General features: G+C 43.2%; 1 protein-coding gene across 1 annotated transcript; it reads right to left on the reverse strand.

The window, feature by feature from the left end:
- Nucleotides 1–10,596: 10,596 nt before the first annotated feature.
- Nucleotides 10,597–50,536, reverse strand: CDHR3 (cadherin related family member 3). The gene is made up of 19 exons (XM_009933782.2): nt 50,467–50,536; nt 46,711–46,913; nt 41,552–41,720; nt 39,097–39,182; nt 37,058–37,152; nt 36,848–36,952; nt 33,142–33,290; nt 31,634–31,823; nt 29,804–29,972; nt 28,195–28,294; nt 27,951–28,049; nt 24,248–24,474; nt 22,355–22,526; nt 20,310–20,554; nt 17,542–17,723; nt 16,138–16,151; nt 14,628–14,659; nt 13,652–13,700; nt 10,597–10,858 (listed from the first exon to the last, which is right to left on the reverse strand). Exons 1-19 carry the CDS (start codon nt 50,534–50,536, stop codon nt 10,605–10,607), a joined length of 2,610 nt encoding a protein of 869 aa, XP_009932084.2. The 3' UTR covers nt 10,597–10,604.
- Between the last annotated feature and the right edge of the window lie 21,553 nt (nt 50,537–72,089).

A 72,089-nucleotide genomic window follows, 5' to 3' on the forward strand; every position in this document is an offset into this window, starting at 1 on the left:
TAGTTACCCAGCTCTAGCGAGTGAAATAAAGCGTAATTCATGGTGTGGCACTAGAGAGAGGAACTGCAATCAGAAACCCACGGCAGGAAGAAAGGCTGGGTGGTGGCAGTGAAGGAAAAGGAAGCTGAGGAGTCGGAATGGGATAGCAATAGCGAACTCCGTGGTGGGGAACAGAATCTCATCAGCATTAGGAGGTACTTAAGGAACAAAGTAATTTGTGGTTTAGGGTGCTGTGACCAGCAATCTGTGTGACAACGCTGAGAAATGTACTTCCTGTGTGTGCTGACTCGCAGAAGAGTCCCTGCCGTGGCAGCTAGTGTGGTGGTGGTGGCAGCTGAGAGCTTTGCCACCAGGCTGGAGGAAAAGCCTTAGAGCCCAAGAGAGATCTGACCATGTCAAATCTCCAGAGGCCACTGTGGACAGTGCTGAATGGAGTCACTCTGGGATCTGTATCGCTATGGCCACTATCACCCCAGCGAGCGAACCCATCTCAAACACAGGCTGGGGACAGGACACTGAAATGCCAGCTGACAGGCCAGCAGTAGCAGTAGTTTACATTGTACTGGAGCTGAGCACTGTTCTGTCATGTGCAACGAATTCATCAGGGCTCTGGCTCTGCTTGCATGCCTCCTGTTGCCAGCAGCGGAATCATAGAATCTTAGGTTGGAAAAGACCTCTAAGATCGAGTCCAACCATCCACCCAACACCACCTTGCCTACTAGACCATATCCTGAAGTGCCACATCTACATGTTTTTTTAAACACCTCCAGGGATGGGGACTCAATCACCTCCCTGGGCAGCCTGTTCCAATGCCTGACCAAAGGAAGATGTAGGTGTGTAGGTCTCACTAAAGGCAAGAAAGAGGATAAGTGCCGCCTTGATGTGAAGAGCTGTAAGACTGTTGGTTTATCACATGCTCGAGGACATAGCATAGCTGCAGCCTTTTTATTTTTCCCTATCCCTTAGAACCGAGCAGCCGGTAAAGGTGGGGAGATTGGTCATGCTGTGCTGCACTGTGCTGGCTTGGCTGCCTGCCCTGCTGCAAACTCCTGGGGAGCTGGTAGGGTATCTCGCTCTTGGAAGCTGTCATAACCTGACTCTCAAGCAAGTCGTGACTGCACATCAGACATTCTGGATCATTCTGGATCATCCACTTTTTTTCTTGTGACAGTATTTGGGATGTGTTCGTTCCTAGCAGATTTCCTGTATAGCCTGAAGCAAAGTTGTCACAAAGTCAGAGGCCAGTTTTTGCTGCTTAGTCACCTTTACATATTAACCTGAATAATGAAATTCTTCAAAAGAATGCTACAGGGTAGGAGTCCATCCCCCCTTCTTAAATACTAGCAAGTAAGGCAGTTTCTTTCAAGGTTAAGATCAAGTCCACGAATGCTAGCAACAGTTATTCAGAGTTGTACTATAGAGACGGACTGAAATGTGGAATTCCTTTTCCTTCTGGCCTGTCCAGTGAATCCAGGTGTGCCCTTAGTAACACTGCCCCCCTACAGACACTCAGTATTGAGAGCAGGGAAAAAGAAATCAGAATTTCTGACTTGTGTTTTTAGAAGCTTTCCTTATGCTTTTTCAGCTTCTAAAAACTTGCCCGCACTTGGTAGTGCTTGGCTTGTCTGGATATTTCATTCTTCATCTTGAGCGAGGAAGGCAGCAGTATAGAGCTAGGTGGTGCTATCCTTAAAATTTATGCCTGTATGGACACAGTCAAAGGTTTTGCCCTTCGTTTCAGGGCAAGCACTCTAGGCTCCAGAGAAATCTATGCTAACCCAGACCATATTTTTCTGACATTCTTTCCTTAACAAAACCTGCCTCAGCCAGGTCCTCTTCTCTATCCATGTGTTCAGCTATCATTTCACTGTGGATCCTGTTTGGCTGACACAGGAACTTCCCCCCTTTTTATTTTCCTCCTGGACCAAACCCATAATACCCATTAACATTTCAGAGTATTTTTCTTAGCTGATTCTGGGTAGGTTCTCTCTCATTCTGCTACACCAGTGCTTGTTGCAAATAGTGGGGGTGTGTTTGGGCAGCCGGCTCTCATGATCCATCCCCTGTCCAAGGAACCTGATGGATTGCTGTTGCTGCCAGGAAAGCTGCACATACCTGTTCCCCATCAGTAATGGGTGTTTCTACTTGGTTTTACATCCTGCCAATATCTGAGCAATTCCTTGTTTATTCATAAAATACACTTTGTCTTTTCTTGGCTTGTGTCTCAATGTTAGTGTTGCCAGCTGAGTTTTCTTCTCACCTGTCTGCTCAGCAATTTGACTTCATGCAGTCATCAAGAAAGCTGTATACTGAGCCTTTACTCACAATCTGAGTATGAGCTGGTCTTCACACAAGCTCTAATCAATTCGCTCATTTAATTTCAATTCAGTTCCGTTTGAAGTAGTCTTTAGAAGGACCACACTCTAGTTCACAGATGTGCTTGCTTTCTGTGGCCCAAGACCAGCAGCTATCTGTCCCAAGTTCCCTGGGTCATTTCTTATCTTGTAGAGCAGCAGCAGTTTTACCTGCTGCACCCTTCTGCGTTGGGATGGTAAGCTACCCCTTGTCACACATGCTGCAGTTCCCAGCTCCTTTTTCTGTTCCCGTTTATACATATCATTCCCTAAATCGTCTTCCTCTGGTGATTTCAAACCTAATTCTCCACCACTTTCTGCAGATACAGCAGCTATTTTTAATTTTTGCATCCTGATCTGCTTTTGTAAGCACCTAATTTTAGCTTCACTTTTAATATGATCAGGTTCCCTTGGAGCTCTCCTTTGCTCTAGGGTGAATGGCTGCACCGTGCATGTTAATCCCTCTACTGGATTCTGCGTTTTCTGCTTCTGCAGCTTTTCTTTCCCTTTTTCTGAATTGAAAATACTGTATTTCATTATTTCTTTTTTGAGCCACTAGACTCTACTGGTTTTCAAGTTTCTCAGCATTTTCTTTTCAAATGCAATTTTCAGATCAAAGCAGTTATTTTCTGCTTTTACTCTGGTTCTATCAGCACAAAATGATTTAGCTGCTTCCCACAACAGTCACAGCAATACAGTTAAATTATACTTAATAACTAGAGAATATTTATTCTATATCACCCCTGGTCCTACGGGCTGAAATGAAACCTCTCTTCTTCCATGGAGAGGCGCCTGTAACCTGGAATATTTTGGGCGGTTCTCTGTTGATTCTCTTATGGTGCTCTGATCCTCAGCTGGATCAGTCAGTATCATCTGGGTGGCATTAGTGGCTGGTCGAGGTCACCGCCTGCAATGACATAAGTCTTGGTATCTAGCAAAGAAACGAAACACTGGACAAACTGTAGAGGACACATGTTGGCTAGCTAACGAAAAACTGTTTATTCTGGCCATGCAACGTCCTAGTCTGAACACAGCAAAAGGAAGCTATGACACCTTCAGACTGAAATTGCACTGTTCTCACGCGAGGGCTTCATGGAGTATTGCATCTTGGGAGCCTTGTCCTGTCCAAAGGGGCCAGTGCTGTCTTTGGGCTCTTTACCGACACAGTGCACTTCTAGCACTCCTTAAACAAGTCACGTTCACACTGTGGAAACAGCCTGCAATCTAGCTGAATGTTTCACTTTCTTTGTTGAGCTGGCCAGCAAAGAAGAGATCCCTGATCAGATGCAGAAGAGAAGAGAAAAGGACATAATATGCTAATAATAGGTCCAAAGCAGAAAAAGAGATATACAGTCCTTCAAGGTGGAAAAGCTCAGAGCTGTACTCGGCATTATCAGAGGTTTCCAGCAGTGACTGTGGCACGCAACGCATCTTCACGACAGCGCAGAAGCAATGACCCAGGCACAGCACCAGCAGTACCCCTGGAGAGGACTCATGCAGCAACGGGTATAGTACTGGTAGGGTCTCTTCCCAGAAGATCTCAAATGCAGGTAGACTAAGCAGTTAGAGAAGAAAATGTTACGTGCCAGCAGAGGAGATGAGGGTGATTATTTTTAGCTTTAGTTTCCACAGAGACTGTGTATCAAAAGTAATGAGAAAGGACTGGCAGGCACCGGAGGCTGTGAGGTTTGTGTTCAGCTCCATGAAGAGCAGCTCGAGGATGAAGCTAGACCAAGACATGAATTTGAGAAATGCATTGCTGAATCAAAAAAAGCTAAAGGGTCTGTATTCCCATCTTCTCCTGAGGCCCTGAAAGTTCTTAATCAAGGAAATAATTTAATTTTGAACTTTACCGATTGGCTGTTTTTACACATCACCAATGTGGGTGCTCCAGAGATTTCAACCTTGCTGGAAATAGAGCAGGACTGCTGGAAAGTTGGAATATCTCTGCTTTCTTCTGCAAGAGACTGTGAACCTGTTCTCCTATGTGCTGTGCAGTTGCTTGCATGGATCTATAGCAAGTGCAATAGGCCTTCAGTCTGGAGCGACGGAGTTTTACCTGCCATGTGTCAGTGCTGGTGCCCCGAAATGGGCAGGACTGTGAAGAATCAGTCCCTTCAGGATTAATCCCTCAGGATACCACTTGGTTGCAACCACATGTCATGACCGACAGCTAGCAAAGCCGAAAGGACAGTGAATCTTCTACAGAAGACAACCCAGCAGAGTGGTTACAGCTGAGTTCTGGCTAGAGGCACCCTGATGCTGGCTGCTGCTTTTTGTGAAGTGGGTAAGTTCATGCTCTTTTAACTCACGGAAGAAGCTTCTGGTTCACTGATGGGGCAGGATGTCTTCAGCAGTGTGTAAGAACACGGAATTGATTAATCCCTGGCTGTGTGTGAGGAAATCCATGGGAGCATCCACCTTTGTCCTGACTGACCTATCAGAGCAGCACTGAAATATTGGCCTGAAGTGTCTGTCACTTTAGTCCGTTGCTGATCATCTCAGCTGGCTCCCTCATGCCAAACACAACAACGATGGGGAGAAGGGATGAAAGGGTATAAGGTACCAGCTGCAGCTTTTCTGGTCCTGTGCACTGGGTACTTTGGTGGGTATGCTAAAGCGAGTTAGCTGTCCCACAGAGACTGTGCACTCAGAGCAGACAGCCAGTGAACATTACGCAGAGGCTCTGCTCACTTCCCCCCATCCCTCTCAGCCCCTGCAGAGTGGTGGGGTAGGTAGGACCTAAAAACACCTCCTGGCATCAGGCAAAGCAGTTGGAAATTCCTCACTGAGCTTGATATGCCGCTGTTGGACACTGTCAGGGCTTTGGTCTCTCTGAGCAGGCACAGAATTCCATGCTCAAGCACCTGGGGAGGCTTTTATCAGCAGACCAAGGTCTCTAACTTCTTCAGACACTTTCAGAGCAGGGTAGCAGCTGAATAGGTGAGGTTGCACATCTGGATTTTAGTCCTTGCCTTTTAATCTTTGATAATAAGTAAATACTGCTGTCTCTCAGCGTAGGAAATAGGAAACAGCTTCTGACAGAAGGTCGCTGGCAGAAGCTGGAGTCCACTTTGTCTTTGAACACCGTCACTTTTCTGAACTGCTGTTTTGTTTTCTGGAATTTTGGAGGCGTCTGGTCTTGTAGATGCTTCTGCTGCAGATTGCATGCTCTCATGTCTATAAGGCTGTTCCAGAGCAGGTTAATTAGGTGGTTAGCCCTGGCTGCTGGCAGTCAATGGGGACAGCTCAGCCTCTTCTGTAGATAGCAGTCTGGTAATACTGTTTGCCTGAAGCAGGAAGACGTAGTGAGGCTGAGTATTGCAGGGAGGAGTGTTCAAGAAGCTCAATGTGAAAACGAATTGGATCCAACTCCTTATGACTTTGTCCGTAGCCCTGCAGAGAAACGTCGGAGCATCCTTCCCCGCCTGCTAGCTGCACCCAGGCTGCATGGATACGAAAGAGTAGTTGACGAAGTACAGGGGCATCCATCCTGTGGCTTACACCAGCAGTAGGGAAGGGTTCAATTCCGTGTAGCGAAGGGAAAAGCTCAACGGAAAAGAGGGCACTTGATTGTTCCAGAAATGACCCAGTGTGCTCCCCAAGAAAATCACTCCCGTAACAGGATCATCTTTCTGGATGTGTCCACTCTGTTGTAGTATCTGACGACCCAGCTTTTCCCACCTGTTTTTCTCAAATTTCCTTGTTCTTTCTGCCTTTGCCCTCTTTCCCGAGTTCCGGCGCACCCCGGCCCCTTCCCTCCCCCTGGCCTGGTTGGTTCCCCGCCGGCCGAGCCACTGGGGGTCAGTGTTGCTGTTAAAACGTGATTGCCATTATGGTGTTGCAACCTGGATAGCATAAAATAACCCAGCAGCGATTCTTTGCTCAGGAGAAGAAGGATTGTTCTGCTTGTGTGACCGTCCCCTTCTCTGAGGGGGTCCGAGCCCCACCTCCTGCTCCTGCGAAGTGGCAGTCTCCTGGGCAGACATCCTCCATCTCTGCAGCTGAAACTGTTCTCCTGTGTAGGTCTCTTGGACACCATGAACAAATACAGTATCACCACTTTCACATTCCTTGATAAAAATGAAGTTACATGGCCAGAAGCTGAGACTTCTGATGTTTATTGCAAGTCCTATTTATAATATCACTATGAAAGCAGAGCATTTATGCGTTAGAAGTACATTCGCTTTGGAGAAAAGCACCAAAAAAACAGTAATGTGATCACACTTAAACTACTGGGGGAGCTAGACCCAGTCGGGAAAAGTGGCCTGTGCTCTTTCATAATCACTCTCAAAACCTTCAAAACAACTTTAAGCCAAAGGTCTCAAAGCACTTCAGAGATGTGTAATAGGCAGAGACACAGCAATCCAAAGCTGTGGCAGAATTCACACTAATCTTTGTAGACTTTGGATAAAATCTATAGCTAACATGTAACAGGCTGCTGGAGGTTGGGAACTGCTGCCCCCAGCCACCGTGCTGGAACCACCAGGCACCTTTCTTACTCTTCCAGTCTCAGCTTATATCCATGTCATCACTCTCAAATAAATGGCACCAAAGTTCACACCGCATAACTATATGCACAGAGACTAACAGAGCTGTTGAAGTCTAGAGAGGCTGTTCCCATCATCTGGTCTGATCCTCTACAGCACACAGTGGCCATTCTTGACTGCTGAAGTCTTCTAATGATGAAAAGGCCTCACAGTCTTAGCGAACTGTTCCAGTAACTAAATGCCTTTATTGTCTAGAGCCTGCACTTAGTCCTCGCTCTCAGTCCATCTAGTGGCAGTTTTCAAGACTGGGTCTGTGTTCTCAAAGACCGTTCTGAATGAAAAAAGCACAAAAGCTAGTCTAAAAATTAGATGAGGTTTCTGGCATTTAAGCTGTGCTGCACAGTGTGAGTATTATAATCTGGATTTTATGAGACAACATATGTTTCTTTTACATATATTCGAAGTATCTTTTCATATATTGTTCCATACAATATGCAGTAAGTGTGCATCTAGGTCAGTCGGTTTTGTCTCCTCAGCTTTTGCTCTACCAAAAACAGGCCAGAGAAATGAATGGCTGTGCTTTGGCTCAGTGAGACCCAAATTCATTCTTGATGCCTTCACAGGGAGGAAAGTCAATAGTAGTAGGAGCAACGGACAGGAAAATTGTGCTGCTTTTGCATAAAGCTGATGCTCCAGTAAAGTCTTGTTACTCCTTGGTTTCGCAGATCCTGAGCAAGGAAAGTGGTTTTGTGCATGGCCAAAATAAGGTCTTACAGTGAAGATCAGGATGAAGAACTAGTCAGAGCTGGAGATCAGCATTGCACATATTGAAGCAACAGTGTGAGTAAGGAAGCATGTAACTGTGCTTTATGCTCAGCACTATTGTTTCCCTGTGCAGCAAGTCGCATGGGACTCAGAAGATGCCTTGTCTTGTCTGAACCTGCCCCCAGAAGGCTGAGTGCACCAACTAAGCTAAGCTCACCTCAACTGGATGGAGGTACCCTGGGCAGTGTCAGCTCTTAGATGCATGGTGCCGCTTTGTAGAGCAGTCAGTTGTTTGGAGGTATGTGAGCATCACTATGAGGGTAGCTGCTTTTCACCCAGCTGTTGGCCAGCTGTGGGAGACTATGGCACCAACAGTGTTGACCGTGACAAACTGTTTGCATACACGGATGTTGAAAGCAAGCTGTGATACTGTGTTACTCTGCTGTTTGGGTCTTTTTTTCCTGAGAAGGAAGCAAAGAAGTTTGTACAGTTCAGCAGCAGGAACACTAGTAAAGAAAGATGAGTTTTCATCCATATTTTTCCAGGTTTCCTGGCTGACAATACAGCCCGTCTCTGCCTCCCCTTATAAAAGAGCTAATTATCTCTTAATCGCAAAAGTAGAGTGAGAGGAATCAAGCAAGCAGAGCTGCTGCCCTAGAGAAATGCTCAGGAAATAAATAGAAAAGACTATGTGTCTTCCCATCATGAAAACAATGCAGTTAACTTCTTCAGGTAATGAAGATGTAATGTTTGTAGGTGCCAGGCATGCCTGTGGGCAGCTTGATGTCAGAGTGATAGAAAGATCAGAGTTACAGCAGTACTACCACTTACCGCAGAATTTCCCGGTGTGGCTGGAAAACCACCTGCATAGAAATCAAATATGTCGTATTTACAGCAAACGAATGCAAACAAAGGTGGGTTGGAGCTCTGAATGTGTGGCTAGCCCTGTTAGTGCTGGAGGGCCAAACAACACTATAACAACCGTCACAGACGCAGTAAACTGATTACATGCTCAGAGTGTAAATCACTCTCTCCTATCTCCATCACTGTGGCGTTCATGACATGCTGGGTTTCTGATTGCGCAATGAAATGGCATTTGACTGAAGGCATTTGGTGTTTGTAAGGGAAGCTGTTCCTGAGCCAAACCACTCCTTTGGAGCACAGCAAAGAGTCACAGCACCGTGACAGGTGGCTTTGTAAAGTACAGGATCCTCGGTGAAATTACCCTGAGCCTCTCCATCCAGGTCCTCCACTGTATGACAAAAAACAATGCATGTGACAGATTGGATAAAATCTTCATGGACTGTCCCTGCTTGACTTAAATCGAGTATTTTCTTTTGCCACCTGATATCAGTCCCTTGATGCCAAAAAAACTTTTTGTAATCAGGAAAGAAAAGAAGCCAAGGCAAGGAGTATTAAGTCATCATTTATAACTAATTTTCTTCAGATTTAAATAATTTCCTGGGCTTGCTTGTTTTATATCAGGTTCTTAGATAGCACTTACATTATACGTGCCCACAATCAGGAAAGATTATTTCACTCTATGTGTTTGTTGTCATTATTCTTTTGAGTGTGTTCCACTTGATTCTGTAAAACATTAAATACACCAGAGGAAATACCAAAGGCGAAGATATTGAACGCTGCTAGTGTTACAAAAGATAAATAAGCTGAAAGCGTTGACATGACAGGCTGCGATACCGTAACAAGCTGTGGGTTTTCTCCACTCCAAAACTACTTTCAAGTCATGGTCTTTTCTGCAGCAAGATGGGAAGGTGAGGGAGGGCTGAAATGAAGTACTGAATGAAAATATTTTTAGCTGCTTTTAGCAGCAAATTTTTCAACCCTGATGTGCTTTTCTCCCATTCTGCTGCTCAGCAGGGAGAGGAGGCCCCATTCACCGGTGAGAAAGCGTGTCCGTGTGTGCGCTGCGCTCCGCGAAGGTGCTCAGGGGATGGGGCCCTGTCAGTCTGGGGGCACAGAGCTCTTCCAGGAGGGAACTGCCAGCAGCTGTAGCCTGGGAGCAGTGGGCAGCGTACACTTCTGTCCGTGACTCTGCTTTCATTTCCTCTTCTCCTTCTTTCACGTCCTCCCTTTCTCTCCCACTGCTACCTGCAGCTGCAAAAGGTAAGTCCGGCTTCATCCTGCCTTTGGGTCTAGTTTACGCAGCAATGGCCACCTTAGGTTTTTCAGCTGAGATGTATAGAGAGAAAATCATGCCTGATTCTTTGGCTGTTGTTGGGGTTTAACCCAGCAGCCGGCAAGTAAGCACCAGACAGACACTTGCTCACCCCTACCCTTCCCCTTCAGTGGGATGGGGAGGAGAAATGGACAAAAGGGAAAACTTCTGGATGGAGATAAAGACCGTTTAATAACACCACAGAGGAAATGCTACTACTACTACTAATAATAATAATGAATATGCAAAACAAGCCATACACAATACAATCTTTCGCACCACCTGATTCATAGCCAGTCCCTGAGCAGTGATTACTCCCAAAAAAAGACCGAACTCACAGAAAAGCTCAAACTCCCAGAAAAAAAAGAGATTCCTGCCCCTCAGCCAACCCCCACTTATCAACTGAGCATGATGTCTATGGTATGGAGTATTTCCATTGGCCAGCTTGGGCTGGCTGCCAGGCTGTGCTCCCTCCCAGCTCCTGCACACCTGCTCATTAGCTGAATGCTGGAAACTGAAAAAAGTCCTTCATTTCCTAGCAACAGCTAAAAACATCAGTGTATTATCAACGTTCTTCTCATACTAAATCCAAAACACAGCAGCTACCAGCAGGAAAATGAAATCTATCCCAGCTGAAACCAGGACAGCTGTTCAGAGCAGGGGTCGTTCTGGAGGTGCCTTGGAGTCTCGTGCACTCTGATTTAAGGCTGGCTCAACGGCAACACAGTGTACGTTTTGGGAGACAAGGTCAGGATCTGCCGTAGGGGGCTGCTGAGGATAACCCCCTGTCCTGAGACTCCTCTTTCTGCTTTTGTAACCTCAGCCCATCCTCGCCTGGTGTTCCGATTGACCAGCTGAGAGTCTGGCAGCTGGTTTTCTCTCTGCAGTCGGCTCTTTCCTCTTCTCTGAAATCTCTTTTTTGCTTGGTGCCTCTGCTCTGTCTGTCCCTTGGCCGCTATCGTCTGTGGTACTGGATGTTACCTGCACGGCCGGCGCTGGCTGACGGGGCTCGTCGTCCTTCTTCCACCTCCGGGCCCCTGACCGTGTATTGAATTCGTACATTTTGCCAGTAACTTGCAAGGGAGAAAAGACAACTGATTAAAACCATTCCTGCTTTAGCAGATTAAGGCATGACAGTTCTCAGGATGGGGTTGAAATGCAAAACGTGAAGCACCTGGAAAATCAGCTGAGTTGGGGAGGTAGCCCAAGAGGGAAAGCCTCAATTCCTCAGGCGAGCATGGGGACCTGGGTATCACAGTGGCCGCGCAAGGGAGATGCTATCCTATCAGTATAAAAACTGGTTCTGTGGTTTGGGGAACAGGAATATTCAAAACATTCCTATTCCAAAAAATAAGGACCTTCTTATCATCCTCTTATCTCTACCCAAGTTACAGTTACCACGGATTAACATGGGCACTGTAACAAACACATCCATGGTCCTTAGCTGTTACAACTCCCAAAATTCTTGCCTTTGGCTGTGCTGAGCAAGGCCATTGCATATGTCTGTGCCTATTTTTTCAAGTAGAGTTGCCTACCTGAGGTAGCAAAAACTGCTAGGAGCACAATATGCTACATACATCTTCCAGACAATGTCAGGTCATCTAGGCTGACCCAAGATTTGGAAATCTGGGATCCCAAATGAGCTTCAGCTGTATGCATTGTTTCTCCATTTGCCCACAATGCCTAACTCCAGGCTTTCTGTGCACATTGTCATTACTACAGTGAAATACTATGTATTTTCTGTTTGTGCAAGTACGTGCTTCCCTCACATGTATAAAACACTGTTAAATTTGGGTTGTTTAGCACACATGGATAACTTTCCTTGTTAGAAAGACTTTTGTCCCTCTTCAGATTTTATGGGTAGTTTTTACTTGTACATTAAAAGCAAGTATCTTCTCTTTCACTTCATTTACTACATAGAGACAGGTGGAAAAATTGCCACATGTCCAGTGTGATGGCCTCACGGTCTAAATAACTGTCTCTTCCTAAACAGAGAATCAAGAGTTATAGTGGCACTTCTTGTAATTAAACATTATTAATATGAGACAAACAAAAGACCATTAAGGCCTGGAAGGAAACGGTGGTTACGTGTCACTATGTTACAGTTTGTATCAGAATTAATGGTTTCTGACACATCAATACAATTTGAGCAAATAAAGATGAAACTGGATCTCTTTACATGTTATTTTTTTCTGACTGCTTACAAGGCAGGTATGCTAAAGCAGCACAGATCAGGAAGCAGATCCTGACCATTCCTCCTAGTTATACTCGACAGATGATGTCCTGGGAAATATTAAATCTCATTTCCAAACTGCCAACACTTGATCCTCTAGGGCTTGGGATGAGCCATGGAGAGGAGGCGTTGGGAGGACACATTTCTCTGCTGTGTTATAGCTTAATGTTTGTGTCAGGCGTGACGCAAACGCTATGGCTCTGGAGGGCAGTTTGGATGGGCTCAGATATCCTGAAGTCTGGTGTGGTCAGGTTTGCTGAGGAAGAGAGCCAGCAGCCATCCTGCGAAAACACCAGGAAGTAGCTCTTGCAGCAGCCGAGACAACATCCATGTTTAATACATTACAAATGCAGTTACACAGGGAAAAAGCAGGGACTTTAGAGCCCATCCGTCCAGATCTCTTCATAAAGAGCAGCTGGGCTTGGACCTGGACCAAACCAGCCTTGAGCAGCCTTGTGGATGGACTTAATTGCACAGTAGGGTCTCATTTGTTTGCCCAAATTCTACTTAAGTCCCCATGCCTAGTGCTTCCCATTAGCTCACAGCATCCGACATCTCCGAGCCAGCTAATAGGAAACACAAGGTACAGGCACTTGTGTGGAAATTTGGCCAGATGAATCCAAGCCTTGAAGCAAGCCTGCCTTCTTCTGGATAATTTTTAGACCTATTGTTTCGGACCTATTTTTGGATCTATTTGTTAAAGACTTATTTTGACTGACTTTCACACTTTACCAGACCCTCCTTCCACACAGGGACCCTCAGCCATCAGACACGGGGCTGGGCACCCTAAGGCCAGGCCAAGCATCACGGTGCAGGGCTCTGGCAGGAGCTGTGGTTCTGGAAGATGAGGTAAGGCAGACCAACCCTTAGAAGAAACATTCTTCTGTAATGAACCCTGCTGCAGAGCACAGCGACCGTCACTTGGGGAAGGGGATAAGCACTACAACTCCAGGTCATACTGGTTTTCCGAGCTTTTGCCTTAATTTCACTTTTCCCAGCTGGCTAATCAGATATGCTCAGAGTTAGCATAGCTAGAGCCTGGTGACACACTCAGCAGCTGATAGCACCACAACTGTATCTAAAAGCAAATGACCTTCCCTTTCCTGCCCAACAAGCAATGCTCGAGCGTTAGCTAAACAGCAGCAATGCACCCTTGCTGCAAGGGAGGAGGTTTGTGCAGGAGCGAGTAACTCACCCACCCACCCTGCATCCAGGGAGAGGTTTAAGAGACGAAATCAGTACATCTGCAGCTATGTTAATCTGCTGGCCATTTCCCAGACATGGGAAGGGTGAAACCACGTAGCCATGACAGCACCAGAGCTGGAGGCTTGCAGCAAATTCCTCCTCCCCTCCCACCTTTCTATACCAGATCCATATATTCAGGTTTAGCAGAGGAGCAGTGAATAATCTGCCCATCGGATGTGTGCTTTCAAGGGCTGTAAGTGTATTTTACCGTTGGAAATGTTACTAGGGAACTGTCTTGATTTTCACTATCTGTGAAATACAGCTCCCATTCTCCTTGGAAACAGCCAACCTGAAACTTGAAAAGCAAATGTCGAACCATATTTAAATCAACTAATCCAGTTTGTTTCCAGCCAAATATTCATATTCACTGTTAATTGCTTTTTATTACCTGGGTCTCTGGCTTCTCCATCGAACACAGTGTTTAGCTTTGTCATTGTCTGTGAAGAGACACAAATTGTGAAATGAATTCTGTGAATTAGTTAAGTAAGAAGGAGGAGCAGTGACTTGGAAACGGTGACCGACATGGATGGAGGTGCATTTGTATGACCTGTATATTGCATTCCTGCAGGCTGGGTTTAACTGAAACTGGCAACAAAAGCCATTTGTGGTGTAAGGGTGTTGCCACTAGATATTCAAAGGAGAATTAATAAGGTCTAACATGCTAAATGCCTCCATGTGTGTAAGCACAAGAGGGTTACCTCCACCCGGAGAAGGCTTGGGAATCCCCTCTCTGAAGAACTTGGGGAGGGAGAGTACACTAATGAAAGTGCCTTGCAGCCTTTATGCTACAATGCCTATGAAAACGGAAAGAGCCCCAAGATCTAGGAGCAAAGAAACATCTATTACAGTGGAAATAACTACCGCATTTTTCTGCAAACTGCTTACCAAGACCAAACTCTCTACAGCTTGAGTACACTTTTGTACTGTACTGGTTGCACTCAGGCAGGTCAGGGTCAGCTGCACAGGTCAGGGGTGTCTCAGCAGCCCAGTGCTGCCATCAGTGAAGCTGGGGCACTTCTCCTCCTGCCTCTGTGGCTGCAGCAAGTCTCCTCTCCTCATCGCTTCTCTGGCCACGGCCCCTCAGGCCTCCCATCTACAGGGCTGCCAGAGAGGCTGGAGATTCGGCACTTGGGAGCAAAGGGGCCACAGCGTGGGTGAGCACCTCTCACACCCAGTGTTGCCTCCAAATACAGAGACCAGGTGGGACACTGAAATGTTTTGCATTTGGGGGCAATCCTTTTTTCCTCGTCTATCATTCTTATATGCTCTTTGGAAAACAGGCACTTTTCATAGAAAGGGTCCTACAATCATATTGCCTGATGGGGCTGGGAAAACGGGTTTGTTTTGAGGCCAGCAGTACTTACCATAACCACTTCTTTCTTGGGTTTCTTCTTTTCTACAGAAGCGAAAATGCACATGGAAAAGAAAAAAATTTTTCTGACAGTGACTATAGACACTAAAACCAAGATTTCCTCAAACAAATAGACATTTTTGGTACCCAACTTCTGAGACATCTCAAGTAAGCCTTATTTCTTTTCAAAGGTTGATCCCTCATACTATTCAAAAAGCAAACTCCTTCATAATATTTTGGAGTGAAAATCCACAGTTGCCAAAGACTAATCAAAAGTTTATCCCTGAAAAGTCTTATCCCTTCAGTACTGGATAAATAACAATGGTTTCTTTAACAAATTTCCCTTTCTAAATAATATAAAATTCCCCTTTGGGCATATTTGAACTACAAATGTAGATTTTTTTTTTTTCCATTAATGTTTGTAGCTGCAAAGCCTGTGCATTCAAACATGCGCTTGGAGACAAAACAGGGAAGTGCTGCAGAACTAGTCAAGTCAAATTCAGACTGAAGAACAGTTTGGTTATGTGTGAATTTACCACACTGTTAACTCATCCCACATGTAAACAAAGACGGCAGCAGTGACACAGGCATCTCGACAGCATGGATTTGTGCATGATATCCAACTAGTTGCTATGATTTCTTCTTGCTCACTCCTTGCTCCTTGGAAAACCGTATGCCTGGCCACCAACAGACTTTACAACCAGGCGTGTAATACTCTGAAATGCTGCAGATGGGTCTCAACGTGAGCACTGATGGGAAACCTGTTCTGTCTGAACTTCGCTGCCCAGCATTTGGGAATGAGTTTTTCAGAAAGCATCAAACATCTATTTTCTGGAAACCAGCCAATGCTGAAAAGTCTCAAATTGGGCAACCAAGAGAACAGCTAATTTTGTTGGGTTTTGTTAGTCATGATTTTTCAAGCTAGGAGATACTGATTGAGGAGAGGGAGTTATAAAAGCAGGGTCTTACTGGGACCATAAGAGCCATGCTTGCTAGCAGAAAGCTAATGGGACTAAAAGGAACACAACTGCTTAAAATAACACTTTTTGTTTTTATGTGCAACTTACACCCCTGCTAAGTTACACAAACCCCTTTAAAAGCACCAATACTGTAAAATAAATCTTCAGGTACATGAAATGGTGGTGTCAAGGGAGCAAATGAAGGGATGAGAAAACAGAGAATTTGAGTGGAGAGGACTTCTGAAGGTACTGTAGAGGGATGAGATTATTTTTTAAGAGATAGCATAAGAATTGCATGTGAAAAATACAGTAATTCTTTAGCATCCATGCCAGAATACCAGGCTACTCTGAATCTGATTTTTACCTAATAGTTAGTAGATTTGAAGACCAAAAGGGCCATGAAGTCACTTACACAGGCCTCCCATAATCAGACAGGGTTATTTAATATCAGTACCCTTCCACCAGGTCAAATTTATTTGTCTAGAAATAGATTTACAAATTTTACACTGAATCATAAACAAGGTGTTCTTGTGAATTATTAAAATGTAGAAAAGAGATACACACCTGGAGCATTTATCCTGTAATGAAAAAAAGATTGAGTGAAGTTAACAAATCTCATACTTTTGCCTATATAAAAATATCATGCTTTGTTGTCTTTCATTTGGCAAGAAGGATGTGTTTCCTTGAGTTCTAGGATTTGCTTGATTTATTTGGTTTCTGGTTTTGCTTTCACTGAAGGTCTGCATGATTTAATGCTGCTCTCAAACAGGAAAACAGCCCCAATTATTGATCTAACACCTCTCCAAGTAGGCATGATATTAAAAAAATAAAGTCTTAATGATGATAGCATGATGGATTTATATAATCTGGAAAAATACATTTTCAAATATTGTCATCTAGTTCCATCCTTGGAGGAAGGTCAATTTTTTGGATCTCATGTCCTCAGATAATACCTTTTAACATATTTGCTGGGTTGTAAATGTTTTTGAACATACAGAAATTGTTTTTTAATGAGAGAGCCTGGCTCCTGATGAATCATTTGCCCTATTAATAAGTAATAACAATAGGCAAGCTATATGCTGATAGATTCGCCATTTTTATCACAAATTGCTAAATTCCTTGCACGCACCATTTGAATTATGATCACAGTCATATATTACCTCTTTACATTTAGTATAATTTCTATATTTAGGCCCAAACCCTCAGAATACTTATAGAAATCCTTTTTTTTAATCCCAGTCCACTTAAAGTGCTGCTTATTTTTGTTTTGTGAAGTAAAAAGTCAATGCAGAGGCAGTCTGGCTCCAGCGTGCTGAGAAGGCAGCCAGCGGGGATCTCTGCCACTTCCCACAATGAACCAGAGCCGGTCCCAGGTGCTTCCGTGGCTTTTGCCAAGCACGAGCATTTGGAGGTACCGCAAATGTTTATGGGCCAGGGCCTTGCAAGGGGCTTGGGTAAAACTCCAGGAAATATGCAGGAATTTTGCCAGAAAATAGCATTTGGCATGAGCGTGAAGGTTTGGAAAGGAGTCTGGGATCCGTAGCTGAAAGGGAGGAATATGTATCCAGTAACTACCTAGATGGGAGCTCCCTTGGAGTGGGAGCCAAATACAAACAAAAAATGTTTGTATTTTTAGTCAGCATAGTCAGGCACGGACCCAGACTGTGCCTCATGAGCGTAGCTGTCCTTAGAGGTCATAACTGTTAATTCCACTGTTACCTTCAGCTAATGCATTTGTTAAACTGTTATTAAATCCATGAAATTAAATTTCATGGACACTTTTTCTTTGATTTCATATAATTAGCATCAAATATCACTGTAGCCAGTAATAGTGTTACTACAGTGAAGGGCATGCAGCTATAAAATATTCAAAGCACCGATTTCATTACTGCTGAAGGGCCTGATTGATCTGTGTCATTGCCGGGTGCTGCTGGGTACCTCCCCAGAGTGACATTCAGGAGGACTCACAGAGGCGCGCCGTCTGCTCTGCCTGCCGGAGGGCAGCGGGTGCGGACCCACATCACCAGCAGGAACCCCAGGTACCCCAGCAGTCCAAGGAGCAGCAAACTGCCGAGGGTGATGACGAACGGCACGTACCACGCTGATTCAGAGTAGAGGTTTTCCCTTTTCGTCACAACAGTGAAGCCAGGCTTTTAAAACAAGATAGGAAAAGATTCTCAAGGCCTCATACTTGTACAGTTACTGACACCAACGGCACCTTTCATCTGGTTGAACATCTGCAGTGAAGCACCTGGCCCAAGCTTGCCCCAGGGCTCTGCAGATGATGGGCAGAGGGAGACAGTGTCTGCTGGAGACAGTGATTCATCCCATGTACCTGCCTGCTGACTACCAAGTCAACTGAGAGATGGACCACCAAGCTCCTGGGGCAACCAAAGGCAGGTGAAACGGAGCACACCCATGACGTAAAAAAGAGGTTCCAGATCATGTTTCAGTGGCTTATATTAAAACAAATGTGCTGTGGTGGGGTTTAAAGCCTCAGGTTGCCTGAGAAGCTGCAAGCATGCTGTTGGAGGGTGAGCAAGTTCAGGGAATACTGCCATTACTGTGATAATGGTTTCTTGTTACGTAAGGCAAAACTGGAAGTAGGTCATCTTCCCTGCAGTGATCATTTGGCCCCCTGTGTAAGAGGATCTGAACCACGAGGAATTGGGCTATTGTATAATAAGGAATGACACTCCTTTTGTTTTCCCTGTGACTTGTTTCAAAAGGGAAAACCACACTTCCTGAGGCGTTTCAATCTCCCACATCTTCCCGAGTGCCGGGAGACACAGCTCTGAGCTGGCACTTCACTCGGCACTAGCAACACATTCATCAAGGTCCCATCACGAAGCTATCCTCACACGGACCAGAAATTACTTGTTTGCTCTACCTAGGTCATTACCTAGTGTGGTACTATTAGTTTTGATTGTCTACTGAAGTTTTTAATTTTTTGTAAGACATTTATAATCACACTGTGTATGAAATTCAGTAGGGCATGTATTTCTTTCCTGTTTAAGAATACCTTTAAAAAAAACTTACGTAGCCTTGCAAAAAAAAAGCTATATCCAGCCCTTAGAGAAATTCTCAGATAATCTCAAGATCACCACCACCGCTCCATCCTCACTGGGATTGGAGTCACAAGTGACTTTTTGTAATGGGACTTCTACACTACCAGCCTTCTAGCATCTGATTCACCAAGTTGCTGCACCGAACACATGTAACAAGTAGTGATAGGAAAAGCTGATGTAATGGAAGCGCTCTTCTGGAAAACAGACTGAAAGTTTAAGGCTGATATCTCTGGGGAGGCAGATTTAATGTTGTGGTATGTGGCCTAGACTGTTTGTATTTGTGACAAAGCATGGGAAAGAAATACAGAATAAATTCTGTTATTCAGCTTAACTTTTAATTTCTACATCAAGTAGGGGGGGGAGAAGGCTGTGAGAAAACCATTTATTCCTTCCCAACACAGTATTAGATAAAAACAGGGTTATTAATCAGTCTGCAAATTTGGATTTAAGCATTTTCGTAGTGAAGCATCCAGATTTGCATGGGCTGTGTGCAAAATCCCCCAGTTCTGGCTCAGTTACCAGTAGTTCCTAGCAGATCTGGACCATTTTACAGTGAATAACTCTTTTACCCCTTGACCAGCATCCTTGTATTTTCATTCCTGCATGCAAGTGAGAAAAGGGTAATGCCATCTGCAGGCAGGCAGAAAACGGGTGGACTCTGGATGATGGAGAGATGGTGGAGCAAAGGATGAAGGCAGCCACCAGCACAAGGAAGGGGACAGAGCTGTGCTGCTTCTGCAGGCAGGACGAAAGCCAGCTCTCCTCATGTCATGCACCAGCCTGATGAAAATCAACTCCAAAATGAAACTGGTGAGCCAGAGCTTGCATGGGATGGCTGTGTGGAGGAGTAGACTGTATTGCTAGGACACAGGCCCACAGCTCCACAGGCTGTGCGAGATCAGATCCCACCCCAGCTGCCAAAAGTTGTGCAGGCTTCCCCAGATCACCTATGAACCCCCATATGGGCAGGGAGCTCAGGAAAAACCCATCCCACCCCTCTGGCTTTGCCTGTCTGAAAGCTGCTGAAACCTCAGCGACATGATGAGGCTGTGCACAACAGCTTCAACTCCTGACAGGCAGCTCGAGGTTTAATGTGGGGGTGACCTCAGGGACAGAAAAAAGCCCCTTCCAAGTGATAAGGATTTCTTGTTGTTGTTGTTGCCTATTCCAACTTCAGGAGCCACAGATTAATGTGTCCTGCCACTAAAGAAGCACATTCAAGTGCAAGGCAGCTGGTGGGGTAAATAGCTATGAATAAAAAAAGAGGTAGTGCAAAATGCATGAGGTAGTTTTAAGGTCTCAAGAAAAGGTTAACCCCTGTTCTTTCCTTAATAAAAAGAATAAATAAAGCTGGCAAAATCTTTAACTTTCCAGTTACATGGTAATGGCAGCATGCCTGGTCCTTTGGCTACTTGCCCTTTTTGTTTCAGAAACTAAAATAAAAACCACATGTTATGCCTCTGTACCTGGGACCAATTCTTCACGACCCCGAGCACATCAACCATGTTTGGCTTCAATGTATGAGCATAGGGCTCAGCACTTCCCAGAGCTGGACCCACTGTAGGTTTTTGTTTTCCTTCTGCATACATTTACCCAAATTTCTTCACTCCCATGGAGAGTAGTCCTTGAAAGAACCACCGAGGTGAACATAATTTTTAGTGAACTTACTGTTGTGGTAATGACAGTAGTTGGGTTCGGGATAATTCTGATGCTTAAAGTCACCGTTCCAGTCTTAATTAGATGTGTAGTTCTGTCCCTGGCAGACAGTAAATTGTCATCTGTTATATAGACGCGCAGTCTGTAAATCCAGTTTGTATCAAGCCCGCTCTCGTAGTCGAACCTCGATGCAAGAATCAGCCGAGATGTGTTGGAGCCGGCACTTGGTGAAAAGGTGAAATGATTGTTCACATTTCCTGTAAGCAGTAGAAAAAACACAAACAATGCCAAAACAGGAACTAAAGAGAAAAACAATCCCACATTAAAGTAAATGTGCGGAACAAGCAAAAATATCGGTTTCTGTTGACAACTTGTTATGGATCACTCTACACCTGTGCAGTGAAATATCATTGACAAGAATGGCTCCTCAATCTTCCTGATGTTACATAAAATCAGATAAAGCAATACAGTGATAAAAGCATTCAAATATGGAATAAGACCCTCTACAGGGACACAGCTGAGAGGAGGCTGTGGAAAGACTTCAGAGTCATAGGGCACACAAGGGGGCACCCAAAGGACCTGTCCTTACAGCCTGGAGAGCACCCAGAAGCAGCAGCACCCAGCTGGAGTGAGGACCCTATGCTGTTGGAGGGCTTGTTCCTATGCTGGGGTGTCCCTGGAGTGCCCCCAGGCCACATGGACACCACCAGCATCTCCAGAGGCCTTTGAATCGGTCTGTCAGAAAAGAGCTAGTGACTTGGGTGACATTAATTGCCTCTAGAGGCTTGGGCTGCAGGCAGGCCAGCCCCAGCTGTTAAGCTCCAAGCATACCACACATGTGAGAGATCAGAGCCATGAAAAGGCACCAAATGTGCTTTGGTTTGCTCTTGTTGTCCTCTAGAGCTCCAGAGTTGAAGTGACCTTGAAGACCATGTCTGTTGTACAACACAAAATGGGCCACGGGCTGCTCTGTGGCGCAGAGGCCAACTGCATGGCACAGCTCACGTCTGTACAGCCAAAACTGGGCCTGTGCTCAGACTCTAATTTACTAATACAAACATAGCCTTTGTATGGGCTCAAGTGTAAATACCACTGCTGCAGAGCTCCTCTGTGGCGTTAAGGGGTTGCAGTAGGACAGAAGTTCTTTCTCTTTATGCTCACAGCTTTTTGCTGTCATCTGGACAATAGGCTCCCTCCTTCTCAGCAGCTACCTCAGCAAAAAAAAAAGGAATTGCCCCAAGAGAGTGCATTCCCTTTTTTGTGAACCTGAGCATCACTGCAATTCTTCAGGTGGATGCAGCTGATTACTAGGTTCAAGCACACGATCTTAAAATGGGGTTTTAATGCACACAGCATGGACCTAGGACACGCAGGTTTGCTCAGCTGTTTTGAACTGTGTACCAGCATATAAAGGTAAGGTATGCAAAGCAACAGAACCTACAATTGTACCTACGAAACTGAAAGAGGGTAGGTTTAGATTAGATACAAGGAAGACATTCTTTACAATGAAAGTGGTGAGGCACTGGCACAGGGTGCCCAGAGAAGCTGTGGCTGCCCCCTCCCTGGCAGTGTTCAAGACCAGGCTGGATGGGGCTTTGAGCAACCTGGTTTGGTGGAAGGTATCCCTGCACATGGCAGGGGGGTGGAACTAGGTGATTTGTAAGGTCCCTTCCAACTCAAACCATGCTGATTCTATGATCACTTCTCAAGGTTTACTCAGATGTAATTCAAAGGGAAATTTGACCCTGCATATCATTCCAGCTCATTCTTCTAAAGTCCTTGTCAACTATGTAATGAATTGCCAATTAATTAACATGGTAGGCAATCCAGTCTTGCAAGGGAATGGTTCTAGGTGGTAGCACCTGTAGCCAACTTGTGGAAAGATATCTCTTTTAGTAAGCAGCAAAGTAATGATGTGCAGAACTTGTGGATCACAACTAGCTCACCATGAGAAGTAGCACACAAACTCTCCTTGACTTTTATTTACAAATCAAAGTGCACCATCAGCATTCACTGATTTTTGCACTGCTCCCAGCTCACACACCATGACATAGTACCTTCATTAATGGAGTAACGGAAAGACCTGGGATCAGAATCGCGATCTTGACATTCAATCCGGAAGCCATTAATATTGATCCCAACAGCTAAGCTGACTGGGATTTGAAATGAATAGAAATTGGGTGAACAAACTGGTTCTTCATCATTTACATCCAAAACATTGACAGTTACCTGAAATAAAAGAGCAATAGCAAGCTGAAGCTCCTCTACTGTTCTGAGCCAGAATTTTATTAACTTCAGAAACTGTTTGGCTTTGCCCATTTTGCTCTTGTGATCAACAGCAGTTGAAGAGAAATGAACCTCCCTTCCAAACTAGTTTCTATCGGAAAACGTCTGTGATCATTTGACCTTCAATTCTTCTTGTGATCAGCACTCTTCTGGGAACAGGTTGCTTAACCTGAACCATCTTCATAAACCATGTGGGTTTTGAGCTGATGTGTCTGACTATTTGAATCACCTGAATTGTGTCATAGTAAGAATGAGAAATAATAATAGTACCACGTATTCATTAAACTTCCTTCCAAACCTCTCAAATTGCTTCACCGTCATTAGTTTGGCTTCTTAGCGTATTTAATAATAATTCAGAGCATGATCCATGGAAGGAAGGAAGACTCTTTATAGACTGTTCCTTGTGAGAGAGAAATGCTGGTAATTGCCTTCTGTGTGGCTAGGAGTACCCCAGGTAACACCAGATGTGCCTAATGTCAGCTGGGATTAGTTCACTGAGAGCAAAAGTTACCCTTCTTAAAGCTCTTCCCTCTAATGTCTGTTGGTCTTTAACAGACAACAGATAAACTTGTCATCATTAAAAGTTCCTGATGCTAAATTTTCCTTAATCATCACCTTGAAATACTATAGATGTTAAAGAGACTAAATACCTCCCACCTAGCATCTCTGTGGGTGGTGATTGGCTGCAATAGAAAGCAGGCCTAGTACCTATATCCCCCCCAACAGATGTGCAGAAATCAGACAAAAGGCAGTCATGAGGGAGAAGACGTGAAAAGGAGTAAAAAGGAGTCTGTATATGAAGGACACCTGGATTCTTTGAAAGAAGTGACTATAAAATACCTTTGTGAATATACCATCTGTATTTTTTCTTCTGAATAAAATAGGTCTGGACAGCAAGCTTGAGCATAACCCTACTGTTTCATGTTATCATGGTCCCTGGCATGCTATTGGCTCCTGCCAGACAGCACCATCAGGGACAAAACTAGATCACGGTCAGGGGAAGGCACATGTAAGGATCCATCCCCAATAGGACATGTGGATACTGCTGTACTGGGTGGGCCTTCCAACATTATCCCAAGAGGCTGCCCAAGCCCTCATCCCATCCCCAACGTATGCAGCACATCCCCTCTGTCCCACTCCATGAAACCACAAATCTGATGGACTGCAACATGATTCTCGCATTTCTTTGGGTACTTTGCAGTGAAAAAAAGGTCACATACAAAAAAAAAATATGTTTGAGGGTCAAAGGGTCCAAAAAGGACTTGGCACTAGCATGGCTAAAATTAGCTTGTACTATCTGGCTGTAAGACCCTGTTCTTTTTCTATTTTCCAGTACATACGTAGCCAGAAAGTATATGTTAAATTGTCTAGGGCACAGAAAACAATTTCACTGCCCAGGTAAAATAAGAAAAAAAGACTTAGGAACAAAAAACACAGCATTAAAAATATTATATACTATATATGTATTACTTGAATCCCTTTTGTAAGAAATAAAACAAGACTGAGTGAACAACACCTCTTTCATCTGAATAATATACAGCTCTGTGCAAGAGTGGACTTGCCTTTTACAGACCAAAGTGCTTTGCCCAGTGTCTTGCCATTCTTGTCAGGAAGAAGAGAGAAAAATTTAGATAAAGGGGGAGAAGTAGAGTGAATTTACTCACAGATGCTGTTGCAGTCTTCTCTTGGTCTGAGGCCTGCACTGTGAGAATGTGTTTCCGAGTTGTTTCATAGTCTAATCTACCTAAAATCTTCACATCTCCTGTGGTTGGGCTGATCCAGAAGAAGTTTGTGTAATCCCTGGTGCCTCCTCCAGCTACAATGGAATAAGTGATGGCACTGGGTGGCCAGTCCTTGTCTCTGGCATTCACTCTTCCAATGCTGGATCCAACTGAGAGACAGAAAATCCATATTTCATTTTTAAGGAAAAGAGAGTACAGAATACTTGTTCCAACTAAAACTTGATGAAACTGAACTAAATATTTTTTTAGAGGTTTTGACCCTCAAAAAAGTAATGCAAAGGTGTGAGAAATACTAGCTCACCATGCTGTGCTATGGCTCCCTTGTGTACGGGCTTGCCTGCTAGCAATAAATACCAAGGAGTAAATACAAGGAGCCTGTAAAAAGCCACAACAGAAATGCTCTGGCGGTGAGGGCCACCCTGGGCCCTGCACCGACATGCACAGACTCCTGCTTTGTGGCAGCCCAAACGCTGGCTTGATTGGAGGAACAAGGCTCTTTGTCTGCCTTGAAAAGCAATTGCTGCTGTTCCTTCCAAGGTGTTTGAAAAGCAGTTTGAATTGCCATCATGCCAAGCATTTATGAAGCACACTACAAATGGCAGTGCTGTAAACTGTGAGAACGAAGATGGGACTGTGCACGCACATCTCTGCAGACACTGACTCGATGATAAATGCATCCACGTGACACTGGGACATACAGGACGAACAGTCCACACGCATGGAGTAAGACAGAAGGAGGATGTAAATGAAGGGCTGACATTTTTTTTTTCTTTCCTGACCCTGTGAACTCCAGCGCTACTGCAAACTGTTGGCTCCTGTTTGGTACAGCAATAGCAAGCACCCTGTTAACGTCCACTCAGCCCAAAATGAAAAGCAGTCTGAGTCCAAAAAAACATTTCTCTTGATAGTCTCAGTATCCATCAAAGTTCTGTGGCTGACACAGAGAGGTTTACAGACATATCCATGCCACAGATGGGTTTCGGGTATTGTATTTCTAAGGTACATGTCAGTGGTATCAGGAGACACACACAGAATAGGAAATGATGCAAAATTCACTGCATTGTATCCACTGGGAAACAGTTTAGCAAGCCAAGCTCCATCCATGCACCATAGAAATAAAAGTTGGGCAAGAACAATGGGCTGCTGAGCAATGCAAGGCGCTGGTGTGAGCACCTGAAGGCTGGGGTCCTCTGACTGCTGAGCGGTAGCCCTGTGCCTCCTTGTCCCCCTCAGCTCTCCTTGCTTTCCTGGCAGTTTGGCTGCCGCAGGGGCCCCGGCTGCCAGGGTCCCTCTGCCAGGCAGACCCCCTGGGAGACAGCCCCCCTGCCCCAGCCTTCCCAGTCTCTCCAGCTCCGTCCCAGGCCATGCTGCAGCTTTGCCGTACTCAGCAGTGGCCAAGGATGGCTTCTCCACAGGGCAGGCAGGACTGTGGACCTTGGAAGGATTCTCCTGAACAAAGAAGGAAGAAACCAGTGACCTGAGGGTGAGGGCTGGAAATCTGGGCTTGCTCCTTTGCCCATGGCAAGGGCGAGGAGGCTGTGGGGCAGGCTGGTGGGGCTGCTTGAAGCATGCCTTTTCCTCACCCCCTGCCTCCTGGCTTAGGCAAATGGGCACTGAAGCACCACAGAGCCCACAGGTCTGATGACCATAGCCACAGACGCCTTCAGCTGTGCTTTGAGCCTGTCCCGGCCTGAATAATTTGATGAATTCAAGTAGATACTAGATTATCTGGCTGCTAAATCTCCTGGAGTTTTGTGGGCAGCTTTACCATGTTCTACTCAGATGCAGTGATGCAGTCAGGTGTCTTCCTTGGTGACATGGCCACTTTGGCAGATTTGTGAGTAACAGCAGCCTGGGGCAGTGCTGGACGTGCTGGAGGACAGGGCTGCAGGCTGGAGCTGTGAGCCAACAGACTCGTGGAGCTCCGCACAGACTAATGCAAAGCCCTGCACTGGGGCCAGAACAAGCCGATCTGTCAGCGCAGGCTGAGATTGACTGAACAAGCAGCAGCTCTGCAGGAATGGACCCCAGGTCCCAGTGGACAAAATACACATGAGCCACCAGCTCAGCCCTGGGGGAATGGCGACTGCATACTGGGCTGTATTAACAAGTGTGTTACCAGCATGTGGTGGGAAATGGCTACTCCACTCTGCTCCACACTCATAAAGATACCCGTGACCAGTTTGGGGGGCCCAGGCACAAGAGAGATGCCAACAAACTAGAGAAAGGCTAGGCAGGGACACTAAGATGTCAGAGGCTGAGCAGAGGATGCAGGAGGAGAGGCTGGTGAGGCTGGGTTTGTTCACTCTGGAGAAGGGAAGGCAAAGCTGGGATTTAATTGCTTTGCTCCACTACCTAAAGGGCAATAATACAGAAGACCAAGATACCCCCTTCTCAGAAGGGCACAGTGAAAAGGCAACAGAGAACAGACACAAGCCGCAACACAGGAAATTCCAGCTGGGTGCAAGGTAAAATTATCTGTAATGAAGGCTGCTCAGCTGGAACAGGGGCTCAGAGAGGCTGTGAAGTCTTCACTCTTGGAGATTTTCAAAATTCAACTATATGAGGCCCCGAGCAACCTGATTTAACTTTGAAACTAGCTTCACTTTGAGCATGAGTTGGACTTGACACCCTCAGAGGTCCCTTACACCTTCAATTTTTATGGGACCCTCCAGTATGAGGGTCAAGATTTATCCAGCATGTATCTAACAGACGTCTCAATTTTTTCTCAGCCAACAGAATAAAAGCAGTAAGTGAGGTCCTGTGACAGAAGGCCTGTGTTTGGTACAGTGAGTCGTACAAGGGAGAGGCTGAAGCTGGATAAGATGCCATTCCCGTGACAACTCCTCTGCACCCTGAGCAGCACAGCACAGAGCAGGCTGGCAGTTGCACCTGGCACATGAGGATTGCCAAGGAGTCAAGATGCCATGGCACTGCTTAGCAAACTCATGAGATGCAGGAGTCACCAGGGGACAGGAAGGGTGCTGAGGTGAGAGTCAAGCATGAATAGTCTCAACAAATTCAGTTTTAAGGCCACATTTGCAGCCACTGGTCCTAGGTTGTTGCAGGAATGAGAAGGACCCTGGCTGCAGGCACAAGGAGCTTCTCTGGCTGCTGTCTGGCTGAGTGAAGCCTCCCCATCCAAGCACTCCCATCCCACCCCATCTCCAGGGCACCCACTGCACCTGAGGTGAGTTGGGTCTAAGGTGACAGTGGGGTGGCCATCCTGCACTGTGCCTGGGGCCAAGGGAGTCCTCACTCATCTGTGTCACTCTACAGTGGTTTTTTTACACCATCACAGTCTCTCAAAAAGGCTAATTCAACAAGACCAGAAAGATCGTCTAAAATAAGGCATCTGAGTTCAGCTTCTGGCTCTGTCACAGATTTCTTGTGCAATTGCTGAAATTGTCTGTGTCTCAGCTTCCATCTGTTTAACTGGAGTTGTTGCCAGTTTTGTCTATTTAAGGGTAGTAGGGGGTTGTACGGTCAGACCCCAGTTGAACTGGAACACTGAGCCATTCTCCTCATTCAAATATATGAAAATCCATTTGGAGCAAAAAGGCACTTATCAAGATGACAATGTTATTTATCGTTATTTCTATCATGTAGGTGCTACTTACTGTACCTGCAGTAACTTCTGGAACATTAAATTCGTATGATAAATTACTGAAGACTGGAAAAAACTCATTCACTGGCTTTATCCTGATGTAAATGTAGATGATATCTGGAAATATAACAGAAGATTAAATCACAGTTAAGCATGGCTGCGAAATTTTCTCATGCATATATTCAAAATACATATGGTATTCTTCTCTCCATGCTGTTATGGTACAGGAAAATATCAAAAGAAGTGTAAAAGGGATACTTGCTTGAGTAGTTAGGACAGGCAATATCTTGCACCCTGACAGTCAAAGAATAAACTTCAACTCCTAGATTAGCCGGGTTTTCTAAATCAATACTTTCAGTCATCTAAATTGAAAAGAAACACGATTGTTTTTAGAATTCCTTACACAAAGTCACAATACACATGATGGCAATTACTTTTTTCAGCAGTCTGTAAGCATTGTCTCCCCCTTGGATGTACAGAATTGCCCTGTAGGAGCAACACAGGCTATTCATCAATTACAGGATTGAATTCCAGGCTTTTTTTACATGTTCACTCTCTGGTATCTCTTGGCAATTCAAAACTCTTTCCTTCTGCCAACAAAATATCTTCCCCTTAAGTGCAGGAAGGTTTATCATTTGGATCATAAGGTCCTGGCCTTTTGCCTGGTTAATTCAAAGAGTGTGTAATGAGCTGGCTATTTGCTGTGCCCTTTGTTGGCTCAACAAGAATCTGCATTTGCTAAATAGTAATAGTTACTGCTGGCGCTCACGCCTGCAGACAGGTATTAAAGGCATCAGGTTCAGCCACAAATGTTTACTCAGGAACCAAGTTGTTACTAAGTGGCGGCTCATGCAGATTTAAACCCTAACCTCCTGAACACTCTGCCTTTCTGTAGGAGTCTCATAAACTCTGGGTCAGCAGGACTAAAGCACAAGCATCCACTGCTTATCAGCTATAAGGACATTCCTGCAGGGATGAGATGCTTCAGGTAGCCTGTGACACTATACATACACGGTGATCAAAGGGCTGACAACGACCATCTCCTGTGCAGCAACGAAAATGCTTTTTCTGCTAGCAGAGGTAGCAGCTAAGGACAGTGCTCATTGACCTGTATACCTCACATCAAAAATTAAAGTAAGCCATACAAAGTTGTTTTACTGCTCTTGTAGAACTCTTGTCTTTTAGACAGAATGCCTTGTTTTTGTAATGTTTCCCTTTTTCTGTATTTGTCCACAGTTCTTTTCAAAGTAACGAAACAACCACTATTGCACACGTCCAGCAGCTGGTGGGGGTTCTGGCCAATGCAAACTTGCCAACAGCTATCAGCATAAGAAACCCACATTTTGACATGCAAAACAACACAAATGAAAATCCCAGCACACTTCTGTGAAAATTTACCACTCAAAGTGGTTTTACAATTCTGATCAATGAAGCTGGGAAGCAGTTACTGGGTGTGGGATTTCTCAAGTATTTCAGCTCTTCATGCTGAATAGCAAGGATCTTCCAAAGTCTGTCATGAATAAATGGGTATAAAATGGCATAAAATTTCTCTGTTTATCCATGTCAAAGTTGGTGCTTCACACTGCTTAAAAAAGGATATTTTTTTCAATCATATCTAGCACATTTATTTAAAACTGGAGGAAACACTTCTCTGTTCACCATATTGTGTAGAATCCCTAGAAAGCATCCTATCAAAGGGTATGTAGTTCACATCCAGTCAAAACAGTCCTTCTCCACATCATATCCACTGTGACATGAATTACAGTAGATTCTTTTTTTCTTGTATGGACAATGAATTCAAAGAACTTATCATATTTCATAAGGTGACTCCTGAAACAGGACAATCTAACATAAAGTCACAAGCAACTGACCACAAGTCTTCCAGACACAGTGGAGTCCAGAGCGAAGTTGTTGCTTCCAAAACCAGATAATCCAGTGAAATCAAACCGATTGTTTGATGGATCAACATCAATATCTTTACAGTAATTTCTAAGATCAAGAAGAAATATCCCAGAAGTTGTATTTTCATTTGCCTCTTTCCTGTTTAAAACAAACATGTTTCCCATCAGAGCTACTTTTATTTCTCCTCTTGAATGCTTCATATATTACATGACAAAACATTGACTTCCATTTATTTTCTAAGTGAAATCCTAGATGTAATTAGGCAACAGTTGATGAAGCAACCCAGAATCTGATCCATACGCTGTAGTAGATAACAGCCCTGTAAAATGGGCAGGACATCTACATTCAGCCAGATCCAAACCATAAATCTCGAACTCAGTTAAACTTCAGGAGCTTCCACAAGATCTTAATGTTCAAGATTAGTTCAATTAATGGTCAGTATTTTAGAACATCTTTACAACATTCGTTGTTTCAGTATCTTATAATGTTCTCTGACAAGCAGCTTGTTCTTTTCTCCTTAACTAACAGCTGGACCATTCTGCTGTTTTGTGAAACAAATTTCTGCATTTCTGGTCCTGCTGTTGACAGTGAGTGTCTCTGTGATGCACATACTGGAATTGGAGGCGAAGGGTGTTGATTTATTTCTTTTTTTAATCAAGAGAATTAAATACAAAAAAATGAAGAACCAACTGAAATACCATTAAGCCCTGATTTTGTTCCCCTGTGCAAATCCCTATAAGACTAGCTCTTTATTTGATCACATTTTTTCCCTGAAGATTTTTGCCTCCTTCAGATCAAAATTTAAGCTCACTGTATAAGAAAAAGACTGTTGTGTTATTGTCATGGATGTTGTAACTAAGCAGCACTCTGAAGAACTGGATTCTCTTCCTGTCAGTATGTAAAAGTATGTGATTTAAATGCCAGACATTTCTAGTAGACAGTGAGCAAGCAATTGAAACAGATACCCACTCACTGGGTATTCCTCATTGCATAGGTTCTCAGCCTGAGATGCTAGATTTTTATCTGTAAGGACCATCAAAGTACCATAAGTGCACCTGAAGAACTGTGCTATGCAATGTGATGTACCCTGAAAGATCGGAACCCAGGGACATCAAAGACTTCAGATGGACAATTTTCACCTCAGTCTTTCTATGACACACTTCATCTGTAAAATCAAGTTAATGTTCTGTCCTCATCTGCAAATATAAACTACCTGCTCATCACAAATGTCTCAGAGCATTCGCAGCCACAGTAAAGTCCACGACTAAGATACTACACACAGAGGACACCTGTAAGAAGAGGTGATCTAGGCTCTGAAGACCTTACGGATTGCATTAAACAAAACCCATGCAGGTCACCACAGAGAGATGTAGAAGAGAAGACCAGGAAGTTTAAAATAAAACTCCAGAACTGACTGGCAAGCTTTCCCTGGAGAATGATTCCCCACATTTTAGCATTACGTAAGAAAGGATGAGACTGGATCTGTATGGGTCAGATAAAGAACTCTATAACACATGGCTCTGATATACTAAGGGTTTAGATATCTGAGAGAAAGATAAATAAAGTATCTGACTATACACAGATTATTTTAGTCCAAATTTCCAGTTTGAACATGTGAGGAAATTGAGGTTTATGTCCTAAGACACTTAAAATGAACACTAACCTTTAAAGGCTTAAAGAGAAATGTTCATTTGAATGTCTAACTGTAGTAGGACTGGGGACCCTAACTGAGGCGCCCTCGGCTGCACGCTGGTCTGAGACAACAAGGCAGCACTAAGGCAATGAAGAGCCTCACTTACCTGAAGGCAGAAGGATTGCATTCTGGTGGGTTGTCATTGATGTCGTCAATAATGATTGTGATCTCCATTTCGCTGGTGTGACCGCCACTGGGACTGTCCTCCACCCGGACTATCACTGAAATGTTAGGCTGGAGCCACAGCGGACGGGCATCTCGGTCAATTCTCCCAGTCACCTGCAGCACTCCAGTCGCTGGGCAGAAAGCAGCCAGAAGTTAGACACTCACCATGGAGGGAAGTAACACTCATGGTGTACATGTAAGAGGATGGCGTACCTTAGCAGACAGGTAGCAGAATAAAAAGTATTCTGTTCTGTGCATATCATGGCTGGTTTAGTTATTTTTTAAAATGATACAGAATGACTCTGAAAGTTCTGTCTAAGACTTCAACGGATAAATATCCATTGCTCGAAAATACTCCATAGGTGGCCTCGGCGGAGGGCTTGGAAAGCAGTTAGGTTTCCCTTACACTCTCAAAGAGCTAGTGCAAGTCAGAGTTGAGTGCACTCACAGAGCATCAAGGACAATGAGCTGCTAATGCCAGTGCCATCCTTGCTCTCTAGCTAGTAAAACTACTGTTTTCATTCAAGCATCCTTCAGCACCTCTACATCTACTCACAGATCAACAGAGCTGCTCTTAGCTGTGACAGATTGTGTCAAGTGCTCTGGTCAGCCATTCACTTCCCCCCCCCCCCCTTCTGACAGCCTCTGTTCAAAAAGAGAAGGTTTTTGTGACAGGGTACAGTACTATTCCCAGAGTACAAACGAGGTAAAGGAACAGTGTATATATCCTCTGCCTTTTGGAGTCTAATCGAGGGGGAAGGTGGTAATACCCGGCCAAAGGACACAGGGAATCCAAAGCACTGAAGAATCATCCTGATCCCCCACAGCACTGTATTGTGCAGCACCTCCTACAGCTGTGATAAGCAATTCTAAAGCAACAGCAGACAAAGAGCAAAGCAGTTGCTGAATGCCAGCCTTGGAGCAAAAACCTCAGGGCACTGCTGTATACACCCCAGAGAGCACGGGGAGACAGGACCAGCATGAGAGAGAGGACTCTTCTGGACAGCCTTGCCTGAGGAGGGTAATGAATCAAGCAATGCATCTGAGGTGCAGGTTTGCTGTGCACTTCAATGCTACAGCAGATTTCAGGCAGGAGAGAGGACATTACGGTCTGTGTGCAGGTGTTTCAAGAGCCCCGGAAGGGTCACTGCCATCCTCAGACATTAAAAAGAAGGCAGAAAATCTTACTTCCACCCAAGGGACCATCACCATGCAGCCATAAGTCAATATTTGTTAAGAAGTCATCTTTGGTCTACTTTCTTCAAGATATGTTACAGAATCTTAGTCAGCTGACCGAAGAATTTTACCCTAATAATGCTCTAAGCATTTCTTATTTCTAGGGGTAGCCACAGGATAAAGTAAGTCAATTTAAAACCAAGGCAAAAACATTTTTTCCAAAGTAGACACTTCTTTTTTTGGGTGTCAAAGGCACATTTTTGTTTGTCTTACATGGATTTATGGAGAAATATCTGTTAGAAGACTGGATGCTGTAGAAAAGTCTGCTAGGAAAGTCTTCATCATCAGGATCTTTAGCTGTTATATTGGCAACAACGGTGCCTGGGCTTTGCTCCTCTGGAATCCTGTAGATTCTTTGATTTCTACAAGATAAAACAAAATTCAGCAAAGTGCACGCGTGTGTTTGTAAGGGCAGCTGACCGCAGACTTGGCTGAGCAGTCAATTGTAGCAGCAGAGCCATGGCCATGCTGGGCTCAGAGATGGCTATTTGTGAGTCAAGGTAAATATCCCAGTCAATGGTTCTGCCAGCTGGATGAGTGGCAATAGCTGAACTGATGTGTGGTCATAAAGCATGGTGTAGCCACACAAATAAGTGTTTTTCCTTTGCAACATTTTCACAGTAAAAACAATCTGACTTTCACAGAGTCACGGAAGCTGAAGATGCAAGGGGCTGTTAAATCACACAGTTTATCTCCCTACAGAGCCACCAGCTTGTAAAGCCACTTGCTTTAACTCCTTCATTTTGCAAGACAAAAACAAAAATACAAGCAGTAATGTAATTAATCGTCTTTTGGAATGAATGCTGGAGGCTTTCTCGGGACAACAGTATTACTAAAAAGTTGAGTTGCCCCTGCAGGGAGTGGGGGCAGGGAAGAGCACTCCTGTGGGTACCCACCAGATGAACATGCTCCAAACTCCCAGCAACATCTGTCTGCCTGATTCATTCTACATAGAGAAAACGGTTCTTTACTGCTGCTGTTTGGTATGTCAGTGCTCCCAAATTTCCCATGAATTAAGTGAGTTTTATAGCTCAGATATAGTCTGGCAGGCAGTCATGCAGGATTACTTACAATGGTTGCAGTTCCATGTTCACTTGGGTACTCAGGTATGCAATTATGGCACTTGAACCACATGCAAAAGCAGGCATGGGCAAGCACACAAAAATGGTGCAAGCAATTTATGAAGGCTGATTTATACTACCAAAACACACACAAACATCTCCTGCTTCTAGAAATCAAAGGGAGCCAAAGGTGCTCAGGAGTTCACAAAAGCATTATGAGTATGTTTCAAGACTGAATCCTTCTTGCACATTTTAGACTTCTTATGCCACCACTTAACTAACTGACTAATCTATAGCTCCCAGTATAGGAAAGTACGAGCCCTTCATTGTCCTCTGAAAACCAACATCATGGGACACATAGCAATTGGAGCATTGAATATGCCGTGCCTCCAGGCCTCCACTTGCAATTTTAAAAATGGTTAAGAAGACACAGTACTTTCAACTGTTTTGGCGGCTCATATGAAAAGAGGAAAGCATACAGGAGAGAAATCACATAGGGTTTTCCAAGGAAAACCATCCAACTTTCAGCCAGAAGTAAACAAGGAGTTTGTGAAGGCTGTGGAGTCAGTGTATACATTAAGTTTCTATCTCGCTCTTGGCATCGGATTTCTTCCTTCCTTGTTCTCCCATTGTTCTTTCCAGAGTCACTCAGAAACAAAACAAATAGCAACAGATCTCCTTCACTGCTACCAAAAATGCCACCCCAAAATGCCTCTTTGATCACTGGGGAATACAGCAGGGACCTTTCTAACCAGTTTTGGCTCAAAGTAGGGAACTCCCTATGCCCACAGGGACCACAACTCCGAGCTCTCTGTGGACAGCAGACTCACCACAGCTCCACCTTCACAGCCCTACCAGACCTCCTGTGCCCTACACAGGCTGTTGTCCTGTCCCCACCAGCTCTCTCGGGAAGAAGCGGGACATTATCAAGCCCATCTCCGTAGCACCCAGTCCTGGTACAGCGGGGGAGGAGTTGGGGCCCTTCCTGCACAGCCACGTCTGGGCTGTGTACTGTTGTCCATCTGCCCGCCACCTGCCAGCAGCTTTTTACAGGACAGTTCGAACAGACCTTTTAGACTCTGCAATGTAATTGCGAAGGAAGCATATGTTTGTTTCCTTGTCTTCTCCTTTGTTTTCCTGACTCCACAAGTTTTCCATTGATTTTAACAGCCAGAATTTCAAAAGGCTGACTGCCAATGCAGCATTGTGAACACCAGAAACAGATGTGCTTGCATATACTATGGGAACAATTAAAAAGACCCTTTGAAACTCTGTTCTTGACAGCTTTGATCCGGAGAAAATAAAAAAGGTTTGCTAACTCGTCAAGTTTCCCCAGCTCCCATCCCAGCACTAATTATTACAGTGTCAGAAAGTACATAGCCTCAGCATGCAGCTCACATTTTAGCAGGGGAGAGGGCATACACGTGCAGATTGAGGACAGCTCATGAAGTGTAATTTAATCTCAAGCTCTTTATAAAGTGAGCTGTTCTTTTTGGTCTGTAGTGTCAATCTAAAAGGAAGAAGATTCAAAGAAATACCTGGCCTTATTTGTGCTATGTGAGAACTCAGTCTTAGACCTTAGGTGTTATGGGTGCTCAAGCTACTGCAGCTTTCACTAGCTTTATTGAGTAGATAAATATTTAGAAGAGCTCCTTTAGCATTGCAGACATAAGGATAAATAAACAGAAATGGCAACATTTGGAGGAAATAACCAGTCTAGAACACATTGTGCAAACGCTGGCACTGGGAAGAGGATTCCTCCTGCTTGTAGCAGTACAGTAATGTGGAGCGAGCTGTTAACCTTATTGATTCTTGCAGACATGATGTTCAAGTATTAAATAAATAGCAACAAAAAAAATCGATGTCTGTTTCTAACATTTCATTCTTCTCTTTCTTCAGATTCTCCACCCCTTTACCCAGCAAGGTCCAGATCCTTGGCCCCAGCCCAGGATCCATGCATTGCTCTGGCTCCACAAAACACCCGGAAGATTGCTCCTCACAAGCTGCTGGAAACCTCTTGGTATGGCCAAGGTGCTACACTGTCTTCTCCTTTGCATAGATGGCAGGAGGGAAGCCATCATAAGTATTCTCAGAAGAGACCTTGTAGAGCCTCAGGATGAGGAGACATGAAGACTGTGTCTTGAATCCAGTCAGTGTCTCATGCAAGTGACAAAGCTAAATCAACAACAGAATCAGATCGACTGTAAAAATTGCCAAGCTCCTGCTTCAGAAATAGTCATCCAGTGTGCTTTCCACTGCAAACCAGACTGCTGGTGGCACACGTATATTGTTTCCCTTTTTTTAAATTTTCAGCAATATTCCTGATCCCAGCTAAAACTCCATTAGTCTTCAGAAGTTATTTGTGACTTGTGCATTATGATACAATTTCCTCCTTCTGACACAGTAAGAGTAATGTTTCAAACATCAGCAGGATCATTTACAAGTGTAAATGTCTGTGAAGAAGAGGAAGGCAGATCTAAAGTGAGACCTTTTTATGTCTAGACATTTCTGTATGAATAAGCATCATTATGGTGAAATGCACATCTGTGTGAAGAGTCAATTCTAAATGATTGTATTCACACAGAGTAAAATTCATCTCCTTGTCTGAACTTGTCCAAAGGTCTTTGCATAGCTTTAACCTCTCTAAATGCTAACAAGTACAACAAGCTTGTTTGGTGGTTTTTAGCATGAGGGCAGAGCCCGTAAAACATGAAACTATTAAGAATATAAATAAGAATAAAAGAGGGAAATGAAGGCAAAGCTGTCCAGAAAAGAACAGGAATCCTAACAAAATGAAAATACTCTTTTCGGTAGTATAAACATCTACATTTTGAGTACAACAGAAGTTTTTCACTCACATGGTAAAGTAAGGGCTTTCATCATCGATGTTAATTATATTTATATTCACTCTTTTAGTCGAGTGGAGTCCGTCTGGATCTGTCACTGTTATATTTAAAACGTAACTGTTAAATAAGGAAAGAAAACAAGAATCGTTTTGTGGCTATGTAGGAAAACATTTCTCTGCCTCCTGTAAGCTACTAGACCACATGAATAAAATGCATTCTCACCAATGTGGATCTTCCTCATAATCAAATTCTTTTGTGGAAAAAATGACTCCACTTTCCAAGACCAAGAATGGCACTGGTGCAGGCAGCAGTGAATACTGAAATTAAGAGAGCAAGGAATTAGTCTTTGTATCTTTAAATATCCCTCCATTCATTCCTTGCCTTGTAGAACAGGCCAAATTGTAGCACAGCATTTGCCTCAAACATTGCATAATGAAACATGCTGACATCGAGATGCCAGCACAAGCCCTGATCATCTGAGCTGAAGCAGCTCAAACTTGGTCATACGTGCTTTGCTTGCCAGCCAGTGGAGAGCCACAGACACTGAACTACATTAAAGCCCACACTATTCTCTACCTCTGTGAACTCCAGCTCTGCAAGGAGAATATAACACAGAGGCCACCCACCAGACCCACAGCGCAGCAGGCAAAAATGACGTTTGTGCTGGCAGCAGAGCACATGCACAAAGGAGAAGAGAGAGGAGAAGGGATGAGGCTGGATTTGGGGGACAAAAGAGCTGTGGAGGAGGCAATGAAGTTTAGGGGTCCAAATGATGGGAGGGGCCACGGAGGGGAGAGTGGACTTCCAGGGTGCATGATGGAGTAAAACTGAAAAGCGTTCTCAACAGCCCAGTGTTAACATAGGTGCTCAGCGGCGGCATGTAGCAGTAGCTGCTTTATGCATTGCACAACACAAATGGGTACCACACCAGGGCACGGGTGCAGGAGGGAGCTGAGCACCCTGACACCCTACATAGTGGGGAGAAAGGCAGCACCATGCTCCCCAGAGCTGCAGGGCAGCTCCCACATGCCCACTACATCCTCCCTGCTATCGTCCATGTGCCTCTTCCAGACCATCACCAAGGAGCCCTCAAGGGCATTTCCTTCCTAGTGCAGGTGCTAGTAATACCCATACAGTCTGAAGCATGCAATGTCAGAAGGTCATGCACCATACAAGTAACCTGCAAAATCCACTGAGCAGATCTGTCCAGGGGATGCAACTGCTCTAGCGTTAACTTTTGGAAAAAAAACAGGAGCTACAGAGAGCTGAGTGAAACAACTTGCCTCCTTCAGTGATAGTTTGAACTGAAATTGCTAAAAATAAAAAATAAAAGCAGCTAGGTGACCACAATTCTTTTAACAATTCTTTGACAGTTGACCTTTCTAAATTCCCTCTCTATATTACTATTTCACCTGTTGCCTGGCATTTCTATATTATGCCTGACTTTCGTCAGGGATTAGAAGGAGCGTGAAACTCACAGTCGTCGTTTTCAGAAACAAAGCAGAGCTAAATCCCAGGCCTCTGCTTCCCTCCTCACCAGCTCGGGTTTGGTGGTTTGACTGGGCAAAGCCTGAGGACAGACTTGAGGCTAATTGCTCTCTTGAATAATGCTACACATTGAAGCAGCATCTTCAGGTTCAGTTCTTGAACGTGCTGTCTTTTATAAAGCCAATGCAAATAAAGCAAAGCTACAACACAATTCTTAGTTAAGTGCAGTTGTTTTTCCCCTGTCTGCAAACAAACTTCTCAATTTCCAGAAATTTTTGCTGATACTAAGAGTATTTTCAGACCAGTTAACATATTTTCTTAACTGAGGGTCACAAGTTGCCCTGAGATTGTCAAAAAGCTGAGATTCAGTTGCCTTGTAAGCAATCTCCTTACTGTCTCATTTCAAAGAATTTACATTGCAATACAGAAGGTTAAAAATTTTATTTACTTTTAGTCACTCATCTACAAGAAGTGTTTTGCAAGACTTTTTTTTTAAAAAAAGAGACACAATTTCTACTGTATCTCTGATTAACGGTATCGAACTCTGCCTTCAATACCCCTTAATTTTGGAGGGCTGAGAACTGAAAATACAATTTGGTCCAAACATTGAGGCTAGGTTTTCTTGGTTTATTATTGAAAATGCTTCTTTCTTCCTGACTAAACCTATTCTTGTGTTCCTGATAGGGAAGGAAGTTGTTGAATGATGCTGCCAATTAGCATTTCAGATACAGTGGATTATATCATCTCTGGGTTTTTTCTTTAATACAGCTTACTTTGAGTTCAGCATTTTCAGGATCAGCTGCATCAACTTGGTAAATGCGTTCCGGAGGTGTTCCTTCCAAGACATAGATTGTTACAGCTGCATGGATATAAGTGTACTCAGTGTTAATTAGGTAAGAATAAAGGACACGGCAGCAAACATACTGACACGCTGAAGGTGAAAAGATAAATATGCAAATACTGAAAAGATAAAAGGAAATCAATTGTATATGTGTTCAGGAGAAAGAAAGAAAGCAAGCAATAAAGCAAGGAAGAAAACTGATCTTTACATACTGCCTACCTTGAGGTGCTCACAGACTATGGAGGAAAATGATGCATTTGGGATACACCTGTGTCTTTCTATACTATGCAGGTGGGGAGAACGTAGCCCGGTGCTAGGTCCCCATCCCCTCCCCCGTCCCCTGCCAGAAGAGCTCAGAGCCTTTCCTCTTCATTTCTGCTTTTCCTTTACACCTGAGAGGTAAATAAACAGTGGATGGTCTGCGCTGACTTAGATTTTTGCCTTATTAAGGGTGCTAAGTCAGTGCAAGGTGTATATCTTTCCATGTCAGGAATTCCCACAGCTTGGCCCACCCCGTACTGGGCCACTGGCAACAGGCTTATCTCTCCTATAGTGATTAACAGAACAACAGATCTTTAGATCACATTATTTGCTTTATGCCCTTTTTTGTCTGCTGGGCCTGCTGTTTCTGGACTATTAATTTCCACTGTGACCCCTGCTGACTGCTGCTTCTCATCAGAGCAGTGGGAATCCCAGAGCAGCGTAATGAGTTGTTCCCAGAGGACAACAATATGAATATAAAGTTTAATGAGAGGGAGATGCTTTTTCATAATCAGCGAATGCACAATTAGTGTTAACTGTTAACTAAAGCCACACAGTTAGACAGATCAGACATCTGTGCTCACCAATTAATGGCAGTTCTAGCTGAGAGATAAGCTGATGCACTTATTTGTAACAAGCTCCCACGTAGAATGTGTTTCATGCTGTGCTGATCCCCTGAAGTGTCACATTTAATTATTATTAGATTCCAGCAGCACCCATGATATGCAAGACACCAGCTACGCTGAGAAGATGACACAGCCTCTTCCCGAGGGCAAGCTAATTTGCTTTACAAACTAAGTATTGTATGGAAGCAGGAATGTCAGCGTGCTTCGGAGGCATTAGTGAAGCAGGCTGGCTTTGCGTGGGCCTGGGCTGAAGCTGTGCGGGCAGACACGCCGTGTCCTCTGCTGCAGGCAATAGTGGGGGCTGCAGCCACGCTGCACTGGTGACCACTCCTAACATAATTCTGATGGTGGTCCAGACCTGGCGGGGTTCAGCAGCCAGCTCTAAACACCTGCCACGACCGGAACACACTTTGATATTTTCAGATAGAAAAAAACATTGAATATTGAATTATTGAATGCTTTTCCATACAGTGCTGTTAGAATAGCAAGACTTCTGGCAGGCTCTCAGTACTTCATGAAATAATAAGAGCATATTTTTACTCACTACCTGAACTGTTCTGTCTGTGTGTGAACACATAATAAATAAATCGCTATACTTTGTCACCTCATGGTACAATTTTTCCAGGTCCCTCTCATCAGTAAATGAACAAGATAAGATTGCTCAGAGAGTAAGACAATTATTTCCTACCCTTTTTATCAATGTTTTTATCACTTGTATTAGGTACTGCACGGCATGCAAAGCCTGCACTGACAGCAGCCGAGGTCTAGACGCTCCAGCCTCATTCCTAAGGCTACTGCAAACTTCTCCCCACTGCACCGTTGCCCATGATCTGAAAGTAAACCTGGTTAACACCATCTGCCAGAACTCTCTGCCTCTTTCCATTTGCATCATCATAGATCACAATCTTGAGATCTCTCTCTTCAAACTTATCTTCCACTTAATTTCTCACATGCAGGTGCAAATGCAATATACAGCTGTAAAACACTGGCAGAGCAATCTTTTTAACATGTCTTCAGAAATGTTTCCTCAGAAATTCTTGCACATACACTATAGACTTGTTGAAATTTATCTTGCTTCCCCAAATCAGTCCAATTTTCAACAAACTACTGAAACATGTACCCATACTCAATGGTTATATCCCCACCAAACTTCAAGTTTCTAATACATACCTATAGGTGGGTATTCATCTCATAAAAAAAAAAGAACATGTACATTTATTGCTATAAAAAAACCCTTTTTTTTCTTTTAATTCTTCAGGTGCTTCAAAGTCCATAAATCATTTTTGGTCAAAGCTTCAAGAAATTAAAAGGGCATTTCCAGAGACGAAGTGTACCAAATATTTGTGCAAAATAAAGCTCTGATAAAAACAGTGTCCTGTTCCTCTCTTGTTTTCCTAAAGGAAAATGTTTAGACCATTTCAGCTACAGGCACTGTATGAGGCTATAATCTGATGTAATCTTTTCAAGTATTGTTCTTTTCAAATACCACCACTATCTTACTTTGGATAGCCATATTTCCTCGAAATACAGGACGTTCATTTTTATCTGTTATTTGGACAGTCAGTATGTTAAGGTCAGTTCTCCCAGCTGTATCTTCAACGAAAATCTGTAAATCAAAGCTCTTTGGCATAGTTTCATAGTCTAGGACCGGGTTTCCAGTGGTAACCACCTGGAAAGAAAAAATTATTATTAGCACATATTGCAAGAGATACAAGTTATAGTGTATATGAGTGAATACAAGTAAAGGGACACTTTCGATCAGTAAGCAGTGAGTATTTTAGATCATCTTCTACTTGTTGGCACATTTCTTGTCAGCAGCAGTAATGTGAGAAAAACAGAGTGGAAAGACCAAAATGTTGTTGCTTCATGGAGCAACTCCAAGACCTCTCATGTGAGGGACAGTGTGAGGAGGAGAAAGCGTGGAAGAAGCTGTCCTGTTTCACCAGCAACGCTCTGCCTGCAGTGCCAGGGCTACATCTTGCAGGTACTTGTCTGTGCCAAGTCCTCATCTTTCCACACCAAGCTCCAGGAGCAGTTGAGGTGTGATGAGACTGAAAACTGGGAGGAAGCCCTGCAGGACACAAGGGCAGCTTCCCTATTTCTGTGAGCCACGAGCAGAAGGGGGAAGACCTTTTACTTGCAATAAGGAGTGTGGGGGCAGAAGACCATGTAGTCTAGCAGGTACCAGAACTGTTTTGTGAAAATGTTGAACTAATTGAAAAGTAACACTGGCCTTAAGTTTTATAAGACTGATAAGGCAAATGTTTGCTTTGGGTTTTTTTTAAAAGAATTCCAGCTCTGCACATCACCTCTTAACACAGAGGATGTACAAGCACAAGACTGACATTCTATGAAAAAGCATTAAATAATTCATTCATTTTGGGTTTAGGATGAGTCCAGAGCAACAGCAGGATGCTGAAAGCTGTATGCCACAATATTCACTGCTGAAACTAATAAAGAAACAAGAACTTTCCTTTCTTGGACAAGAAAGGAAAAGCTGTTAAATTAGCTGTGTAAGTTCAAACACCAGTAGTGGAGGTGATGTGGAACTGGAGAAGGAGAAGAACTGGGGCTCACAAGTGCATGTGACAAGGAGCGCGTCACTGTATTCACAGAATCAATCACAGAATCACAGAATCACAGAATCACAGAATGGTAGGGGTTGGAAGGGACCTCTGTGGGTCATCTAGTCCAATCCCCCTGCCGAAGCAGGGTCACCTACAGCAGGCTGCACAGGACTTTGTCCAGGCGGGTCTTGAATATCTCCAGAGAAGGACACTCCACAACCTCCCTGGGCAGCCTGTTCCAGTGCTCCGTCACCCTCACACTGCTGCAGAGTGGAGGAGCCTGGAAAGGATGCACAAGGAGAGCACTTCCTTGATTTTAGATGAGATGTCATGGCAAGAAGGCATGCAAAAGTGATGGCAGCACAATTAGAAGGCAGAAGCCAAAATAGAGCCGATTAACAAAAAGACAGTTGGAGGAGGGTGAATAGAGGCACAAACATTTTATGCCTTCTGGCATAGGAAACGGTGACTCTCTGCAACCTTGTGGATCCTTTTGTTACAATACTGCAGAAGAAAACAACTGTGTCCTGATGGTCTTCTCCTCTCCTGTACTGTGCAAATAGAAGCTTCCCATAAAAGCAACGTTAACTCAGGAAAAACATCCTACCAAAGCTTACAACACCAATGGAAAGATTGCTCTCCAAACTGGCTGTTTGCTGGAGATGTAAATACAGTAAGCTGATGCAATGAATTCAGAACAAGAAACTGCCCAACTCTAAGGAGAAATTATGTGCTCTGGGGATTACCCCTCCAGTTCACAGCCAAATGTTTTCATTGGTGTTGTAACTACAGGCAGACTGCCCATACACACATCTTCCACCCTGCTTTACACAGATCTTGCAAGTGAAGATGTCAATCTAGATGGTCTCTTCCTAGGTTGCTTTTGAACACACCTTGCCACTGGTGCAGGCTGTGAGCCACAGTGCACCTATCCTCCAGGAAGGAGCAATGCTTACTCATAAAGGCAGCACTGCACACACTTGAAGCAGCCACAGACTTTATGAAAGGTGGTTTAGAGTCACCCCATAACTGTCTACCCGTTACTCCACCCAAGAATCTCACTGCTCCCTGCTCCACCTTCACCCTCTGGACACAAAGGGAGCATCACCTACAGCATCAAGGTAGCTTTGGGCAGCAGTACTCGTTCGTGCATTCAGTGCATCTTTTGCTCATGGGACTCTTCAAATAAGAGCAAAGTGAGGTAGTATGGGCATGGCTCAGGTCTCAGTAATGGTGACTTTCTCAGAAATCATAAAACATATAAAGAGATGTGATATTGCCTAGGCTTGCTGCAGCAGGATTAAGTGTGCTTCAGAAATACAGAAGAGTCTGTACTAACAGGTACTTAGCTAATCTGAAAACCCCATAATTCATACATGAAATACTGCCTTTTTCTACATCTTATCAAAGATTTAATGGCAGTAGGTAGAGCTGAGGTATCTCATTTTAGATCACATTACTTTTGCAAAATATTATACCAATCTGCTACAGCATAGCATAAATAATTAAAAGTAGCAATACTCATCAAATAAATGGACTAAGGACACTCATGAGTATTTGTCTTCGCCTTCAGAGTTGTGTATGTTCACTCAGCTGCTAGTTTCCAGAATATGTAGTTTTATTTATGATTTTCTCATGACTGATATTCACTAGCCCAAATTCTTTGTTCTAGTCCCTCGAGTGAGTTAGGAAACCCTGCAAACAGTTACAGTTCAATCAAGCCTCATGAGGTTCAACAAGGCCAAGTGCAAGGTCCTACACCAGGGTCGGGGTAATCCCCACTATCAATACAGGCTGGGGGATGAAAGGATCGAGAGCAACCCTGCTGAGAGGGACTTGGGGGTACTGATAGACGAAAGGCTGGACATGAGCTGGCAATGTGCGCTGGCAGCCCAGAGGGCCAACCATGTCCTGAGCTGCATCAAGAGAAGCGTGGCCAGCAGGTCGAGAGAGGTGATTCTGTCTCTCTACTCTGCTCTGGTGAGACCTCACCTGGAGTACTGTGTTCAGCTCTGGAGCCCTCAGCACAAGAAGGACATGGAACTGTTGGAGCGGGTCCAAAGGAGGGCTACAAAAATGATCCGAGGGCTGGAGCACCTCTCCTATGAGGACAGACTGAGAGAGTTGGGCTTGTTCAGCCTGAAGAAGAGAAGGCTGCGGGGAGACCTGATTGCAGCCTTTCAGTACTTAAAGGGAGCCTATAGGAAAGATGGGGACAATCTTTTTAGCAGAGACAACAGTGACAGGACAAGGGGTAATGGTTTTAAACTAAAACAGGGTAGGTTTAGGCTGGATATAAGGAAGAAATTCTTTGCAATGAGGGTGGTGAAACACTGGAACGGGTTGCCCAGAGAGTGGAGGCCCCATCACTGGAAACATTCAAGACCAGGTTGGACAGGGCTCTGAGCAACCTGATCTAGTTAGTGGTGTCCCTGCTTGCTGTGGGGGGATTGGACTAGATGACCTCTAGGGGTCCCTTCCGACCCAAAACTTTCTATGATTCTATGATTCTATACCAAGCCCTCACAGACCATTCTGGCAATGGGGCTGTGGTATGCAATGGATAGAAACTGGCACTTTGGAAGAAGCAGTCTCCAGCCTTATTCCTTTCTTCGCCATTAATTTTCATCCCTGTATCACTCTCTGCACTGTGCTAGAACAAGAAATTCTCAGTCATCCCTGCCATGAAAAAAAAAAAAGGAAGAGACTTCTTATCTACATGCAGGGTTATTTTTCATCCAGATTAATTTCTCAGTCCCACTCAACAAGCAGCAACATTAAATGCTTGTGCTGCACAGTGTAGAGATGGCATAGGACAGGAACAAGCAGGTATAAAAAAGGGCTGTGTTTTGCAGAAGAAAGTATAGCTTCAATTCAAAATGCCAAAATACAGCTTAGGAAGGGAGTCCCACATGATGAATTCTCTGTCAGCAAAGCCAGCTTCAGGGACGTATCCTTTTCCATCTGCCTGTTACATCCCCTCAGCTGAGCCAGTTTGTGCAGCTGCATCCTACGCTTCGCAGGTGAAAGATGGCCTTTTTGAGAGGTTTTGACCCTTTCACTGGTCTGGCTGGGGAGCAGCTAAAGAACCAGCAGAGGTGGCACAACTGAGCTTTGTAGTCTGTCGGGAGGCAGGAGCTGTGGAACAGCAGCAGCTCCCCCAGGCAGCTCGGACCAGTGAGCCACAACCATCTGCGATCCCAGTCTTGCTTTCCCCAAATGTTCTCCCAGAAACACCAGCAAAAACAACAACAAAAGAGCCCTTACATCAGTTCTATGAAAAGCTGAGCTTCCTTGGGAACACTCAAAAAAATGTATTTAAATTAACTTTTTGAGACTGTACGCAGTGTCTATCCGTATCCTTTAAAGACAGAGTCACTGTTCAGGCTCAGACATACAAGTGAGTTACAATGAGATGACATCTGTACACTCATTGCCAGTGACAAATGTGAGGTAATACTTGCTAATTTATCCAACAATGAAAATCAGCCTGAGGTAACAGAACTTGCTTTAGGACAAGAGCATGCAATAGATAGAAATAGATCACAGATGTGTAGAAGTGTGATAACTTCTTACCTCAAGATAACTTCCTCATGTGTCACAGCCTTCATTGAGAATTAAATATGACTTTGATCTGACTCAACTTACTTTATTTTGGAAGTGAGTCAAATTCATTTTAATTCCAGGTGAGAGTGGCCAAACAGAAGCTGCTTGTGGTTTAACTAAGCCACTTTAAATTCACAGTGATTTCATATAAATTAAATTTAAAAACTATGGACAAATCCTCAAAACAGAAGCAGATCCTGTATATCCTTCTTCACATCTCATTTTCCAGAAGTCATATTTTTTCTATCACAGAATAAATGGAATTATTCTGATAGGTGGGTTTTGCCTAGATGCAATTTAAAATTATAATCACTATTGCTACTCATTTGCCATATCTATTACAGCATGCCCAAAATACTACCACAGTCTGCATTTGCAACTCTTTTCTGATTAAAAGATGAGTCATTGTGCACTGTCAGTGCTCAGTAATCCAGGAAACATCAGCCTACATGACTGAACACTGCTCAAGATAAATGTAAAACTCACCCTGTATTCGAGATCTCCTTTTGATTCAATATCAAAAGCCTCTGTAAGTGGATTTGAATTTACTATAGTAGGAAGTATTGCAACACCTTCAGAAGACAATGGAGAAACCGTTACATTAAAGGTATAAACTGAAACACCAGCTGCTGCATTTTCTTCAACAGTGCTTGTTGCAGGTAAGCCCTTAAGCAACTGGGTTCTTCTTCCTGCAAGATGAAAATGAATGTAAAATTACTTCTGGGAGTCTTAGGCTAGCAGGAGCACATGGCTTGTGCCAAGAGCTGCCATTAATGAGCACACAATGGCCTGGTTCTCTTTTTGCTTGTGAATGGTGTTGTTACACAGTAGTAGATCCAGTGCTAATGGCAAAAGTCAATCTTATCTCTAATTCAGTACTGTACTATACTGTACTGTACTGTACTATACTATACTATACATCTAGAGTGGTTGACGTTAAAGAAGTATTGTTACTGCATTGTTTGCCTTCATATATGCCTTTATATAGAAGCAAAGAAATTGAACATGTTTCTATTATTTAATTTCACCCCTTGTGCTAATTGCTGCCTTCGTGCATTAATCACATCAAAAAGCACCTTGAATCACACAGGGATGGATGTTAAAGAAGCAATCATTTTGTGAAGTACACCATCTGCAGAGCCCATTTCCTCCATTTTCCCTCCTCTTATTGTTTCTAGCATAGCGATGTGCATGCCTGGCTCATCAGTAGCCCGAGTTAGCAAAAGCTTCGGGATGTTTCACTGTTGTGTCTTCTGCTTTGTGCGTGGAAGAGCAACTTCCATTCCTTGGAGGACGTATGGGCCTACAAAAGCACCCTACGGTTCAAAACTGCCTGGAAGCAGCACAGAGTGCTGTGGCATCCGACAGCTTTGTGTGAGCTCCTTGTTTCTCAGTCTGACCTCTGGACTCCCCAAAACAAAATCTGTGCTTGCTCTACTCTTTAGCTTATGGTTTTTGTTATTTTGACAAAGGTCTGTAGTGCTTTATCTCATGAAGAATGTGTAGAAAACATAAATCAGCACATCCCTAAACTGGCAATGCACCTCAACATGAGACTATGCCAGGGCTGAATGTCGCTGGTGGGGGCTTCACTGCCTTGTCCAAAACACTTGCCAAGAGAGCTGGCTGTGTTCAGTTAAACTTCCTACATACTGTGTGCCAAGACAGAGGCAGATACAGCTCACTCAAGGGCCTGGCCAGGCTGCTCACACACTAGCACTTACCATAGAAAAAGCTCCATGAAGTCTTTATTTTTGCCGGGCAGCTCCGAGGTAAAAAGCTGCTATGGGAACCACTCTGAGGCCATTATAGAGCTGCAGCAGGTTTCTGCTTGGATGCTCAGGCTCAGCCCGGAGCTTGGGAACGTAATGCCAAGGGGAAACCTGCTGCTTTGCAACACCTCTGTGGTGTGGGACAGAACCATCTCCCTTTGCCCCTTTTCATGTGGCTGGGGACAGATGGCCCACATCAGCTAGCAAAGAGGCACTCTAATCACCATTCCTCCAATGGCAGCAGGATCTTTAATCTGGAGGGGGAGAGCTCAGCTCCAACACTTTCCAATGACATTAGAAGACACCTTAGTGACTTTTTTCCCAGATTATCAAAAAATCTTGTTTCCCTGCATCCCTAGAAAAATCTGGAGCATTTTAGGTATAGCCCACATAAAGCCTTTGCGTGACAGACATTGCTCCTGTCACTGGCCTCTCGAATAACTGTTCCCCATAGGATCAGAGAAGACTTAGGGTCCCAGTGCCTTTGCTACATGAGAAGGAAAACTAATAGCAGTAGATGAGTTCATGAGACAAAGCATAGAGTCCCACGGTCCCCCTTCTTCCCGCATCCCACCCCAGGAGGCACTTGTCCTTGCAAGGCTTCCTGGAGCACCTCTTAGAGTGGCATGACTCCATCAGATATCCCCTGTTCTTCCTCTTGCAGCCTGCAAGACTCACTGCATTGTGGGGAGGAGAAGGAAGGACCATGGAGGGTCTTCTTCACGTAACCAGCCATACTAGACTGTGGTGGGAGAGTTTGACTCTGGGAAGACCTCTTCTGAGCATGGGGCCTCACCAGTAAGAGGCAGAGCTGAGGCACTTCCCTGGGGCCACTCCACAGCTGCATGGAAGTTCCCATGCTCCCACACTCCAGATACAGCAGGTGCATGGACCAGTGATCTGGCTGGGATTAGTCTGGCATTTATGGGAAAAAAAAGCCCTGGAGATGCTTTGCGGGTGGGTGAGGTACAGGCTGGGATGTGGGAGACCATGAGGTGAGAACCGCCTGTAACAGGTCACACTGACACTCGGCTAGGACTGAGTTCAGCTGAGCCATTACTGATTTATATTGGTGGAAGCAGGACTCAGTGAAGGACTGAGTTTTTAACAATGTTCTTAAAGATTCTGGAAAACACCATCAACAAAAATTGCCCATGCAAATGAGACTCAGTTGAGAGAGGCTACTGGGGATACATTTCCATAAGTGGAGCTGAACTTGGAATACAGTCTCCTGTGGACAGCACCTGATGAATCCAGTTCTCTCAGCAAGCCACAGTTCATTAATGGAAACCATTCATAAAATCAATGAAATAATTTAGAACATTTAGAAATGTAGAAAGAAAAGAGTTGCTATTTTTATACTAGATCTAAAGATTTCATTGGCTGTTTATTCAGGATTTGTCTTTCTAAATCATAAGTTCTTACTTTTTCCTCTTTATTTTTAACTGAAGTTTTCAGTACTGCATCTAAATGGCTTCTTCTTCTTCCAATTGATTTTACAAAAGCCCTCCTTCCACATTCAGAAGTCCTTGCTTACCTCCTTAGTTCGGAGAACAAAACATGCCTGAAGCAATTTAATACATTATTTATCAGAATTACCATCCCCAAACATTGACAAATGCTGAGTCCAAAACAAAGCAATCATGAGACTGGCTTTGAGAAGTATATGTACATTTAAGTCTTATTTATCTGTGATTCCTTAGTCTTTACAGTCTGCTTGAGTCATACTTCAAGCTTTTCTCTCTGCACAACCATGCAGGTTAGAAAAACACTATTTTCAAGGAAAGCTGATATTCACTTGCAGTGTCCTGATCACAGTTTTGGGGATGTCAAGAATATCACCAAATACTGACAGGTTCCTGAGTGTTGGCAGAACTCTTTCAGTCCCTTGAGAGCGAAGTGACCCTGCCCGAGCAGCTAGCTTACTACAAGTAACACCAAGTGCTCCATGAGCCACATGGATTGCAATTTGAAGATCTACTTAAGTTGCTAACATGCACATATTCATATCTGCAAATTTCCCATGTTTTTACGCCAGACAAAGATAGTGATGTTATGCTACTAATATTCGCCATAAGTGTACTCCTGTTTGGTCCTATTTGGTTGCTTGTTTTACTTCATCAAATAGAAATGTTATCAATATTTGAAAGGAGAATACTGGAATGTTAGTACCAGATATTGCTTCTTGGAGAGCTGACCTCCTTTCCCACTCCAACACTGTCACACTGAGCAGTGGCTATTGCACTCTGAAGTGCCTCATCCAGCGAAGTGTCTTAGCAAGGAGTTACATTCTCTTCTTCATTATACTGCTGTAACCACAGAGCTCAATCTATTTCAGTAGGAAAATAATTGTTACTTGATTTTTTCCATGCGTGTCTGATCCCCAAGTATGTATTATAAAGCTCCCAAGAGAAAGTATAACAGCCAACAATGTTCTAATTTTAGCTGTGTAATGAAATCATGTTCTTACCACATACTACTCCCAGCAAAATGAGGAGAAGGAGCATGCTCTTCATCATCTTTACGACCCTGTCCTTCATGTTCCCAGGACACAAACTGAAGGCAGATCATGGTACGCTTTCCCTAGTTTACATCAGCTCCACGTAAATTCTTCCTCTTTGTCACGTTGTGGAGTGAGAAACGAAACAAAGGACCCATGTCTCTAAGGGAGTTTCAAAACACTGTCAGCTTGTTTGCTTGTCAGAGAACTGCTCCTTGCTGACACTCCATCCACAGATCTGGGTCACACTTGAGAAAACAATCATTAACGGTCCTTTCACTGCAATCGTCTTATTTCTTGAAGCATTATCAAAAGAATCTGGGAAGTTCTAAATCTGGAAATACTGTACTGTTTTCATTGCTCGGGCAAATGGGGTGCTCTCTTCACACATCAGGATCAAACACTCATTCTTTCCTACTTAAACCAAGAACCTGAACTTTTCTCATTTCTCTGGGTATCAGAGAATTACTCAGACCACACACACTGCACACCTGGAGATGAGGTTGCAGCATACATATGTGCTGAAGCTAGCTTTGCTGTAGCTATCTCAGGAAGAGCACGGATCACTATGCAAAGTGAATGGCCTCCCCTAGATTAGGCATCTAGCTAGCTAGCCCACAATACACGCATGCAACTTTCCTTTTTTTTAAAATCTAAGGGCAGTCCTAGCATTTTATCGTGGAACATAGCATAGCAGAATAGCGGTGACACTAACACTGGAACTGGATGCAGTATAGGTGCATCGGCATCAACTCATCGAATAATTTAGGTTGGAAGGGACCTGTGGAGGTCATCTAGTAAAACACCCTGCTCAAAGCAGGCCTAATCAGATCAGGTTGCTCAGGGATCTGTCCAGTTGATTCTCAAACACCTCTGCACAAACTTAACAGCTCTGCTAAGGGGTAGGATTTAGAGATACAGGTTTAACACAGCTCTGGAAAACCACACTGATTTGTGAGCTAAGCTAGCATTTCTACATGGTTCTGCATGACACTCTGTGCCTGTCCCAGTGAAAGCCAACAGTAGTTCAGAAAGCTCTCTCCTGTGCTCCTGTGTTTTGCGTACTATGAGCATGTTAATTGAACACGCTGAACATGAACAGCTAGTTTAACGCTGGGGCAGTCATTGCTATGCTTGCTGCATATGCACCTTAAACTACCATACAGATGTGCCCCGGAGGATTCTGCTGATATAATGAAAAGATGCACTAGTAAAACCTACTGACTGGAACTGAGCCATACCTACATATCTGATACTCGTTTAGGGAATCATAAAAAACATTCTTTTGATGGTTGATCTGCATCTATTTTAAAGTGCCTCTAGGGCCTTGCCAAGTCCAGATGCAGCCTAGGTTTAAAGCAAATGTGGCCACACCATATCATCGGAGAGCACACACTGCATCTACCTGTAGTACTGAGGAAGCCAATCTTCCACTGCCCCAGGAAATGTGTGCCTAGACTTTACGTTTGTAAAAGAAAATATGGAAAACCTCATCCTCAAATGACCTAGTTATGCTGATAAGATATTAATGTAAATGTATTTATATTGGCAAAAAGTCTAGCCTGTCCCTTTACCTGCCAGATCATTGCCCATCTCTTCATATGCATTTCCTTGGTCCACAAAGAAGCTTTTGGTCTGACTGTACGTCACACAAAGATGAGGTCTGTGTGCACATGCATGAACCAGGCTTGTACAATAAGCTTGTCATCTTCTACTAATTATCAGAACACCATAAAGTTGCTGTTAGATTTATTCCCTCCTTTTAGTTGCAATGTATAATCTATCCCATTATACTGCTGTTTCTTTTAATCTTGAAAGACCTCTAGAAACATCTGGGCTAAGTTTTAAAGCAGCCAGTCTTTCAGATACATATTTAAATTGGTTTAGTATCTAGCTTGAGTGATAGGACTGTTTCCATTCTACGTTCTAAATAGTCAAGCCTTCTCCAGAACTCAGGGGTCACAATTTTTGTCCTTTATTTTCTTTCTCTTCTTAGGCTGCTTTTTTTTTGGGGGGTGGTTTTGGTGTGGGTTGGATTTTTTTCCTACAAATATATTTTGCAACTTCTTTGTTTTGTCCTTCCTTCATATGAGAACCTACACAGATCTACTTCCAGCAAGACTTCGGTGTCCATATACATAAATTTCCTCTGCACATCTTGTGATAGAGACACCGTAGAGGGATATAGCAGACACGGATGGCAAAGGCATCTGGAACACACATGTGCTTGAAATGCCAGCCTTTCCCCAGCTTCACCTGGAAGTGCAATAGGTAACTGTTTCAGATGCTAAGTGAATACTCACGAAGCAGTTAATTTCTGTTTTCTCTCTCTGTCTCCAAGGCTTTCATGTAGTCCCTGATAAGCCTCATGGTTCAAGCACGTTGTGAGAAGAGACGATAGAGGTGACCAGGGAGACGGGGGAGAGCCAAGTGTAGCACACAGTGAGGGAGGAGAGTGCAGAGGGCAGCTCACATGGGTGGAGCAAGTGTGAGCAGAAAGGGCTCTGGCTCCTTCTTCTTCTTTCTGTCACTGCCAGTATCTCTCAGTACCTCCCTTAGATCCCTCTTTTCTTCTGTTCCTCTGCTGAATGGATTTCTGTGGTTCTCTGATTCATCCTGACAGGTTGTGAGCAATAAGGTGAAAAAGCAGCCAGAGTTAAGACAGAGCCCCGAACAGGTTGAAAATCAAGTAGAAATCAATATATGCATGTCATCAACTATAGAGCTAATTAGGAACAGATGAGTTTAGGAAAAGGTGAGCAAGGCAGAAGTTCCCTGGTGAGGCTGGCAACAGTAGCTCTGCCGCTGCAGGAAGGTCACAAACGAGATTCCTGGGAATATAAAGCAGCTAGATGAAAAGAGGTCAAAGTAGTGCAAGCAAGAATGTAACCAGGGAGTCTGGTGGCAAAATAGAGTGAAGAAAAAATAATTGGAGGAAATGAAAAGGTCAAGGAAAAAAATGGGTTTTTAATCATTCCTTGTTTTTCAAGATTATTTGAAACCTGGGCATTTTAAAGCGGTGCAGAAAAAATGCATTTCTGAGAACATGGTTTCTAGATTAACAAGGTAGAGAATGTGAGGAAGATGCCATATCTTTCAAGAAATTAAAGGGTCTTGGTTCCAGGGGAAAGACCAACAGATCAGAGTGCAAGAGACTGCACTGGTCTTAGGTTGGGACGCACAGAGAAAAACCACAGCAAGTGAGGGACATCGGGTGGGACAGAGCAGAACTTGATGTGCAAGCTTTCAATTGCCTGTCCTCAGGAAAGTGAGGGATTTTAAGAGGCCAGCTTCAGAGAAGTAGTCTACTTGCATAACAAAATGTGCAGGTTCAGGACATTAATCTTTTTTCTATGTGTTTAATTCTCAATTGACTTCCAGTCTGTCAACAGGAGAGAAATGTTCCCTCACTTTTCAAACGCATCAGAGGTTCAAGACATAATTTTCCCATTAATGGCTATTATTTCAGCCAGAGTAGTGGCTCTCTTTCTGCTTGGTCAGCTCACAGGAAAGGAAACGTTTTGCCCTTACTGTGATAATTACTCACCAAAAATTGAGCAGCCTAAGGAGAAATTTCACACACCTGATCCAACCTCAGTTCAAGAATATTTATTATTGTTATTCACTAATTAAATTACCTAGATTGTCAGGTATTTTATTCATTAATTAAATTACCTAGATTGTCAGGGGTTTTTTTTCATCTCCTTTCTCTTTAAATAGTACAGCTTCTCCATCTGCTGCCTTAGTAACTTTTCCTAAAATATTGAAACAGTACCTTGCATCCTACACCAAAAACTTCTGCACCATTTCATTTGTTTTCTCAGCTAAAAGCTTCCTCTCTACCATTTGTGAGTGACAAGAGCAAATGAAAAGTCATGAGTACTAACTATGCTACCCTAATATCACCTAAAGAAATCCCAGCTTATCAAGATTAGTAACTCACTCAATTATGCAAAAAAAGTCCCAAACAGTTATGTGGGCCATCTATTTTCTATCATTGACTTGTAGACACATAAACCCATTAGTCACCTACTTGATAATTACTTGAGGTGTCTGTGAATAAAAAGTGATTCCATCACACCAAGAGCTTTTTTGGGATCCAGGTTTAAGTAAAGAACAGCCTAAAATCTGGGTGAGTGTACAAAGAAGCCTGAAAACAGCTTTATCGGTGCTGAAAACAAGTTCTCCCATTGCTCCAGCAGCTATACACCCAAAGGATGAAAGCATTTGCCAAAGAAGAAGGAATCTGTCTCTTGTCAGAAACAAAGGAGTCTGTCTTTTGCCATGAAGAATTCGAGCACTTACTTTAGGAGAACCGGGAGCATTCTGACAGTGGAGATTGTTTTGAGCCTTCCCATTCCCTCCACTCCATCTTGCCTGCTCAGTGTCTGTCTTCCCTCCTGCCATTGTAATGACAAATGTGGACTGAGGCAGACAGATGATTACAAGTACATAAGTTCAAGAAAGCTCCAGATGTACTTGAATCCTCCCTACAAAGAGGTCAAGTGACTTCTCCAAGGCCACACAGGAAGTCCAGAAAAGCCAAAGTTCTTGTTCCTACTCCCAAGCTCGATCATGACAACTGAGACACCATGACTGTACAAAGCACATTGCCGTCAAGTTCTTCTCTTTAAGAAGTTCTTGTGCTCCTTAAAAACACAACATTTTTTTCTGTGTTAGCGCAACATGGAAGTCAGTGAAATGCAAGCTTCAATATTCATTCACTTGAGCAAAAGTAGATGTTATCAGCAACTACTTTGTGTTTTGTGGTTCAAGACCAAAAATGTGTGGTGGTGTAGAACATACAATACCTGTGAGAAATGCTGCCTCTTGTCCGCACCAGTCACCCATGTCACTTGAATTTTAATCATGTGATTTGTTTTAGTGCAAGTAAAAATTCAGTGAAAAATGTGTTGGGGCCAACAAAATCTTCTAAGTTTACTGGATATTGGATCAGGGCCTGAACCCATGTGGCAATACCTTGTTCCTCATGATACAGTATACACTATATATTACAAGTTTGTCCGTTATGGTAATTGCTTGGTCACCTGAGCTGATTGGTAAATATGTAAACAAGGATATGAAGTAGCAAATGATGCAAATGCAACAAGAAAGAATGCTCTGGGCAAATACAGGTACAGAAACTCTGAGGTTTCTATGTACACAGTGTGATGCACTTCACTTAGTCAAGTATTTTAATATATCACCAAGAACTACTTAAACAGGACTTTGTGTCATGAAACGTACTATATCTTACTTATTTTGTCAGCAAAAGGGATTTGATTACATTTTGCAAAAGCAACCGTTCATTTTAGCGCAAATAAAGTATTTTTCTGTTGGCTTTTTGGGGGAGAAAAAAAAAGAGTATGGAATTAACACAAGAGCACAGGGCTCAGGCTCAGGCAGTGGAGTTTCACGCGGAGGTGGAGAGTGTTTTTACACCTAAGTTCCTCCATCCTTTGAACAGGAGGAGTGAGAATAATTCACTACTTTCTAACAGTGTAGAAGTTGGTTTGTTTTGGTTTCAAGAACTTTGAGATCTTCAGCTGGCCCCTGTAGCTCTCCAGGGGAGCAGAGGAAGGATCTGTGATGAGAGAAGAGCATGTAGCCCTGGATGCATTCCAGTTTTTCTTGGACTGCCAAGGTTGTGGTGGGGACTGACCCATGCCAGGGCCCTGAGGTGCCACAGTGTATTATAGACATCTTCCTTCACTTCCAGTCCCTCTCAATGGCTGCTACCCCAGATACATGGGTCAGAAGTAGCTCTGTACTCTCCTATGGGCTTCTTTAATTTTTTAATCAGATGTAGCACGAAACAATAGCAAACCTCTACCTCAGTTTCTTGCTTTATACCTGATTCTGCTTTTCTCTGATCCTCAGCTTTCTCTGTCTCATTGCTCCAAGGCTCCAGTGGGCTTTGCCTCAAGCCCTAAAGGGTGCCAAAATGACTCATTTCTCCTAGACAGATTGTAGCCCCATGGCAGCCCATAGCTGTGATAGGATGCTCTCCTCCAGGTATTGGCATGGCAAAGCCAGTGAGGAAAAGATAGGTACTGCATATACCTCCTAGTATAGGCTTCCCCTGGAAAAAATGTGGCTTCTGCCCTCCTCTGCAGCTGTATCTGGCATCTAGAAGATATCTGTAAGGGAGTGAAGGAGGGATTTTTCACTCTCTTCCCCATTTGTTTCACAGTGCAGTATAAGATGCAGTCTGGCTGTTGGACTGAAGTGTCTGAAAGAGGATAATACTCTTTTATGCAGGAGCTTAAATAAATGCAAGGTGACTGCTCAGGGGTCCATGCTTCTCATGTTCCTATCAAATGCCTATCAGCTGACTGACGGTAACCACAGCGTGCACAGAGTCTCAGTCCTACCATCAGGTTTTAAACTAAGAGAGGGTAGATTTAGACTGGATGTAAGGCAGAAATTTTTTACAATGAGCATGGTAAAACACTGGAACAGGTTGCCCAGAGAGGTCATAGATGCCCCATCCCTGGAAACATTCAAGGTCAGGTCAGGTTGGACGGGGCTCTGAGCAACCTGATCTGGTTGAAGATGTCCCTGTTCATCGCAGGGGGGGTGGGTTAGATGACCTTTAAAGGTTTCTTCCAACCCAAACTATTCTATGATTCTGTGATTATCATGGATCAGATGGCATGTAGCAGCCTGCTACCACCTGAGGATTTGGTGTATTGCTGTTGTTTCTGCTCCATTCTCATGCTTAGCAATACCCAATGCAGTAGTACAATGATTTATTCAGTTATGTGGGAACAAGAGGACAGAGATTTGTGAGGCAGAGGACTGAAGCTGGGACTGTGAGTATGAGACAGTGAAGGGACCTGGTAGAGAAAAAGCTGAATCTCTGCTGGGAAAGTTGAGGAGTGGAAGAAAGAAAAAGATGGAGCACATGAAGCTGGGGTCCTGATCTGAGGACACAGAGATGTGAAATAAGAGAATGAGGGAGGCAGTGCCTGTGGGTTTGGGATCTTCGCTCTAAGAAGCATGTGGCAGAACGGCTGTGGCAGCACAGACGCAGGTTTATAAGCTGGAAAAAAGGTTGTGTGGTGGGGTGAATGGGAAGTCGCAGTCATCAGCTTGAAGAGGAGGCTTGGGTGGTCCTATGATGGCAAGGGAACAGAACAAAAGACTTTTAAACAATAATTTCAGTTTCTACTTCAATATCTTGCCTGGAACATACATTGTCTAAAGCCATCCTTGGAATCTTTCTGCATTTGGGTAGCGCTACTATTTCATCTAGGCTATTGGAAAATAATTACAATAACCCTGGTCTCAAAAAGATCAATGACAAGCCTGATTTTGAAAGGAGCAATTTCAGTAGACCTGGGCCTGAATAAAGTGACCTGAAGGCAAACAAAATCTTAATCACGCAAAGGAGACAGATATTCATCAGTGTCTGTGTTCCCTTCTGCCTGTAAGCTCTGTGACTAGAGAAAGCCCTTAGAAATATCACGTAGGGATAGGGCCAAATTCATCTGGGTACAGACACAGAATCACTTTTTTATACTTGCTGAGTTTAGATTATGCTCATTTTACCTGAGAGCAAACATGAGTGAAAAAAATAAGCCACTTACAAGTGACATGAGGCAACATTATATCTGACTAATGACTTGACTGAGTCTGCCACCACATAAATGCACAAAAGGCAGCAGGAAAGCAGTGCAATACTGTAGATAGTTCTTGCCTGTGGAACAGCCTGAGACTAAAATAGCTTTCTTAATGAAACAGAAGACCCCACATAGTAAGCGTACTGTCCAGCAAACATTTTGACAGAGAACTGTGAAGCTGTAAAGGTAGGTGGGTGAACACATATAGAGAAAAAAACCTCTGTAGCCCAGATTTACTTCAGTTGCATAAAACCTGGCTATTACAATATGAGCTACACGGGGGAAGACAAGGGAACAAGCTCAGAATATGTCCCTTTGCTGTGTGTGGCTCCTGTGACCATTGCTGGAGCTGAGGGAATATTGCCATCTAGTGCTATACAGAAAATCCAGCTGTCTAAACAGAAAACAACCATTTAATTCATGTAGGCAATGGTTACAAAGCATACTGTAAAGCAGGGACATTATGTGCCAGGGACATCATTTTGGTCAGTGTCTTTGCCAGGCTTGTTATTGAAAATGGTACATTTTCTCCTTTAAAAAAATGACAGCATGCTGTGGGAACTGAGTCATAATGCTTTGGAGGAGAGACCTCGTTCACAGTCGTTCAGAGGTTGTGAAAAAAGTGCAAAAGTACTCACATAATGCTTTAACAACTAGGAGTCAGAATGATGGGATGCAGTTTAGCATGGGATTTATCTTACCTACCTTGAAATAACTAAAACACAGACCTGTATATGTTAATGTATATAGTCACCCTAGGCTTCTTTTGGAAACAAAGAGGCACTACTAGGGCTCAACCGGTATGATCAACTTTAGCCGTCACATTTAGGATGGGAAGCTCTGTACATCTGTTTCTCCGCAGTGACAATAAAGGGGTTTTGAGATGGCTAGGTCTCATGTTCAGATACCTCCAACCTCTAGTGCCTATCTCTCTGTACCATTTTTTAACCAGGTGGGCAATAACTTTGATGACCTATTGGTGGAAAAATAAATACCACTTTCAGACTCTTAAAACCCATGATCTCAGCTGTGTGGTTCTCATTCAGGCAAGGGGACACGTACTCACACAAGATTTCCCATTGACCACAGTGGAAACAAGCACTGGCCAATGCCATATTGCACTCACTGGTAGGCAAGCACACTGGATCGTAACATACCATATATTCACCTCTGTGTGCAACAGCATTGTGAACTTCCTCCCATTGCCATGCCAGAAAGAACTCTTAGGGGTGACTGAGCAGTGGAGTTCCCCTCAGCCAAGACCCTGCTGAGCCAGAGATGAAGGTTTTTTTTAATCAGTGCATATGTTTGAGACACTTTTAAGTAGGCCATCAACTGACTTATCTATGCTACCGAATACGTGCCAGATTATAACAATTATCAGTCATTGCCCATCTGGAGTAGATTCAAACCAGTGGTTGATTTTCAAAAGCAATTTGAAATTCACAATCAATTAAGCAATCAAATCATCCAGCTGCAAACAATGTCCAGATTTTCAAGCCAGCAATGTAATGTTTATGTATGCTGACTTAAAATTACATAAATGTCCCATCAGTACCTCTGAGTTAATTGCCACGTTATTGCTTGTGGTTGCGACTTTCCCACTATTTCTACCCACTAACAATGTAAGGAAAAAGATTAAATCACAGAGGGAATCAGGGTCAATAACGTAAGAGAGTAATATTCTTCAGCCTGGGAAGGGTTAGAATATTCAAGACACCCACCACCCCCTTTGCTTTTAAATAGGATGAATCCCAATTAAACAAGAGGCTGTTAAATTAATTTTCTTATATTTTAAAAGTTCATTATTTCATACTATGGAATATAAATCCTTACAGGGGAATTTTACTTTTTTATGCAGATTTTAAATATGCTGAAAAAAATGTGTATCACAGGTTCCCCCAAATGAGAAATTATTTGGGTGCTAAAATGTCTCACAATAACACTAGCTTATACGGCTACTGATGTCAAAGTTTGCCAGGATTTTTAGGGGTATTTTCTTTGCTTTAGAGGGACGGTCATGCAGCAAAGTCCTTACATGTGGTATTAGAGAAGAAGTAGAATATCTGCACTGCCCTGAGTGTCCATAAATAATGTTGAATTAAAATTCCACCTAAAAAGGAACCTGAAAAGCAAGGATGGTAGATTTATAAACACATTTTAAAGCACCTATAAACGTGACTTTCTAAAACCCTCACTTATCATCTCAGTTCCCCATAACTAAGATTAGCTAAAAAATCTAAGTTAACAGCTTCCAGAAACAAATACAAGGGAGCTGGCAGCAAATTCTGGAATTCCCCCACACCTCTTAGTCCACAGGGACACAGACTGACCTTTTCGATGCAACATAAACTCTGCTGATCTCCTCAGGCTTTTGCCTGAGATGAAGGCTAGCTCAGACAGTTTGGGTGTTCTAGGCAGGCAGGAAAGGATTACTAACATTAGCTCACTATCTTAATTGCCATACTTAAGAGGCTGCATACTTGCCTAGAGCTGGATCCAGCACAGAGAGAAAGCTCTCACTGACTTCACTGGGATGTGGATCACCTTTAGGCTTGAATGAGCTGGGGAAGTGGCAGGAAGGATGGGCATTTCCCCTGCTAACACAAACTGTCATGGCTCTACTGACATTTGCACCAGCCAAGCCTTTATCCCAGGACACGCACAGCTTTATGAAGTTATGACATAAAATAAACTCACAAATTGTTTTCCTTTGCTAGCAGGGAGCACGGAGATGACATGCCAAATCTCTTTAAGAATCAAGAGGTGGACACCCCAAAATGTTCACTCACCCAGCAGTCCAGCTGGATGTACAGTCTCAAGGCAAATAAAGGTAATGTCCATACATCTTTAACAACAGCACCTATGCATCTTCCATTTCAATTGACACTAATGGCAGACAGTGCAGTTTAGCCATTTTGTTTTACTGATATTTGCAAACCTCTGAGACTGTTTCCTGGCATAAACCATTCTTCTGCACATGGGCACTTTACTTGACAAAACCAGCCTAAGCTGCACAGTCCGCTCTCAGTTATTCCACCTCAGCGTGGGCTACCCCGGGCTAATGCGCCCACACAACTGCTGGTGTTGCTGTACAGGGAACTGGATCCGTGAATTGATGCTGGATAAGAACAGAGCGAGTCGATGACATGGGCAGGAACAAAGGGCCAGGGAAAGGGGGTCTGGGCAAGAAAGTGCCTGCAGAACCACAGCCTAAAACACTCCCTTTATTTGTGTCCAGAGGATGTGGAGTAATGCCGATCCAGGTTGTGGGATACACCATCAATAGATTGATGGTGTATACCACAAACCTCTGATGCCGTTGCTGTTTTGTGAATACAGAGATTTAGCCTTGCTTCTATTTAAAAAGAAAAGTGCTAAACATACTATTAACTTTTTTCTCTTGAAATGAATTAAATGTTCTGTGAAGTATCAGAGGGGCAGTCATTGTGTCCCAGCTAAATGGTTTGTTTGTAGCAAATTACTTTCTATTCTTACGCAAAAAGAATTTAATCCAGTGTCAGAAACAAACTACATCTTGACAGATTAGCAGGGTTGCCGCTGTTAAAATGAATTTGTTGCCAGATTTGTTTACAAAACTTCTCTTTCAAGGATGGGTGAACTTCCTGGAATTTGCCAATCTTTCGAATAAACATTGTGGAGGCTTTGTAAAATGAGAATTAATTAAACTTTTCCTCTGAGTGTAAACCAGGCATTTTGCTCAGTATAAAAAATTGCTTGCAAGCAAAGAGAAGTCTTTTTTGAAGTGGTGGAGAGGCAAGCAAATCTGAGCACTTCCCTTCCTTTTCCAAACAAAACTTGAGATATAATAACTATGACTATACAGGAATTGTAATTTATACATTAGATTTGACACATCCCTTTTTAACTTTCTTCACAGTTCTGATCTCAGTAAGTTTGACTTCAGCTTTCAAATCCCTTGGAGGTTTGTTTATTTTTCTATGAGTCTTTTTGTTCTGGCTGCTTCTGTGCAATATCTGGCAGATGTGTTCATTTCTGGACCTCAGGCTTTTTGATAGTGACCCCTATATATGACTTCTGTTGCTCTAACAAGGGCCTTTGAGTGTTAGTTTGGATGAGTGGTATCACCATCTCAGACAAAGAGATAAGTTTACCATCATCATCCATTTGCTCTGCTGGGATATCTGAAATGACTAGATGACGAAATGCTCATCCTAGCCAGGGAGAAAACAAGGATAAGTATTTGCATTCCACCTTTTCCCTCACTGTAAGTTGGGTTTTTCTGTGGAATTCGGTGGGAGGGGGGTGTGTGTTATTTTTTTAAGTGATCATTAGGAAAATACACTTATGAAACAACAAATGGCAAACCTTCTGCTCTTTCACGTATAAAGTCAAGAAACAGTCACTAAAGATACCAGCAATTAGAATGATTCTGCTGTGTCCATTGGAGAGGAAATCCAAAGACAGTAACTCTTTTCTAATAAAGAGACAAACAATCCTCCCATTTAGACTAAGAGCTTTTTTTTTTTTTGGGGGGGGGGGTCAAATGCCACTAACCTGAGAAATTAGTCCTTGACCAAAGCCTTCCACTGCTACCATTGGGAAGACATTGTTTCTGACAAAGCCAGTGGCAGATGTCAGTCTGGCAATGGACCATCTGCCCATGGCAGCAACAAACTTCAGGGACACCAAGATCACTGTCCAGGTGAATTAAGCACAGGGGGTTTGGTAAGTCCTACAGATAAGTTGCAAATGAGTTAATGGACTTCACAGAAGACACCGGATTTTCAAAGCAGAGTAGCATTAAGGCAAAGAGTTTTTCTTTGATTCTCTAGGTGTCAGATCAGGAGGACTGATTCTTCCCAGTTACCTTTCCCTAAAAAATTTCCAGCTTTTGAAATTATCATGACTGATACTAAAGGCTTCATCAGTCAGAGCTACCACACACTGCTGCTGTTCGTTGTAACATTTTTTACAGTGAGGGTGGTAAAGCACTGGCACAGGTTTCCCAGAGAGGTAGTGGAGGCCTCAGCCCTGGAAATATTCAAGTCCAGGTTGGACAGGACTCTGAGCAACCTGGTCCAGTTGAAGATGTCCCTGCTTACTGCAGGGGGGTTGGGCTAGATGACCTCTAAAAGTCCCTTCCAACCCAACCCATTCTATGATTCTATGATTCTAATTAAACTCCACGGGGTCCACCCTTCCACAGCCTTGCTGGGTGCATTTGAGCAGTGTTTCCCACAGTCGTATGTATGAAGCTGCATGTTGGCAGGATGTATAACTATCTCTGTTTTAAAGACAGCCTCAAGCTTTTGCTTAAAGAGGCTAACACAGCCACTAACAACTAGGAAATCCTGGCAGATAGTCCACAGGAATATCTCTTTCTATATTTGCACAATGTCAAGCACACTATCAGCGCTGAATAAATAATAATCCTAGAAACCTGGAGTCAGCCAGGAAATAGCTGTGAATGAGACATTCATATTTTAAAACTCAAAACTGCAAAATTATCTTGTTATGATTCTGGGAAAACTGTTCTTTTGCTTTTTCCCTGTTGTTTTCTTTTCCCAAAGAGAAGAAATGTTAATGCTGCTGAAGAAGGCACCAAACAAAAAAGTTCACTTGGTCCTATATTACAGAATCAGACATCTGAAGTGTCTGCTTAATACATAAAATCCCTTCAAGCAGCAAAATGAGGAATAGTCCTGATTTTAAATCCAAAGGATTCATTTCTAACTGGAAAAAACAATAGAAACCAAATACAAGTGTATTATATGAGAGAAAGAGGGAGAGCAGCTGAAAAACAGTTTCACCAGACAGTCTTGCTCTTGATAATGTCTGGACAAAGTCAACTTTTTTCTAAATATGATTGAAACTCCATGTTAGAAGGGATTTATATGAGTCATAAATCTTTAAAACAATGAGCAAAATTCATGAGGAATTCAGTCTCCAGCTCTATAGACATAATAATAAATGGCAACTCCATTTGGTAAAACAAGTTGAATTTGGCAACTTTGATTCAGACTCTTGACAAACATTCAGGGTTGCTGCTTCTTCACAATAGAATCAATTATATCTCCTTTCTCAGTTGAGGTGTAGGGCTCCTATAGTATACTAAGTGTATTTCAAGACTTTATTTTTATGATTACAATGAGAAGAAACAGATTCTTAAGACACTTTAAAATCTGCTTTTATAATTGCTGCCAGGGATACACGTACAAACATTTTTTCATGTATTTGTCATCTTTAAAAGAAATACAAAAAGATCCGAGGAATGCCTCAGTATAATCAAATTGCAATTAAGTTAGTCCAGAAGCATTTGTCAAAAGATATAATGGCAAGGATTATAAAGGAGAAGAATAAACTGAAAACACGGAATGCCAAAAATCACCATCTGCTGAAATGATGGAGTATCATGCTCAAAGCTGTTAAGGTGTTACTAGAGCTGTTGTATGTTACAACATTAAACAGTTAATTGCAGTTCATGGGTTTCAAGAAAGAGGACTGGGCATTGCTTTTTACCATAGCAACCACAAAAAAGAAATCTCTCAAAGTATGTATGCAATGTGCGCCAACAAAGAAGCAAAGAAAAAAAATATATTTGGAATTCAGCATTTAAACTGTGATTATTTGGAGCAACTCCTCTTTCCAAATTTACATTCAGAGTATCCTGGAAAGAATAAGACATTCATTCCAAAATTACCAAAAGTCTTTCCTGAGGGACAAGAAGATGTATTAGATCCTGTATCTTACCTCACTAACACCTGTTAAGATGACTCGTGCTGCTTAGGCAAACAGAGAAGGGAAGTGAGTGGATAGAAAAGAAAGGAAAACTTCCATCATCTCATTGATGTGTGGCTGCTTGTGCTGCAGGCAGGGTATGGGTATATATGAGTTGGTCAAGATCACATGTGTCCTACTGTTTACCTCTTGCCACTCCAACCATTTCTGTTGTGTGCTGAGATCAGCCTATTTGTGCTCTTTTAGCATGAGAAGCAAATTACAGTGACAACATTTCTGATTGTTTAATCCCAAGTCAGGTCAAGTTTGAGAGACGGACAGGAGAAAAGGAAAGTAAAATGACAGTGACATCCTCATTCCATAAATATTAACACATGACATTTTGATACGGATTGAATTTCTTAACCATGTTCCCTTTTGAAATAAAATGCTGATGATTTCAACCACCTTTCCAGATGTGGTTCAGTTTTGATGGAATAGTTATTTTGATGCATGATTCTTCCGAGGCCTTTGCAAAAGCTGGATAGCTGTAGGGGCAGCAGATTAGAGAGGCAGCCTAGCAAACCAACTTGAGCAGTGATCTAAAAGCTGAGATACACAGGTGAAGAGCAAAACGGAGTGAGAAAGAGGGAGGTCCTGCTGGTTGCTGTACCCAAAGTATACACTGAAGGCAGGAGACAATAGGAAGGATTGTATTTCACCAGCTCTGAACTAACTAAAGGTTTGAATAAGGAAATGTTTTTAAAATATCTATTGTAACGGCTGAAAACAATTACGTCTGTGCTATCTGCCAACTCTCATAATTATTTGCTGTTATTTTAAAAGTGTGTACAGGAAATTTTGCAAAATCTAGGATCAATAATCCCATGGCTGACACAGCATGCTCTTAGACTCTTACACCACAAATGTAGTGTGAGAACTGCACAGAACAGCTGGCTACGTTAAGATTCAGACTGACAGACGGAGAGGGTTTTGTCAGCTGATATAAAAAATCCCATAGGCAAAAATACTAAACCCTGAATAAATTGAGGAATTTGCCCACATATGAGGACTTTCAGGACCTAGAGATGCCCTTCGAATTTTCCCTCTACAAATCCAGAAGACATATGTTCACGGCTCTGTGCATCCGTCAGCTCTCCAGACAAGACAATTTCTAACCCCTATAATGTGGACTCATCTCTCCATTTCAAGGAATACCTATTATACTGCTATTAAATGTTGTTTTTACCAAGGAACTGTTGTTAGGTCTTTTTACCACCAAAACTCACTCTGTTTATGTACAGCCTCTAACTTTGTTTATTGCAGCATTACATAGGTTGTGCTCCATTGTTTAAGAGCAACTTCAGAAATATTTTAAAGTGGCCAACTCTACTGTTACATGAACACATAATCGAATAAAACGCCCACTGCTTATGCTACTAATAGATTTGACTCAGGTGTATCAACTGTGCTAATTACGATGATGTGTGAGGGCACAGAAAAAGGCTCCACTGTTCTTGTAAACAGAAGAGTAAACACCTCGTGCCATAGTGAACTAACAGTCAAAATATGCTTAAACAGATAATCTTCGATGAGATTTTTCAGCCCGCTATACATAAAGCCTTCTGATTTTGGTAGCCTCCCTATATCACAGGCTACAACTGTAATAGTATTTTGAAATCACTAGTAGTTGCAATGCCAAGAGAAAAAAAAATGTTCTTAATGTAGAAGGAAAAAGAGTCATTGTATGATGCGATTATTACAGAGTCCTTGAATGCAAATATGAATGCAAGTAAAAATAAGAGAGCTCAAATTTAGTACATGGAGAATAAGACTCCAATTCCACATAAGGAGGAAGAGGAGTTTGTGCTTAGTAACTGGTTTGAATTTGAATATTTTAAATTTATCTATTATTATTATTATTACTATTACTCAGCAACATTAAACAAAGACAGACAGAATCTGTAGATGCCCACTGTCTCTTAAAGGAAAAGCATTTTTTTTATCTGTTGATAAAGAGTTGGAAAACAACAGCCAGTTCTGGCTATAATCTTGCATCAAAGAAACAGGTATCTGAATTTGAACTACAAAATACCCCACTGCCAATTTTATAGCGATTTTTAGTCAATTTTTCCCTCCTGAAACAGTATTGCTCACTTTTCTTCAGTCTTGTAACTTTTGCATATACCAGATGTCACATGCTGAGTATCTGCAAAAGAAGACTTGATTCAGTGCACAGAGCTGCACCACTGGAGGTTATTAGCCAGTCAAAATGTTTGATGGCCATAGATGTACAAAGATTTTCTTAATCTGAACCTGAAAAGTTGCAGTCTTAGCTCCCATGCATTTCAGAAGTGTGCAGCCCTCGCAGGCAACATTGGATATTTTTAATAAAGTCTCAACTTTATTTTGTGTTCTTGACTCGCTATGCTTTTGCATTTAACCCCAGAGTATCATCAGTACCATGCGCTAATTTGTCTGCTTGAAGGAAATAGTGCCTTAGGAACACTCATCAAACCATGGTTTTTCAATAAACAGACCACCCAAAGGATGACCTATTTATATCATTAAGAGGAAGATTTAATTCAAAATTTCATTAGATCTGTGAGACCGTAACTGACCTCCATCCACATCTGGTCTCTGCAGCCATGTTGCCTTTGTAAAACGTCTGGCAAAGAGTTTGATGACAGAAGTGTAGGGTGACGTGTGAGACGTTTTGAAGGCTGATGCTATCAAAATGTCTGTGAAACAATCTCCCATTGCATGTAAGCCAATGCTTAAATATCAAACATATTTTTCACTTCAGTTGCCTTTAGTTGTCAGGCTCATCACTCACTAAGCCCAAATTCCTGCTTAAGGCCTTTGGGATCCATTTGGACTGAGTACAGAAATCGCAGTGCTTGTCAGAAGATGCTATCTTTGACTCTTCCAGGTTGGGATGGGAATCTTCTCAGGACAAAGCTCCTCGCAAAGTGAGCACGTTGATGCGAGGAGCTACACGAGACTTCCCTGTACAACAGATGAGACACAAGCGACTTCTTGCACTCTGCTTCCAGTCTCAGCCAGAAATACAAGACGAACAGGCTTGCTTTCTTCTGTGATTTCAACATGTCTGCTTCCTGTACGAGCTGGAAATAGGACATACCATAACAACTGTCAAAACATTTCAGAACCTCAAGCAAGGTCTGCTTGGAGCCACCTTCCGGAAGCAGCGAGGGCCTGAGGAGCCATGCGAGCAGGCTGGGCCCTCTCTGCTATTGACTGATGTAGGGCCCAAACGTGACCTCCACCAAGGGCATCGTGGTTTGACGCTCACTCAAACCTCTCGTCTGAGTAGCCCCAAACTTTCAGAGCCAGGCTGAAGTAAACTCAAGTGTCTCCCAAACGCCGAGGGACAGCCTGCCCAGGCCAAAATCTTTATTTTGCCGTTCTGGTAGCCCTCGGGGATCCTCCCCTCAGCCCACTCAGGCAGGCTGCCTAGCCCTGCCATGGATGAACCCCCATTTGCAGTGGGGATCACGGAGCTGCTGGAAGCCTGAGTGCCAGCACCTGCAGAAAATGGCGGGAGGGGAGGCAGGCCCTTGCGCTGAGGGAAAGGGGCCTCCAGCCACGGCCAGGGCAATGCTGGGAAGGATGGCTGGCTTCCCAAGCAGAGGCAGAAGAGAGCTGGCTGCTGAAAGGAGGGCAGAAGGAAAGGGGACTTCCCCCCCAGCAGGTGAGGAAGCCTTTAGAGAGGAGAAGAGGGCATCTCCGAACAGCTTTGTGAGGAGAGGCAGCTCGCTGGTGGCAGGTGGGGAGATGACTCAGGGCTGGAAGAGACGCATAGGGAGAGACCTGTCCTCCACTGGGGGAGGCAGAGGAGGGGAGAGGCTCCTAAAGGCAGGGGATAAAAAGCACGGCAGGGTCTATCAAAAGACATGGTAGCATTCCATGAGGCAGCTGGCCCCATGCGGAAGGGCGGTGAGTGAGAGGCTGGGAGCGAAAAGCAGGCCCCATGATGGTGCTTCAGTGGAGTGACCTGGTGGGAAATGAAAACCCATCCCGCGGTGTCAGGGTAAAAGTGACAGAAAAGAGGGAACAAATTTCAGAAAAGGGAAATGTTTGGGAGAAAGAAGGATACAAACAGGAGAAATATGGCATCTATTTTGAGAAGGAACAGACGAAAATTGATTACGGCGCAGTGAGGGAGACGCACTAAGTTGCTGTTGTGTGCTGCCAAACATGGCTGGTGACTGGAAAGTTACAATATACATTATTCAGCAGGGAAAACTTAATTTTTAATGAAAGTATGTTTCTATGCCTACCTCATGGGAAATGTGTGAAGATCTTCGGGGACCCACGTTTTGTGTTACTCACAGGGGCACTGTGAGAGAGATAAGCTTAGAAATGTAGCATCCTGTTTGAATGCAGACTTAACACTGAGGCAAGGTAACTCTCTCCATCCCCAAGTGTTTTTATATCTCAAAATCTAAAGAACTTTGCCATGTCTTTCAAAAATGCAGGGAACTCCTAAAAATTTCTTCTTTTCTGTCCCAACTGGATGGTTAAGAGCCTTCCTCTAGACTCCAAGTATGGCCTTCAAAAATATTATTGTTGTGGTTATTTACCAAGGAACTGTTTCAAATAAAACAAAACAAATAAATATTTAATAAGTAAAATACAAGTGACTCGCTGCACCAGTGCTAGATACACTTCATAATTTTAAGAAGCAGTACGAAACATGCACTGACAGTGTTTTAAACAATTTCCCTGTGATCTTTCCTCAGTACCTGTCAATACAGGGAAATTGGATTTTAGCCGGTGAACTACTCTTTGACTTGTCATTCATGTCTACCTCTTCCCAAATAGCCACACTGTTAAGAATCTACCCCTGTCTTCTGCAGTGAATGCACTCCCTTAAACTGGTCTAATCCTCAGTTTCTTGCCATAAGTCCACCTGATGAATTGTTAGACCAGGGACCTGGGGTAGTGTGTTTTAAGAAGCAAGTCTGAGATCTATGTTTCATACAGGTTGTACCATATTGCTGAGACTGGATGTCTGGGTGTTTGGTAGAGGCCGGGACATGGGGAATGTTCTGAAGAGAAAGACAATATTTGAAAGGAAGATGGGTCTGAACTGAACTCCCAAAGACTCCTGGCTAAAACCTGAAACTGTTGCAGAAAAAAATTAAACTGCTTTGCTTCTTACACGCAATTGGTAAGTCCCCATGTCCAGTGAAGATGCAGATCTGCACTGTACAAAGCAGTTCTATGATACACTGACAGTTACCATTACTTTGGTATCAGAAACACTCCAGCTATGGTAATACAGTAGATAAGACAAATTATCCTCTTGAAAAGCAGGATAAATTAGCTGCAGTACAGTGCTATGTTAATGCATTTAGACTACAATCAATACTTGAGCAAAAATGTTTAGAACAAGCTTTTAGATGCTGGAACTGAAGGACAAGCAATTTATTTTTTCACAGTGCTTGCATAACTCTCTTGGGTTTGAAACATGTAGTAAGTGCTGATTTCCACCTCTAGCTCATGGCCTTTTTTTTGGTAACATTTTTTCTTTAAACTTTCCAGAGCTCATTATACTAAGTTATTTTATTGTGTATTTTCTGTTCATAGATCTGTGCAGTATACTTCTCTTTAGACGTCCTGTTTCATCTGATTAGTGTTGCTGTAGTGTTTCAAGCATTGTTTTGTTCTGGGTGAAGCAATCTGCAACACTTGTTTGAGAAATGCGTTTTTGTTGGGATACACGAGTATCTTCCTTTGAATTTCTTTTTCAGTTCTCCATTTTTATGACTGTTTCTTTTTTAAGTGCTGGCTTGATTGGCTAAGATGGAACCAAAAGCTTAATTTAGATTTTTTTTGTGTGTTATTTCAGAGGACATTAAAATAGATTTCTCTGATATAAGCGTCTAATTAATACAGTTTTCTAGCTCAAGTCTTCTATGATGGCACTCACATGGTGTTTGAGACACCTTCTGAACTTATGAAGAGATAAGAAATAGCACAGGGACTGAACTTCTGGCCAGAGTGGCTCCAGGGATACTGGCTCACAGTGGTTTTTACACCTGGCTTGCTGAGTTGTTTTAATAGCCATCCTGTATGCATCTTTTTGCAGAAATATAGATATAGGCATTTTTAAGTATCTGTTTTGTTTAATGAATTTAGCTACTTTAATTATCACACAGCAGACTAGGATGCTGCACTGTACTAAAAAAAAAAAGTTTCAGAATCAGTTTCACCAGAGAAAGGCAGGACTATCTATCTGGTGGGTTTTGCACGTTCTCAGTACAAACTTCTCTGGTATCTTTTCCCCTGAGGTACAGCTGTAGTATTAAATAGAAACTTCACTCATCCACTGTGGAAAGAGAAACTACAGATAGATAATCTACAGGTTAAAATTAGCAACAGTATAAAAATCCACTACAAAAATCATTTGCACACAAGTCAACATATAAATTAGTTTTACACTTCTGAAAATCCTGGAGGAGGACTAATGTTTCTGCACTTCCGTGACTGACAGCCAGCTAGTTTGCTGGTGCTTTTCTTACGCAAACTCCATCACTGACTATCTTTAAGAAAGTCTCGTGATTCATTTACTGTTCCATTTGCACCAAAGTAGATACCTGGGTTCATAAAACTGTCTGCTATGTAATAATTTCTGCTATATAAGACAAAACCACTATTGTGGTAAATCCATTGCAAAATAGGATCCTGACAAGTATTAATGAATCTGTTGCCAAACTGCTTAAATCATAATGACTTTGTCACAAGAACATCATACGTTTATAATCTTGTTATGATACTGAAGCCTTATACAGCTGGTTTTTTTGTAATACTTTTGTAGCCAGTTTAAAGCCATCTGGTGCACTTATTGCCAGGTATGCATGACTTAAAGCAGAAGGTCACGAATTTTTGTTGTTGTTGTGACTACAGATGCACCTTCAGCAAACATATACCTTCTCAGTGTATGACAGTGGAGTTGAAATGGAATCATGTCATTATTTATTCGTACATGGTGACTACATATGAAGCTCCTGACATCCACGCGTGAGAACTGCTGGTTTAGTTTGTTATCTCTTAATGTTTAGATCCTGAAAATTATATACATGTTGGATCAATCTCTACATAAGCCAAAGATTGATACACCGCTTCAGATCTCTTCTAAATGTCCTAACTTTTCCTCGGCTTTTATAAAGCCCAAGTCTTCAATTGTAATTCTACTGAGTAGATATAGGAACATATGACTTTTATCTCCTGGTTACT

This window comes from Opisthocomus hoazin, chromosome 8 (assembly GCF_030867145.1).
Source record: "Opisthocomus hoazin isolate bOpiHoa1 chromosome 8, bOpiHoa1.hap1, whole genome shotgun sequence".
NCBI lineage: Eukaryota > Metazoa > Chordata > Aves > Opisthocomiformes > Opisthocomidae > Opisthocomus > Opisthocomus hoazin.

What these genes read in the sequence shown, in the direction of transcription:
- CDHR3 (XM_009933782.2), bottom strand. Translation starts at nt 50,536, where the DNA reads ATGAAGGACAGGGTCGTAAAGATGATGAAGAGCATGCTCCTTCTCCTC. An exon ending in TGTTCCAGAAGTTACTGCAG is followed by an intron (nt 24,475 to 27,950) that starts GTACAGTAAGTA and finishes TCTGTCTCTCAG; the next exon opens with TTGGATCCAGCATTGGAAGA. An exon ending in AGAAGACTGCAACAGCATCT is followed by an intron (nt 22,527 to 24,247) that starts GTGAGTAAATTC and finishes CTTTTATTTCAG; the next exon opens with GTAACTGTCAATGTTTTGGA.